The 72,089-nt window shown below is 37.0% G+C and overlaps 2 protein-coding genes and 1 long non-coding RNA gene across 4 annotated transcripts; 1 reads left to right on the top strand and 2 right to left on the bottom strand.

Annotated features, from left to right (window-relative positions):
- Positions 1-30,445: 30,445 nt before the first annotated feature.
- Positions 30,446-36,377, top strand: LOC107822330 (vacuolar protein sorting-associated protein 32 homolog 2-like). Its single transcript, XM_016648860.2, has 7 exons — positions 30,446-30,601; positions 31,359-31,466; positions 32,621-32,720; positions 33,445-33,530; positions 33,625-33,716; positions 35,088-35,202; positions 35,699-36,377. Exons 2-7 carry the CDS (start codon positions 31,398-31,400, stop codon positions 35,888-35,890), a joined length of 654 nt encoding a protein of 217 aa, XP_016504346.1. The 5' UTR covers positions 30,446-30,601; positions 31,359-31,397; the 3' UTR covers positions 35,891-36,377.
- A 2,386-nt stretch (positions 36,378-38,763) lies between these two features.
- Positions 38,764-40,079, bottom strand: LOC107822329 (uncharacterized). The gene is made up of 2 exons (XR_001656334.2): positions 39,906-40,079; positions 38,764-39,008 (listed from the first exon to the last, which is right to left on the bottom strand). It is a non-coding gene; the product is annotated as an uncharacterized LOC107822329 (long non-coding RNA).
- A 1,292-nt stretch (positions 40,080-41,371) lies between these two features.
- On the bottom strand, positions 41,372-47,157 carry LOC107822328 (meiotic nuclear division protein 1 homolog). 2 transcript variants are annotated; one of them, XM_016648857.2, is made up of 10 exons: positions 46,996-47,157; positions 44,571-44,651; positions 43,485-43,601; positions 43,272-43,310; positions 43,085-43,192; positions 42,912-42,974; positions 42,756-42,807; positions 42,567-42,611; positions 42,398-42,477; positions 41,372-41,725 (listed from the first exon to the last, which is right to left on the bottom strand). In XM_016648857.2, exons 1-10 carry the CDS (start codon positions 46,996-46,998, stop codon positions 41,648-41,650), a joined length of 666 nt encoding a protein of 221 aa, XP_016504343.1. In that variant the 5' UTR covers positions 46,999-47,157; the 3' UTR covers positions 41,372-41,647. The 2 variants fall into 2 exon arrangements, with proteins under 2 accessions (XP_016504343.1, XP_016504344.1); XM_016648858.2 differs by having other exon boundaries at positions 41,590-41,725; positions 42,303-42,477.
- Positions 47,158-72,089: the final 24,932 nt, after the last annotated feature.

Consider the following 72,089-nt stretch of genomic DNA (forward strand, 5'->3'; position numbering starts at 1 on the left):
GCGCTATAGTATCAATACCTGGACCCGCACAATCAACTCACATGCTATTTGGACAACTCATGCGCTATGGTATTAATATCCTCACAACCAGGCCCTTAGACTCACTCAATAATGTACCGCACAAACAACTCACGTGCCATCATATCAATACCTGGATCTGCACGGTCAACTCACGTGCTACACGTACAACTCACGCACTATGGTATAAATACCTGGACCCGCACGGTCAACTCACGTGCTATGCGGACAACTCACGTGCTATGGTATCAATATCCTCATAACCAGGACATCGGCCTCACTCACACATGTACCTTACTAGCCTCACCATCATCAACAAATAAGGGAACACAACCCACATCAAGTATTACAACATATTAGCAAATAATAGAGACTGAGGTAAACATGCACAATAATTTCTATGACTGAGTACAAATAATGTGAGCATGAATAAAGCCTAAGCATGATCTCTAAGATGAAGGCAAACAAGTTCAACAACAAGTAAACACATAACCATAGATAATAGCTATTAGGCCTCGCAGCCTCACGGGACGGATCAAGTCTCTATCCATCGAGGTATACACCCACATGACCATCACCTAGCATAGGTATCACCTCTAAACAATCACATGATATCAAATTCTCCGAGTTTATACCATCAAAGCCAGAGTTAAAACCGTTACTTACCTCAACCGCATAAAATCCTACTCCGGGATGACCTCGTCTCTAGACTCGGTCTCCAAAAGCTCTGAATCTAACCATAATCAGATTAATACTATCACCATGTGCTAAAGAATCAAATTCCACAATAAAAACTATAAAATATGCCAAAAATCCGAATTCGGCCAAAATCTGGCCACCGGGCCCATGTCTCGAAATTAGTCAAAAATGGCAGAATCACAAATTTTGTTCTCTTCCGAGTCTAACCATATAAAATTTATCAAGATCGGACTCCGTTTGATCCCTCAAATCCTCACTTAAAACTCTCCAAAACTCAAACCCTAACTCCCTCAATTTCACTTTGAAATCATCAATCAAATCCCAAAAACGATGATGGATTCATGAAATATAACGAAACCGAATAGAGAACACTTACCCCAATCCATATGGTAAAAATCGCCTCCAAAACCGCCCAAATCCGAGCTTCCCAACTCAATATATGACCGAATGAACAAACCCTAGTTTTTTTTAATATTTTTTACCAACTATTATGCTTTATTTCTCATGCCAAACGATCTCAAAACTCGCTTTTTATTCCTCCAATGGATTTCTTGTGAACTTCTAGTCAAGTTAGGCTTTTAAATCACTCAATTTGACCTTATAATGAATGAGATATGTAGGTTTTAATATTTGCAAATAGTACAGATTTTTAAATAGGCTGCTAGTGGTAATTTCGTAATTAATCTAAAAAAATCTAGCAGCCTAATTCTTAGTAAAATGACCATAAAATCCTCATACAATGTCCAAATTCGATCATTCTTTTTGTTACGGGTCCGTAATTACGATACGGATCTAATACTTCAATCAAAAAAAGAAATCGAAGATTATTTGTTCAATATGATATCTTTTACGCTTGAAGAAACGACGACGAAACATAAGAAAAACGAGCGCAACACAACCCAAACCTATCCAAAACTCACCCGAAGTCCTCGGGACCTCAACCAATAATTTTAACAAGTCATATATCACTACCCAAACTTAGTCGAACCTCTAAAACACCCCAAACAATACCAAAACACCAAATCAACCTCGAATTCAAGCATAAGAATTTCTAAACTTTCAACTTTCACCAATTTAATTCTAATTCTACCACGGACCTCCAAATTATATTTCGGACACACTCCTAAGTCTAAAATCACCCAACAAAGCTAATTGAATCATAAAAATCCAAATCCAAATTCGTTTAATCACAAGTCAACTTCCGATTGACTTTTCTAACTTAGCTTTCTAACTAAGAGACTAAGTGTTCATTTCACTCCAAAACTACTCCGAACCCAAACCTACCAACTCGATACAACTCAACACAACTGAACAATACATAAAGAAGCATAGATGGGGGAAATAGGGCTATAACTCTCAGAACGAACGACCGGGCCGTTACATCCTCCCCCTCTTAAACAAACGTTCGTCCTCGAACAAGTCTAAAAACATACCTGGAGTCTCAAATAGGTGAAACCTTCAGCAATACCTTCTCGTCATATTCAAATCATATGAACTCATCTCGCGGTCACATCATACTCATCACATATCCATCCAGCCACCATTTCCACTAGTAGGGACACTACCGGACATATAGGTCCACAAGCACGCGCTCACACAACTAACACCTTAGTGCTCAATCTACAGTCAAAACCCGGCCTCAAGTCCTCCAGAGTGGCCCAACATCATAACACAAAACTCACATCTCGCACCTCATCCAGGGAATCACAAGCCGTCGATGCACAACTGATACTGAGCGCTCATCTATGCATACGAATGCGTGGATGGAATTCAAAGAGTTACACTTCAAGCTGAATCAATACCGCATGATAAGAATTCAAGAAGGTGAAGTTTTCCTAAAGGTTCTGCAGCCTCTCGAAGATAAGTACAGACATCTCCGTACCGATCCGCAAGACTCTACTAAACCCGCTAATGACTCGTGAGACCTATATAACCTAGGCTCTGATACCGACTTGTCACGACCCAAAATCCAACCCAGGTCGTGATGGTGCCTATCGAGTTACAAGGCAAGCCTATTTCCCAAAATATTACTACTAAATCAATTATAAGAATTCAATAAAATATTTTCAACATTTAAATTTCTCATAAACTAAATCAACTCTAAATATAATTAATATAAAATACGGAAACGAGCCCCAAACATCAGCGTGTCACTAAGTCATGAGCATCTAAAACTATAAACTAAGATATATAAATTGTCTAACTGTCCAAAATAAGAAATGACAAAAGGAGTAACAAGGTCCTGCGGACACTAGCAACTACCTTGCAATCTCCACAGATAGCCGGTCGGAACTCAATGATCGCCGCGCTCTAAGTCATATGGATCTACACATCAAGTGCAGGGTGTAGTATGAGTACAACCACCTCAGTAGTAACAGAAATAACTAAGGAACTGAGCAGTAATGACGAGATAAGTAAAACAGTCCAATTATTTATTTTTTATAATTTAAATATAACAAGAATAAACAGGTAAATTCCATAACTCAGTAATTGTCACAAAGAAATTAACATGTAAAATGAAGCAACATCAAAAGTAAATGCAACCTCACAGCAGTGTCACTCCATCGCTCATCACTCACACTCAACATTCAACACTCAACACTTAATACACTCAACACTCTGCGCTCATTGGGGTGTGTACAGACTCCGGAGGGACTCCCAAAGCCCAAGCGCTAAGCACAGACAACTCACGTGCTACCATATCAATACCTGGATCCGCACAGTCAACTCACGTGCTAAGCGGACAACTCATGCGCTATGGTATCAATACCTGGACCCGCACGATCAACTCACGTGCTATGCGGACAACTCACGGGCTATGGTATTAATATCCTCACAACCAAGCCCTTAGCCTCACTCAATCATGTACCGCACGGACAACTCACGTGCCATCATATCAATACCTGGATCTGCACAGTCAACTCGCGTGCTACGCGGATAACTCACGCGCTATAGTATCAATACCTGAACACGCACGATCAACTCACGTGCTACGCGGACAACTCATGCGCTATGGTATCAATATCCTTACAACCTGGCCCTCGGCCTCACTCAGTCATGTACCTCACTAGCCTCACCATCATCAACAAATAAGGGAACACAGCCCACATCAAGTATCACAATATATTAGCAAATAATAGAGACTGAGGTAAACATGTACAATAATTTCTATGACTGAGTACAGATAATGTGAGCATGAATAAAGCCTAAGCATGATCTCTAACATGAAGGTAAACAAGTTCAACAACAAGTAAACACATAACCATAGATAATAGCTATTAGGCCTCACAGCCTCACGGGACGGATCAAGTCTCAATCCCTCGAGGTATACACCCACACGCCCATCAACCTTTGCCAATTCAAGCCTAATTCTACCACGGACCTCCAAATTATATTTCGAACACACTCTTAGGTCTAAAATCACCCAACGAAGCTAATCGAATCATAAAAATCCAAATCCGAATTCGTTTACTCACAAGTCAACTTCTGATTGACTTTTCTAACTTAGCTTTCTAACTAAGAGACTAAGTGTTCATTTCACTCCAAAACTACTCTGAACCCAAACCTACCAACTTGATACAACTCAACACAACTGAACAATACATAAAAAACATAGATGGGGGAAATGAGGCTATAACTTTCAGAACGAACGACTGGGTCGTTGCAAAATGAAGCTGGTCTTTAGGGTTTTGAGGGTTATTTCGGACAGTTATAAGGGGGTTAGGTGATGAGTTCCCACCTGTTGGATCTAAAAAAATGAAAGGCTAGGATTGGCTGGGGAAAACAGTGTCGTTTGGTTCATTAAAATGCTGGACCGAGTGAGGCTTGGCTTAGGCTGGGGGTTGATTTGGGTTCAAACGAAAATGGGCTCAAACATTTGGCCAATTTGAGCTAATAAAGCTCAAATAGCCATGTTTCTCTTTCTTCTTTGAATATTCATTTTTAGCCACCAAATAAATCAACATAATAGGTAAACTAAAATTACAAAATTAACCTTTTTACTAATTTATCTATCTATCAATTAATTAATTACCTTAACAATGTGAACTAATAAAATAAAATTTTTAATTTAAAACTAAAAGCTAAAATGTAAAACAGACTAGGGTATTTTTGTGATTTTTATTTATTAATTATGCAATTAACATGTGATAAAATTCTAAAATACAATTAAAATCCAAAATGCTATGCAATAAGGAATTGAAAATTTTTATGGTATTTTTTTATGTTTTTAAGATATTAAATATGGAAAAAAATGCAAATAAAATGCAAACAAACAATAAAAAAGGAATTCCTAAAATTCGATAAAAATCAAAAACAATTAAAAAAAATATTTTTTGCGGATTTTGTAGGAGTATTTTTGTAGGGTAAAAATTAAGTGCTCACAATTATGTTTATTAAAATTTTGGATATCCAGATCGGATTCGGATTGGTATAATTTTAACCCGATCCGAAATCCAAAATTATTAGGGCATGTATAATACTAAACTTTAATTTCGAATAGCCAATACTTTTTTTATATCTTCCTCCAAGTTATTACCTTTACAATTACTGTATTTAGCTATATTGGCACCATAGTACCCTCATAATTGCAGAAACATGAATTTTTCTTGTTGTATTGCCTCTTCTACAAAGAAAATATAAGTATAGTTTTGCAACTTAGAGGCATAACAACTCGAACCTCCAGAGAAATTTTTTCTTAGAGATAAAATGCTGATAAAAGGGATGAAAAGTAAAGAGATGTTTGTATTAGCACATAACACCGAACAAGAAGATAAGGCAGATGCATTAGCTGATTAGATCAACAATAACCTTAATAATACGTATAATCTGATCTGAAATCCAAAATATTTATCTGATCCAAACTTTAAAGTTCGATCTGATCAGATATCAATTCGGATCGGATTCAAATTGTATTTTGTAGAATCCAAAATCCGAAATTTCAATTCGAAATGTGCTAAATCCAATTCGATCTGATCCATGCACAACCCTACCTCTGACCATTGACCAAGCCTATGTGGCAACAATATGTGTTACTCCCTCCGTTCCAATTTATGTAAACTTATTTCCTTTTTGGTCTGTTCCAAAAAGAATGAACCCTTTCTAACTTTGAAAACAATTTAGCTTAAACTTCAAATTATACACTTAATGAGAAGCTTTAATAACCACACAAATACTCTAGGCCACTTTTTGACTTGTTTAGGACCACAAATTCCAAAAGTATTCATTTTTTCTTAAACTCCGTGCTCAGTCAATAGGTTCACATAAATTGGAACAGAGGGAGTACATGACAATAGTGTGTGCATATCATGCAATCAGGGGCGATTGATCGCGGCATACTCCGCACTACTAATTAAGTAGCGAGAGAGGGTCGGAGCAGCTTTTACCCAATTTAGGGTCGGGATCGATTTCCAAAGAGAGCTAGAATTTGGAATCGATTATCTATCTAATTTAGGATTGCGTATATGTTCCAAATTACACTTATACTCATTTTTGGGATTTTCTTTTTACTTCTACTATGATCAAAATACAAATGTTAAATGCAACTAGATTACGCTAAGAGTTAAACTAAAAAGGGTTGTTCAAATGGTTTAAAAGGTACTAGGATAATGACTTTCACCTAGAAGCCTCTGTGGCCGCAGTCCGTTCTGTGCGGTAAATGCACTTGGGTCAAGATGGTAAATGCAACTAGACCCGCACTCTTGACTTCAAGATCCAACTCTCTGAACTGAAAGTCAAGATGTTGATTCTTGGGTCTGCGGACCGCACTAAATTGAGTGCGGCCGCATTAACTTTTAGTGCGGCCGTATTGCCTTTGTGCCTGAATGTCAACCTCTCTGAATCCCCTAGTGTGGACCGCACAGAATGGTGTGCGGCTACACTGGGCCTGTTTTTCCTGAGCTTTGTCTTGTCTTGGGACTTGTGCAAGTTTCACTCCTTTTTGAGATGATCTTTGACATTTTGTCACTTTATTGATCAAACCTGCAATCAAGCACAACTTGTGAGCCTTTCGGACTATTTTGTATGAATTTCTAATCAAAACATAAGTAAAAAGGAGTATAAAATGTATCAAAATCCTTAGTTATCAACTCCCCCAAAACTTAAGCTTTTGCTTGTCCTCAAGCAAACAAAATAAGACTCATCCCTTAAGAGAATATCCAAGAAAATTTCAGTTGTCCTAAAGTAACCTCATATAGAATCAATTGGGACTAACAATTGCCCTCAATACAAATGAATCACTAACAACTTTTACTCCTCGAAACACCATGGATTAAGTACGATACAAGAGCATCAAGAATTGACTCAACACATCAAAGAACTCTTTTCTATTACTTCGGTCATTGTGGAACCCAAAATCACACATCCTCAACTCTCCCTAAGCAATCCTCACATTTAAGGTAGTGACACTCAGAACGAGGATAATGGAAATTCACTCAATCTCTCTCAAGAAAAAGCCACAAGTCTGACTCTAGGTACCATATGTTTGCCACTTATGTTAGTATCCACTAATGTTGTACCATAAGTTTGCCCCTTATGTGAGTATCCACTAATGTATGTTTCATTCAACTCAAGATCATATAGGGCTTTTGTGGAGACATTATGAAGGCTTTTGGTTCAGGGTAGGAAAGGTTTTGGTCTAAGTAGGTTCCATATTCCCTTAAGCACTTCTTTTGATTCATTTGGAACACATTCACTTGATTCTTTGAGTCATTTCACTTCTTTCTGAGGAGTTAAAGAGAAACACTGTCACTCTTTCTTATACATTTCAAACATTTTCTCCTTTTTCAACTTTCCACACCTTTCATTCTTTGCTTTTCTTGAATCCCTTTTTGTTCTTTTTCATATTAAACATTCTATTTGCCATTTTGCTTTTCTTTCTTTTTCATTGTCTTTCCTTTTCTTCATTTTTGTGCCTTTTTACCACTTTGTTGCAATACTCGTCTCTCCCCCTGAACTTATACTTTTTCCATGTGCTAAAGGAAAGATCGGGTGCCAAGAGGGGGTAACTTTTAGAACGGGTATAGGCTTGTATTATGATTCTTGAAGGAAAAAGGTCTAAGGCTCAAAAGGGTTGACTAGGGATCTTTTCATTGGTAGGTTATGGGTGTGTTTAACTATCATTTGGACCAAAGAGAGCCTATAATCATGTCTCAAGTCAGAATTCACTTAGGATTTTTTCTCAACAAACATTCAGGGCAAGTTCTAGACCAATGGCTCGGGACTTGGACTTACAATGAGATTACTCACCACACAAGCTATGGGACTGCTAAAGAAGCAGAGTCAGGGGCCCACAACGACTTAGATAAGATTTGAGCACACAATGGTCCCGAAAAGCCACTTGATGATTATCGGTCAACACAAGAGTCTCAAGGTCACTACTTTTACCATCCTAAATACAACAATTTATTTTTGACCATAAGATCAAAGGCAAATGTGCTAGGACCAAGTGAAGCTTTGCTTGAGGCACCCTTAACTACTAACTACTAAAAACGAAAAAAATGGACTCAAACCCTTAAGAAGGTTATCACGCCATCCATCATTGGGAAGAGCCACCCAGTTCACACAACACTCCACCTTTGCAAAGAACCGTGACATTAAGAAAACCAAAGGCTTATTGCGAACTTTAGAAACAAGAAGCTACGAATCACAAATAAGAAGCTAAGGACGAAAAATTTGCGGAAAGTAGAATGAATATATACAAAAGGGGATTTGAATATACAATAGATGGGATGAATATGTACAACGTAACATAACTTTATATATAGACCCAAAGTAAAATAAAAGTGCGATAAATGTATGAAATGTTAAAATTATATACAACCCAAAGATGAAAAATCAAGAAAGCATAAAAAAAATATCAAATATATATACAATCATTCGAATGAATAAAAAGTAGGGCCTACCCCCTCAAATGAAAGCTGGCATTGTCCCCAATGCCAACTAAACCAAATAAAGCATAAAAAGAGATAGGAAAAAGTATATAGGGACTCCCTATGGCCTATCTGTCTGCATAGGCTCCTGAGTGGTCCTAGGGTCCTCACTATGCTCGAGAACCTCAGACTAGTTCCCGCTGGCCTGCTGGTGTGCTGCTGGGACCTGGGTCTGGACCTGGATAGGCTCTTGTGGTGCATCCTGTGGCTGACTGGAGGAGGCCTCCGGTGGGTCTGCCAACTGGATGACTGCATCGTCCGCTCTGGAATCATCCTCTTTCTCTTTGGAGGCCTCTATGACTGCTCTAGCTGGGGATGAGTTGCTGGCATAGGATCGTCGAGCAATAAGTCAAAAGTCAACTGGTCTGCCTTCAACCGGTCAACATCAACCCTCAGAGCCTTCACGGACTCCTTGGAAGCCTGCGTCTTCCTGTATTTCTTGTGCTCCCTAGCAAGCTCCTTGAGAGACTGGCTGTGTGAAGCAACTGCATCTGTGAGCACCTTCTGAGTCTCGAGGATTTTCTTCTGGTTGTTTAAGATCTCTTTCAAAGCATCCTCTATCGACTGGGAAACCTATGGGGATGGAGGTACCGACGGAGCCTCTATCGTGGTAGTCAAGATGGACAACTTAGATGAGGCAGTCTGTATCCAATTTTTGATACTCAGAAGTGCCTGGCTTAGTCGGTGGGCAGTAATAGGATGAGCCCAGGAAGATAGAATCTCCAGGTCCGCTGAGGTGGATGGACCAATAGGGCAGCAGTAGAAGTAGAGGCAGGCTCATCTGGAGTCACTACCACAACTGGCTCTTCAGACTGGCCAGATGGAGCAGTAACTGTACTCTTGAAGTTCTTGCTCTTGGGGTTGCCATCCCTCTGCATGTTGTACCAGGAGAAAGGGGCCTTCGCTTTGACTTTGATGTCGAAGGGCCTCTTCTCCACTTTCAAGTCCCGAAAGTACATAGTGAGGAAACTGGGGAACGGGTAGTTTCTGTCATGCTCAACACCAACAATAGTAATAATCCACGACATCACATTCCCCACATTGATTAGGTACCCCGCCATGATCGAAGCCACTAACATAGCCCAGTGAAGAGGTAGGAAGTTGTCATGTGTCGTGGGGTCCAACCTGCTACATACAAATGTCTCCCACCCCCGTGCCTCAAAATTTAGACTACGTCTCAGAATCTTGATGCCCACAGTCAACCAGTCAGGGGTGGTACCCGGGATTGCCAGGTATTGTGCTATCCAGGGACGAACTTCCTCACCCATTTCCATCTTTGCCACGTATAGGGTCTCATCCTCCTCATTGAAGCAAAGGTCATCGTTTATTGACTTCCCATCAAACAACACTTTCAGGTTTCGAACCTTGGTCACCTTAGAGCCCTTTTTGATGTGGGAAACATTGCTGTAGAATTCCTTGACCAAGTGTTCATTAGCATCCACACACTCATCTAGAAAAGGTTCTCAGCCTACTCTTGTCCTAAACTGCCTCCTCACGTTGGGGTTGTGAGGTAGCAAGTCTCTATCAATAAAACTCCTTTCCAGGATCAACTTCCTCACTGGCCACCATTCCGGAATTGGTGGTATGCTACTTCACTCACGAACCAGTCCTGCCACATCTTTGGCTTCCTAGTTCTAGCAATACCCCCACTTGCGGTTCACCTCCTTCTCCTACTTCTTCGTCTCCCCCTACTTCCTCCTCATCACCTACTGCACCTTCTCCAGATAATGAAGTTGTGGGAGAGGTGGAGTATTCCCCACTACCATCAGGGATATATTCTGGCAGTCAGGGATGATGGGGTGTATCTCTTAGTCTATGCGTTTTCGGCCAGTCAGGGATATATTCTGGCACAGAGTCCGAAGAGATCTCCCGGGAGGGCTCGTACTCACTCCCCGATATGTCAATGGCTCTGTCAGCCACTTTTATCGCCTTTCGCATGTTTTTGATGTTTTACCTAGCTTGGGGAATGGGTTTTATCATTTTATGCTTCCCTCCCTGGGAGGATGCACCTCTACCAGGTTGTTTAGATCCTTTACCCCGTTGCTTCACCAATGTCTACAACCATAATTCAATCAGCTTGTTAGTATCAGTGTAATCAGTTAAGAACCAAAGTTGCAGAATAGAAAAGAAAAGTTTCAAACATGTTGCAGAAGACACACGGTGCGGATCGCACAAAATGGTGTACAGCCGCACAGGGGCCAATGCGGACCGCACAAGATGACCATGTGGTCCGCATAGGGGTGGGATTCAGACTACCCACCCTCTGTATCCAGGCAGTGTGGACCGCACAAAATATAGTTCGGCCGCACTGGAACCAGTGCGGTCCGCACAAAATATAGTGCCGCCGCACTGCCCAATGTTCAGCTTTCAGAAGTTTCATCAATGCAGTCCGCATAAAATGGTACTGCGGACCGCACAAAAATGACTGTGGTCCGCACTAAGTGCCCAATTGTGGCACTAAGTTAGGGTTTAACGGATTTTTGATTTTAAGCATAATTAATACCTAAACAATGCCCCTAGGTGATTTTCCATTGTTTTTAACTACAGGAGCCTACTCTAATCAAGACACTGGCCCAGGCCCTATCTAATCAAGTCGTACTCTAATAGAACAGTCCTTCTATTAGTTCTAAGAGTCAGGGTTTGAAAAGGGTAAAATGAGGGCCTCAGGCCCTATTTATGGAAAATGACATGGCCCAGCCTCACCAACCAGTGCGGACCGCACAAAATGGACTGCGGTCTGCACAACACATCTATTTTCAAACTTGAGGAGGCAACACACTGCGGTCCGCACAAAATGGACTACGGCCGCAGTGGTCCACTACGGACCGCACAAAATGTAGTGCGGCCGTAGTGGCAAACTTCAGAGAGGTCTATATTTTACCCTTACTAGTGTGGTCCACACTAAATGTAGTGCGGCCGCATTAACAACTTCAGAGACCTGGCACTTTTTTCCACTATGTTCTGCACTGCACCAACACAATCCTATAACATCTCACAACTAGTTAGCCCAAAAATCAATCCTATACTACAAAGAAAATCAAAGAAAACAAGAAGAAAAACACATGGGTTGCCTCCCAAGAAGCGCCTGATTTAATGTCGCGGCACGACACAAGTTACCATCACATTATTTGAAATGGAGAAGTGCCACCACGTGGCTGTCATCAATTTTTCCAAGATAATGCTTGACCCGGTGCCCATTAACTTTGAAAACTTCACCATTTTTGTTCTTTAAATCAAGATCACCAATCGGGGTCACACACATTACTTCAAAAGGTCCACTCCATTTTGATTTGAGCTTTTCCGAAAACAAACGTAACCGGGAGTTGAACAAGAGAACCAAATCACCTACTTTGAACTCCTTTCCACGAGCATATTTATCATGAAGGTACTTCATCTTGTCCTTATACAAGGACGAACTGGAGTAGGCATGGAATCTGAATTCATCAAGTTCATTAAGCTGCTCCACACGAAGATTGGCTGCAACATCCCACTCAAGATTAAGCTTCCTCAAAGCCCACATGGCCTTATGCTCTAACTCAACCGGTAGATGGCAAGATTTCCCAAACACCAAGCGATACGGAGACATACCAATCGGAGTCTTATAAGAATTCTGATAAGCCCATAGAGCGTCATCCAACTTCTTTGACCAATCGGTCCTATTTGTATTGACCGTCATGACAATATGCTTTTGATTTCCCTGTTGGAAACTTCCACTTGACCACTTGCTTGAGGATGATAAGGGGGTAGAAACTTTGTGATTGACACCATACTTTGAAAGCAAAGTGTCGAAAGCTCTATTGCAAAAATGAGACCCCCCATCACTTATGATTGCACGAGAAGTACCAAACCTTGTAAAAATGTTCTTCTTGAGAAATGCAACAACACTCCGGGCCTCATTGTTAGGCAAAGCAACGGCTTCAACCCACTTTGAAACATAATCCACTGCCACAAGAATGTAAGTGTTCCCACAAGAGCTAACAAATGGGCCCATGAAATCAATGTCCCATACATAAAAAATATCAACCTCAAGGATGGTATTGAGAGGCATCTCATCTTTCTTCGAAATTCCACCCGCTCTTTGGCATTCGTCGCATCTCTTCACAAAATCACCTGCATTTTTAAACAAAGTTGGCCAATAAAACCCACAACTAAGAACTTTAGAAGCTATCCTTGCCATACCATGATGGCCACCATAGGGAGAGGAATGACAAGCCTCCAAGATACTCAATTGCTCCTCCTCCGGGACACACCTTCGGATCACACCATCCGTGCAAATCTTGAACAAGTACGGCTCATCCCAATAGAAGTCCAAACTATCCCGCTTGAGCTTCTTCCTTTGGTTAGAAGAGAGATCATACGGGATTATACCTGTCACAAGGAAATTAGCAACATCGGCAAACCATGGCATATCATTCATGGACACTGAAAGGAGTTGTTCATCAGGAAATGAATCATTGATCTCTAGGCCATCACGAGGCCTCCCCTCCTCCTCCAAGCAGGACAAGTGGTCTACCACTTGGTTCTCACTACCCTTCCAGTCCACAATCTCCAAATCAAACTCTTGAAGTAATAAGACACATCGCATCAGTCTAGCTTTGGAATCCTTCTTCGTCATTAAGTACCGGAATGCGGCATGGTCGATATAAATAATAACCTTAGCACCCACAAGATACGGCCGGAATTTTTCTATAGCAAACACAATAGCCAAAAGTTCCTTCTCGGTCACCATGTAGTTCACTTGAGCATCATTCATAGTCTTGCTCGCATAATACACCGGATGAAATATTTTGTTCGCTCGTTGACCCAAAACTGCCCTAACCGTAACATCGCTAGCATCACACATGAGCTCAAAGGGAAAGATCCAATTAGGTGCGGTAATGATATGAATGGTGGTCAACTTATGCTTGAGAAGTTCAAAGGCTTGCATACACTTGTCATAAAACACGAACTTAGCATCTTTTTCCAACAACTTGCACAAGGGATTCTCTACCTTCAAAAAATCTTTGATAAATCTCCGGTAGAACCCCGCGTGCCCAAGAAAACTTCGGAATCCCTTGACGGATGTAGGGGAGGGAGCCTTGAAATCACATCGATCTTTTCTTTATCCACCTCAATGCCATGATTCGAAATTTTATGCCCAGGAATGATTCCTTCTTCCACCATAAAGTGGCATTTCTCCCAATTGAGAACAAGATTGGTTTCTTCACAACGGGCCAACACTCTATCAAGATTCTTCTATCATTTATCAAATGAGTCCCTCATAACATTAAAATCGTCCATGAACACCTCCAAAATGTCTTCTACCATATCGGTGAAAATGGCCATCATACACCGCTAAAATGTAGCCGGTGCATTACACAACCCAAAAGGCATCCTAGAGAAAGCAAATGTGCCATATGGACAAGTGAATGTGGTCTTCTCCTGATCTTCCGGAGCAATCAAAATTTGGTTGTACCCAGAATACCCATCCAAGAAGCAATAGAAGGCACGCCCGGTAAGTCGATCTAACATCCGATCAAGGAAAGTGATCCTTGCAGGTCACTTTATTCAACTTGCGGTAGACCATGCATACCCTCCAACTAGTGACGGTTCTTGTAGGAATCAACTCATTTTTGGAATTTGTCACCACGGTCATGCCACCCTTCTTCGGTACACATTGCACCGGCGAAGTCCAAGAGCTATCAAAGATGGGGTACACAACCCCGGCATCCAACCACTTGATCACCTCCTTTTTCACAACTTTTTGTATTGCCTCGTTCAACCTCCTTTAGTGCTCCAAGGAGGGCTTTGCATCATCTTCCAGAATAATCTTGTGCATATAGAATGTAGGGCTTATTCCCTGAATATCAGCTAGAGTCCATCCAATTTCCTTTTTCTGTTTTTGAAGCACCGCCAATGTGGCATCAACCTGCATGTTAGTAAGGCAAGAAGAAAGAATAACTTACAAAGTAGAATTTGAGCCTAAGAACTCATACCTGAGGTATGGAGGAAGTGTTTTCAACTCCAAGACCGGAGTCTCCTCAATTGACGGTTTGGTTGGTGGAGGCTTTCTATTCTCGAGATCCAAAGACAATTTCCTAGGCTCATAAGAATAAAAGCACATTCCATGTAAAGCATTTACACACTCCACTCGGCTTGCATCCTCATTGATATCAAGATTCAACAATACGGCCTCCAATGGGTCCTCCACATTGATCATTTCACTGGCATCATCAATTATCACTGATGTGACGAGGTCAACAAAAGAGCACACCTCGGTACTGTTGGGTTGTTTCATAGACTTGCACACATGAAAAACCACCTTTTCATCACCCACCCGGAAGGTGAGTTTCCCTGCTTCCACATCTACCAATGCCTTTCCCTTAGCTAGGAAAGGTCTTCCCAATAGGATTGGAACTTCGTAGTCCACTTCGCAGTCCACTTCGCAGTCCAAGATCACAAAGTCAGCTGGCAAGATAAATTAGTCCACATGGACAAGAACATCATCAATAATACCCAAAGGTCTCTTTATCAATCTATCCGCCATTTGTAACCTCATGGAAGTCGGCCTAGGTTGCCCAATACCTAAAGTTTTGAAAACTGAGTAGGGCATCAAATTGATACTAGCTCCCAAATCACATAGATCCTTGGCAAAATCCGCACTCCCAATGGTGCAAGGAATGGTGAAAGCACCGGGATCTTCAAGCTTCGGGGCCATTGAATGCACTATAGCACTAACTTGGTTAGTCATCTTTATAGTTTCACAATCCATGGAACGCTTCGTTGTGACCAAGTCTTTCATGAATTTTGCATAGCCCGACATTTGTTCAAGAGCCTCCACCAAAGGCACATTAATGGACAAGCTCTTCATCATATCAATGAACTTTTTAAATTGATTATCATTTTTCTGCTTTGCAAGCCTTTAAGGATAAGGTGGAGGTGGCCTTGGCAAAGGAGCCTTGGCTGTTGGCACAACCGGCTCCGGCATGTCAATTATGTATTTCTTAGACGGGTTCACATCATTTTGAGTTTCTACCTCGACATCTTGCATATCAATCCTCACTTCGTTGTTCACATTTTCATCAACCACATCTTCAACTACCAAAGGGACTTCATCCTCTTGCAACTCAACATCATCATCCAAGATTTGCTTTTGCTTGGAGGCATTCACATCACTGCCTCTCCCACTTCTTATTGTAACTGCCATAATATGATTGTTACCACCCTTCGGGTTCACTACCGTATCACTTGGTAGAGCACCCTTAGGGCGAGTGTTTAAATACCGTGAGATTTGGCCTAACTGCACCTCCAAATTTCTGATAGAGGTATTGTGGGAAGCCAACTGTGCATCTGAATCCGCATTCTTCTTCATCATCTGTTTGAACATCATTTCAATTCTACCCATATCATTGCCAGAATAACTAGGACCTTGAGATGGAAATGGGGGCGGATTGTTCGGTTGTTGGTACATTGGGGGCCTTTGAAAGCCTTGCCCCCGATTTCCTTGGTTTCCATTGTTCCATCTACCTTGATTATTATTACCACCCCAATTGTTGTTATTCTCATTCCAATTTCCTTGGTTGTTTTGATTGTTGTTCTGATTGCCCCAGTTGTTGTTTTGGTTGTTGTTCCCCCAATTACCAATGTTTTGTTGTTGGTTGCCCCAATTGCCTTGAGGTCTCCACTGTTATTGGTTGGAAGAGTTGCCTCGTTGGCCTTGATAGTTGTTTACATATTGAACCTCTTCACTTTGGTCATCATAATCATCATTTTGAAATCCATCACAGTCATCATCAAATTGCTAGGAATTCCCTTGGTTTTGTTGCCTTCTTTTGTTGACACGCATATTGACACTCTCCATGGCATTCACTTGGCGAGGATTTTGAACTTGTTGCAACTGTGCCTTTTCCAATTGGTTCATAGTAGTTGTCAACTCTGCTATAGCCTGTCCATGATCATGTAATTCCTTATGCAAATGAATAACCGTGGGGTCACCCTGAGGCACATTGGCTCTACTTTGCCATGCAGAAGAAGTGTCAGCCATCTCGTCAAGTATATCACATGCCTCATCATACGACAACTTCATAAAGTTGCCTCTATCAAGTTGGTTCACTATGCATTGATTTGTTGTATTGATGCCCCGGTAGAAGGTTTGTTGTATCATAGCCTTGGTCATATCATTGTTGGGGCATTCTTTCACCATTATTCTATAACGCTCCCAAATCTCATGCAAAGGTTCTGTGGGCTCTTGCTTGAAAACCAATATCTCATCACGCAATGCCGCCATATGCCCCGACGAGAAAAATTTAGCAATGAATTTTTCCGCTAACTCATCCCAAGTTGTGATAGAATGGTTGGGAAGTTGCTCGAGCCAATCCAATGCCTTCCCTCTAAGTGAGAATGGGAAGAGTCTCAACCTAAGAGCATCCTCGGACACATTCATATGCTTTCTCCCCCAGCATATATCCACGAACCCCTTGATATATTTGTAGGCATTTTGATTTGCAACGCCCGTGAAATACCCACGCTACTTAAGTAAGGTCAACATCACATTGGTTATCTGAAAATTGTCTGCCCGGATTCGAGGTGGGACAATAGCACTCGTGTAGCCTTGGTTCGGAAGTACTCTGGGAGCCACTCTTGGAGGTGGCAGATGAGGGTCTGGAATATCACCATTCGGATTAGCATTGGCATTGCGGCCTCTACGTTGTCCTTGAGGTACAAGAGGCACCTCATCTTCCCCGACATCATCTACCTCCTCCCCCGTAATCACGTTTCCAAGAGGGTTATTAGTATTGTTCGCTACCATTTGGTACCTGAGTTGTGACACAAATAAGTAAGTAACAAAGAAGGAAATAAGAACAATACACAAAACTAACTAAATAGATATCCAAAACCATTAGCTCCCCGGCAACGGTGCCAAAAGTGATCGCGGCTACTCCGCTCTACTAATTAAGTAGCGAGAGAGGGTTTGAGCAGCTTTTACCCGATTTAGGGTCGGGATCGATTTCCACAGAGAGCTAGAGTTTGGAATCGAGTATCTATCTAGTTTAGGATTGCGTATGTGTTCCAAATTACACTTTTACTCATTTTTGGGATTTTCTTTTTACTTCTACTATGATCAAAATACAAATGGTAAATGCAACTAGATTACGCAAAGAGTTAAACTAAAAAGGGTTGTTCAAATGGTTTAAAAGGCACTAGGGTAATGACTTTCACCTAGGTGGTTAATTGACGGGTAATTGAATCTAAGACACGATTGACATAATTGGGGAGTGTTGCACGATATTACCCACTCTGCACCTCTCGGTGGTTCGAGTGATTTTGCCCAAATTGACTTTCTCAAGACCAATTGGGTATGTAAATTTGCACAAGCAACTCAGGTTCAAGTCGGGTATTACTCTCTCGAGATTTAACCCTTTAATTGGGGTTATCAATCTCTTGAGTGCACCCCAATTCCTTGTTGGACCAATCTCGGAGACTTAGGCTCTCTTTATCAAGAAGAGACCTAGTCAACTAAACACAAACTAGTGTTTGCAACCATTAATTCAGCAATTAACCATGAAATTGGCCCAAATATCAAACATCCATAGTCAATCTAGCCCTAAAATACAAGACCCATCAATTACCCACACTAGGGTTGAGCCACAACCCTAGCTTATGGGTCTAGCTACTCATAACTAAAGAAGAAAAGCAAGAAATAGATGAAGAACAACTCATATTAATTAATCACTAAGGTAAATAACAAAATTCAATGATCAAAAATAGATAAAATTGCCCAAAAATAGCTAAGAAAGTCAAACCCACGAGTGCAGCTACGTTACAAAACTATCTGGTACCCTAAAAATGGGAAAAGAAGCTATTTATACTAAGCTAAAAAATCTGAACAAAAATGCCCCTGCGGGGTTAGTGCAAACCGCATAAAATGGAGTGCGGCCGCACTAGGGCTCTTGACTTCAAAATCCAACTCTTTGAACTCAGGCAATGCGGACCGCAAAGAACGGACTGCGGCCGTAAAGGCTTCTAGTGCGGTCTGCACAGAATGGACTGCGGACCGCATTGGCTTGAAACTTCAAAACTGGCATCTCTCTGATTCATGGGTCTGCGGACCGCACTAAATCAAGTGCGACCGCATTAACTTTCAGTGCGAACCGCACAAAACCTAGTGCGGCCATATTGCCTTTGTGCCTGAATGTCAACCCCTCTGAATCCCCAAGTGCGGACCACACAAAATGGTGTGCAGCCGCACTAGGCCTGTTTTGCCTGAGCTTTGTCTTGTCTTGGGACTTGTGCAAGTTTCACTCCTTTTTGAGCTGATCTTTGATAGTTTGTCACTTTTTTTATCAAACATGCTATTAACAACTTGTGAGCCTTTCGAAACTATTTTGTGTGAATTTCTAATCAAATCATAAGCAAGAATGAGTATAAAATGTATCAAAATCCCTAGTTATCAGCGATGTCATGACCCAAAAGGTCATCACTTATTTTAGAAACAAATTCAGTATTCTGAGGCCTAAAAACCTCCTTTTTACCTCACCTTGATTTGCGTGCATGGACCGGACCTATATCCGGAAAGCCTTATATGTGAAAAAAGAGAAATAGAAATTTCTAGAGTTAAAATTTTGATTTTGGTTGACTTTGGTCAATATTTTGAGCAAACGGACCTGGATCCGTGTTCTGACGATCCCGGAGGTTCGTAGTAAAATATGGGACTTGGGCATATGCCCGAAAAAGAATTCCAAGGTCCCAAGCCTTAGGAAAATCAATTTTTGAATGAAATTGTTTTGCTGAATTATCTAAGAAATGAAGAAAAGAATTAATGTTTGAAACCATGGGTATCGGCCCCGTATTTTGGTTCTGGAGCCCAGTACAAACTTGTTATAGTATTTAAAAGATAACTGTGAAATTTGGCAAAAAATGAAGTTTTTGACGTGAGTTGGACTTCCGGTTGAAGAGTTATGAATTTTAAGTGTTCTTGATGAAAATGATGAGTTTTAAGGTTTAATTCATGGTTTTACATGTTATTTTGATGATGTGATCGCATGAGTAGGTCCATATGATATTTTTGAGTAAGTATGCACATTTGGTTTGAAGTCCCGAGGCCTCGGGTGAGTTTCAAGTAGGTTTCGAGATGTTTTAGGCTTAAAATATAGTTGTTGCAGGTTCAGAGATGTTGCAAATCTCTGAACCCGCCAGTGCGGTCCGCAATGATTTTGTGCTGACCGCGGAGGGGCCTTTGCGGCCGCACTAGATTTTGTGCGGTCCGCAATGAAGAAGAATTCGCAGATTCACTGGTCTGACATCGGAAGCCTATATCTTTTGATCTACAAGGAATTTTGAGATGTTTCTAAAATGAAAGTTGTAGCTCTTCGTGTCTAGTTTGCAGAAAAGTAAAGAAATCATAATTTGGACATCTTAAGAGAAATTTATGGCTAAAATAATAAAGTATGTCACCGCAATCAACATTGTGAGCTCCGCGGCCGCACTCCTTTTTGTGCGATCCGCACAGAGGGTCTGAGAGGGGTATATTTAAACGGGATTTTTAGTCACTTCTCATTTTTCAAAACCCCAAAAACATAAGAGGCGATATTTCAAACAACCTTTCTTCTGCAAAACATTAGTAAGTGATTTCTAACTCTTTTTCTTTACTCCCTAACTTCTTTTTGCAAGATTTCATCCTAGAATCTAGGGTTTTCATGGTGGAATTGGGAATTTTGGGAAAAACGTAAGAATATTAAAATTTGGGGATTTAGACCTCAAATTGAGGTCGGATTCCAAAACCAATCATATATCCGGGCTCGGGGGTGAATGGGTAATCGGGTTTTGGTTCAAATTTCGGGTTTGGACCAAGCGGGCCCGGGGTCGAGTTTTGACTTTTTGGGAAATACTTTAGAAAACTTATTTCCATGCATTAGAATTGATTCATTTAGCATTTATTAATATAATTAAGTAACTTGTGGCTAGATACGAGTGAGTTGGTGGTGGAATCAAGAGGTAAAGCAATAGCTGAGGCTTGAGTTGTGTTTGTGGCATCGAGGTAAGTGTTTGGTCTAACCTTAACTTGAGGGATTAGGAGTTGTGTCATATTTGCTACGTATTACTTGTTGAGTATGATGTATAGGCATGGTGATGAGTATCTATACGTTGGTGTCAAGCATGACCGTGAGTCTTAAATTGAAATTGCTGTGTTTTTAATAAATACTATGAATGCCTAAGTTGTTGATTCTCTGTGTTGAGCAAGGATTATGATTATTCTCGTGGAAATTACTTATGATTGAGTATTGGTGCTAGTTGAGGAAGTTAGATGTTGGAACAAGTCTGGTTATAGTTGATTTTCCCTTGCCGGGACGTATTTACTTATACTGTCGATTCCCTTGCTGGAATAGTGTTGTTTCTTTATTGATCCCTTGCCGGGACTCTCTTTGTGAGTGGTGTTGAACTGTATATGTGGATTGGGTTGCACGCCGCAATAATATTACATTTGGATCGGGTTGCACACCGCATCAATATTATGTTTGGATCAGGTTGCACGACGCAACAATAATATAATTGGATCGGGTTGTACGTTGCAACAACAATATAATTGGATCGGGTTGCACACCACAACAGTGATAAATGATATGGATTGGGTTGCACATCGCAACAATATTTTTATAATTTGGATCGGGTTGTGTGCCGCAAAGGTAGATAATAAAAGTGTTTAATGATTGGTTATGATTTCCTTATTCTTTTGTTGTGAATTCTAAATGGTCTTTATGATTTTATATTGAATTACTTTTGATAAATGATATTTCCCTCAGTATGTCCCCATCCCATCTTTAATTGTTTATTTTTGTTTTATTTCCGTTGTATATAATATAACTGCACAGGTTTAATTGGTAGTCTGGTCCTAGCCTGGTCACTACTTCGCCGAGGTTAGACCAAGCACTTACCAGCACATGGGGTTTGTTGTGCTGATACTATACTCTACACTATTTTGTGCAGATCACAGTGATGTAGACTTCGGACCGCAGTGAGATTGTTGTTTCTTGTTCAGCAGGCGACCCGAGGTAGTCCCGCAGGCGTCCGCAGGCCTTGGCTCCTCCTTCTACCTACTATTCTTGTTTCTTTTATGTATTTCCAGAGACAGTGTTGTATTTATTTCTTTCATACCTTTATTTGTAGTACTCCTAGATAGTCTGTGAAGTTGTGACACTAGTCTTGGGTAGATTTGTTATGGATTGGTATTTGTAGTATTATTAAAACTTTACAATGCAGCCTTCCGCTTATTCAATTTTGTTGTTATCTAATTGTTGGCTCTTAACTGCTATCGGATTAAAAATGGAAACATAGTAAATAGGTCAGTTGGTTAGCTTGCCTAGCTTTCACTAGTAGGCGCCATCACGACTCCCGAGGGTGGGAAATCCGGGTCGTGACAGGCGAAGGTATATAAGCCTAAGGGTGGTCAACTGACCATTATTAGTCGAAAAATTATACTGTATATATAGATAAAATATTAAATTTTAATGGTATATAACATATATTGAACACCTTTTATCGGATTTTTTTTTTTACTTATTTCAAGTTTGAACATCCTAAATGAAATTTTTGGCTTTGCCACTGCACGCAAGTCAGATGCGTGAAAGCAATTTGCTTGAGTAGTTAAAAATGAAAAGATAAGATAAAAAGTAAAAAAGAATAAAAACCCCATCTTTCCATCGCCTTTCTCTTTCTTTTCTTTTCTTTACCCCAACATTACGTGTCCTTCTGTTTCTCTTTTTTTTCTTTTACATATCCATTAGAGGCCTTGAAGCTCTTTACTGAACAACAATGGCGCACCTATTCTCCATAAAAATATTTCAAATAAATCAATGGTCTGGCTTCCCAAGCATCACAATATCTGCTAGACTTAATAACCTATGTCTCCTTCCCCATTAAAACTGCTGAAAAATACCCAAAAATACATCATACATGGAAATCAAAATAGATAACTATTTTTCCTCATTAAAAGCTTCACTGCAAAAAATTAAAATGAATATCATCTTTAATTTTTTCTTGTCTGAGGGATTGTCCACGACAAAAAAAAACCCGGCCTTTCAATAGTGACTCGTTGAGGCAATGACTAATTTTACTGATTAGGAGGTCTTTTAAGAGGGAAATTTTTAAGATGAAGCAAATGGAAAAAAAGTTGATGATGGATGAGTATTGAATATGGTGGAATGGTGGTGGATCGTTAGGAGCTTTGACTACGAAGAAGAAGACAAAATTGATTTTTTTAAAGAGGAGGAGAATAAAAATCTGTTAAAATAACTTTTTTTTAAAGTAGGACCCACAGATTACACATGTCAAAGAATAAAAAGGCTTAGTATATGACATGTCAATCATGTCAAAGTGAGTGAATAACGCGTTCAGTCAGATGTGTTTATTTGTATTCAGTTCATCAAGTAGTGTCAAAATAAAAAAAATAGAAGTTTATATATCGGGATGGCAAATCGATGCAAATTTAAGTGGCTACGAGGTCATTTTGCTAAGTGTAAATTTACATCATAGTAATAGGTACAATTTATTTTTAATTTATGAGATATAGTTTGACTCGGTATTAAAAAAGAACCGTTAAAACTTATGATCTTAAAAGCTTAAAAGGTAAAAGCTATGTGGGTCATATTGTTTGTATGACAATAAAATTTCTTATTAAGGATAAAATTAAAAATTTCAAGTTAAATTATTTTTAAATATAAAAATATGTCATTTTATTTGGAACAAGCTAATAAGAAAATTGTGTCACAAAAATTAAAACGGATAAAATATATTATTCTGAAACATGGAGATCGCACATTTTAATGATAAGGAAATGATTTTCTAGAGATAAGAATATGAATTAATCAAAAATAAAGAAAATTGAGCAACTATAAATTATACATAAGTGAATTTAGCCCTATTTCCTTTATATTATTTAAAAATATTATTCCTAATAGGATAAAGAGGAATCTTTACAATAGTCGGTTGAATTTAATATTTACTTCTTCTAATTGATATATATATATACTAATTATACATATATTGTATATAAATTATATAATATATTATCTTTAAGCGGTTAATAGCATGATAAAGCATCTTAGTATGAATTTATTCATTACTTTTTTAAATGAGATTTAAATTTGTTATTTTGTGGCTTGAATTATTTCCTTGTATTTTTAGGAAAGCCATAGTCCCTATAGGTTTAGAAAAACTCATTGTCCTAATAGATTTAGGAAAGGAAAAGCTATTGTCTTTATCAAATTGAGAAACCTTTCTCGTATATGTTTGGGACCTTTTGGGATCTATATATAGGGGTTGTAGTTGGGGATCCTAGAGATGGTACTGTGCTTTTTTTCTCATTCATAGTGTAAAACTTTCTCTGCTTTTGTCCCGAGGATTAGGCTTAGCGAAACCTCGTTAAATCCTTGTGTTGATTTTTCTTCTCTATTTACTTTGTGTGTGATTGTGTGCTAGTTAACCCACGATATTCCGCAACAACTGGTATCAGAGCAAAGTTCGGGTTTCTACATATAATATAGGGCTAAGATGTCTTCATCATCTTCAACAAAGTATGAAGTAAAGAAATTTGACGGAGGTTCTAGTTTCAGTCTATGGAAAATTATGATGAAATCGTCCCTGGTGTTACAAGGGCTATGGAAAGCAATTGACAAAGATTTTTCTGAAGAGATGAAAGAGACAGAGAAGGCAGACCTAAAGGATAGGGCTTTGAGTATGATCTTCATGAGCGTTACAGATAGCGTTCTTCAGGAAATTGCAGAAGAAACTTCTGCAGCAACGGCATGGAAGAAGCTGGAAGATCTGTATTCTAAGAAATCGCTAACAAACCGCCTCTACCTGAAAAAAAGGTTATACAATCTTCGTATGAATGAAGGTACACCTGTTAAAACTCACATTGATGAGTTTAATTCAATTATAATGGACTTGAAGAATGTGGATATCAAAATTGAGAGTGAGGTCCCGGCCTTGATTGTGTTATGTTCTTTACCACCGTCTTATGATACTTTTGCCGATACACTGCTATATGGGAAAGACAGCAATTTACTGGAAGATATTAGTAATGCACTAAAATCTAAAAAGTTAAAAAAGAGCTTTCCAAACAGCAAAATTGAGGGCGAGGGTCTTGTGATTAGAGGAAAAACACAACAAAAGGACTTTAACAAGAAAAAGTCAACCGCCAGATCAAAGTCTAGAGCAAGGAAGAAACACTATTATGAGTACGGGGAGCAAGGTCACTATAAAGAGATTGTCCTAAGCTGAAGGAGAAAAGTGGGAAGCAGAAAATAGATAATACGGTAAATATTGTTGGCACTGGCAATAATTCTGATGATAGTGACTGTGTAGGGGAAGTATGTGCTGTGATTTCTAGTCATGGGAAGATTTCTTGGGTTCTTGATTCTGGTGCTACTTTCCACTTGTGTCCACACAAGAATTGGTTTGCAACTTATAAGAAAATAAGTGAGACTGTCTACATGGGAGATGATAATCCATTACCACTAGAGTGTGTTGGTAACATTAAATTGAGAATGTGCGACAGAATTATCAGAATTATTGAGTGTTGGCATGTTCCTCGGATAAAGACAAATTTAATTTCTCTTTCATCTCTGGATGATTAAGGGAATAAATTCCACTCCGATAATGGAACACTTAAAGTGTATAAAGGCTCCACGGTACTCATGAAGGGTAAACTACATTCTAAATTGTATCATCTTCAGGCCAGTATAGTTGAAGGGGAAGCTACTATAGCTTCTGGGAAAAGTGATTTGAATTAGTCTCAGTTGTGGCACTTGCGACTTGGCCATATGAGTGATAATGGATTGTCATTGTTGAGTAAGTACAATTTGCTGAATGGGTACAAAAATCAAGTTTTGAATTTTGTGAGCATTGTGCGTTTGGTAAATAGACAAGGGTACAGTTCAGTAAGAAGGCCGAGCACAAGACCAGAGACAAGTTAGATTATATACCTCTGACTTGTGGGATCCAAACAGAGTTCCCTTCAAGAGTGGTGCCAGGTATTTTATGACTTTGATTGATGATTACTCAAGGATGATGTGGGTGTATTTTCTGAAAATAAGAGATGAGGCATTTCCGACATTTGTTAAATGAAAGACGATGGTTGAGAGGCAGACGGAAAGAAAAGTTAAGAGTCTTCGAACTAACAATGGGTTGGAATTTTGCAATTCTGAGTTCAATAATTTCTGCAGCAGAGAGGACATAGTGAGACACCGCACTTGTGTCGGAACACCACAACAAAATGGTATTGCAGAAAGTATGAATAGAACACTTTATGATAGGGCACGAAACATGCTTTCACACTCATGTGTTAGCAAAGATTTATGGGCTGAAGCAATCAATACAACTTGCTATTTGGTCAACGGATCTCCATCTACAGCTATTGAGTTCAAAACTCCTTTTAAGGTATGGTCTGGTTCGCCTGCTGATTATTCAAATTTAAGGATATTTGGTTGTCCTGCATATGCTCATGTGAGGGATGGAAAACTTGAGCTGAGGGCAAAGAAGTGCATATTTCTAGGGTATGCAACTGGTGTGAAAGGTTATAGGTTGTGGTAAACAGATCAAAAGACTCCAGGGCTAACTATCAGTAGGGATTTAACATTCAATGAATCTACCTCACTAGACAGTCAGATGGAGAAGGCAATAGCATAAACAGATTGTGGTGTCAGTGATCGCAAAGAGCTAGAAATTGAATCTCCACTAGCTCGGCCCAGTAGTTCTAAAGTAGAGGAAGTGGAGGAGGTGCAAAATATCGATCAAAATGATAATGTTGATGCATCTTCGCAACAACAACCATATATCTTTGCAACAGGCAGAGAGAAGAGAGTGATCAACCGACCGCAAAAGTTTGCAAACGTAGTTGATGGGAATCTTCTTGGATATACGATTCAAGTGGGATTCGCTTTGGCAGTTGCAGAGACCGTTGGTGCATTTGAGTGTTATAGCTACTCAGAAGTTATTCAGAGTACAGAACCAAATCGATGGATTAGTGCTATGGCTAAAGAGATTAAGTCTCTTAACAAGTTTAGGCATTTCCGAGACTTGGTTGATGTGGTCTGCAATGGATAGAGCCCTCGTGAGGGCTGAGGGCAAGGTAGAGAGACATTGCTCCTGTGTATGAAGAGAATTCAAGCCAAGGGGAAGATTTGTTATTTTGTGGCTTGAATTATTTCCTTGTATTTTTAGGAAACCCATAATTCATATAGGTTTAAGAAAACTCGTTGTCCTAATAGATTCTGGAAAAGAAAAGCTATGGTCTTTGTCAAATTGGGAAACATTTCTCTTATATGTTTGGGACCTTTTGGGATCTATATATAGGAGTTGTAGTTGGGGATTGTAGATATGGTACTATGCTTTTCTTTTCATTCATAGTGGAAAACTCTCTCTGCTTTTGCCCCGAGGATTAGGCTTAGCCGAACCTCGTTAAATCCTTGTGTGGATTTTTCTTCTCTATTTGATTTGTGTGTGATTGTGTGCTAGTTCGATATTCTGCAACAATTGGTATCAGAGCAAGGTTTGGGTTTACAAATAATCTAGGGCTAAGATGTCTTCATCATCTTCAACAAAGTACGAAGTAGAGAAATTTGATGGAGGTTCTAGTTTCAGTCTATGGAAGATTAGGATGAAATCGTCACTTATGTTACAAGGGTTATGGAAGACAATTGATGATGATTTTCCTGAAGAGATGAAAGAGACAGAGAAGGCAGACCTGAAGGAGAGGGCTTTGAGTGCGATCTTCATGAGCGTTACAGATAGCATTCTTCAGGAAATTGCAGAAGAAACTTCTGCAGCAACGGCATGGAAGAAGCTGGAAGATTTGTATTCTAAGAAATCGCTAACAAACCGCCTCTACCTGAAAAAGAGGTTATACAATCTCCGTATGATTGAAGGTACACCTGTTAAAACTCACATTGATGAGTTTAATTCAATTATAATAGACCTGAAGAATGTGGATATCAAAATTGAGAGTGAGGTCCCGACCTTGATTGTGTTATGTTCTTTACCACCGTCTTATGATACTTTTGCCGATACACTACTATATGGGAAAGACAACAGTTCACTAGAAGATATTAGTAATGCACTAAAATCTGAAGAGTTGAAAAAGAGCTTTCCAAACAGCAAAATTGAGGGCGAAGGTCTTGTGATTAGAGGAAGAACACAACAAAAGGACTTTAACAAGAACAAGTCAACCGCCAGATCAAAGTCTAGAGCAAGGAAGCAACACTATTATGAGTGCGGGGAGCAAGGTCAGTACAAAGAGATTGTCCTAAGCTAAAGGAGAAAAGTGGGAAGCAGAAAATAGATAATTCGGTAAATATTGTTGACACTGGCAATAATTCTGATGATAGTGACTGTGTAAGGGAAGTCTGTGCTGTGATTTCTAGGCATGGGAAGATTTCTTGGGTTCTTGATTCTGGTGCTACTTTCCACTTGTGTCCACACAAGAATTGGTTTGCAACTTACAAGAAAATAAGTGGGACTGTCTACATGGGAGATGATAATCCATTACCACTAGAGGGGGTTGGTAACATCAAATTGAGAATGTTCGATGGAATTATCAGAAATATTGAGTGTTGGCATGTTCCTCGAATAAAGACAAATTTAATTTGTCTTTCAACTTTGGATGATCAAGGGTATAAATTTCACTCTGATAATGGAACACTTAAAGTGTATAAAGGCACCACAGTACTCATGAAGGGTAAACTACATTCTAAATTTTATCATCTTCAGGCCAGTATAGTTGAAGGGGAAGCTACTATAGCTTCTGGGAAAAGTGATCTGAATTAGTCTCAGTTGTGGTACTTGCAACTTAGCCATATGAGTGATAATGGATTGTCTTTATTGAGTAAGTACAATTTGCTGAATGGGTACAAAAATCAAGTTTTGAATTTTGTGAGCATTGTGCGTTTGGTAAACAGACAAGGGTACAGTTCAGTAAGAAGGCCGAGCACAAGACCAGAGACAAGTTAGATTATATACCTCTGACTTGTGGGATCCAAACAGAGTTCCCTTCAAGAGTGGTGCCAGGTATTTTATGACTTTGATTGATGATTACTCAAGGATGATGTGGGTGTATTTTCTGAAAATAAGAGATGAGGCATTTCCGACATTTGTTAAATGAAAGACGATGGTTGAGAGGCAGACGGAAAGAAAAGTTAAGAGTCTTCGAACTAACAATGGGTTGGAATTTTGCAATTCTGAGTTCCATAATTTCTGCAGCAGAGAGGACATAGTGAGACACCGCACTTGTGTCGGAACACCACAACAAAATGGTATTGCAGAAAGTATGAATAGAACACTTTATGATAGGGCACGAAGCATTCTTTCACACCCATGTGTTAGCAAAGATTTTTGGGCTGAAGCAATCAATACAGCTTGTTATTTGGTCAACGGATCTCCATCCACAGCTATTGAGTTCAAAACTCCTTTTAAGGTATGGTCCGGTTCGCCTGCTGATTATTCAAATTTAAGGATATTTGGTTGTCCTGCATATGCTCATGTGAGGGATGGAAAACTTGAGCCGAGGGAAAAGAAGTGCATATTTCTAGGGTATGCAACTGGAGTGAAATGTTATAGGTTGTGGTGCACAGATCAAAAGACTCCAGGGCTAACTATCAGTAGGGATTTAACATTCAATGAATCTACCTCACTAGACAGTCAGAGGAAGAAGGCAATAACATAAACAGATCGTGGTGTCAGTGACCGCAAAAAGCTAGAAATTGAATCTCCACTAGCTCGGCCCAGTAGTTCTAAAGTAGAGGAAGTGGAGGAGGTGCAAAATATCGATCAAAATGATAATGTTGATGCATCTGCGCAACAACAACCATATAGCTTTGCAACAGGCAGAGAGAAGAGAGTGATCAACCGACCGCAAAAGTTTGCAAACGTAGTTGATGGAAATCTTCTTGGATATACGATTCAAGTGCGATTCGCTTTGGCAGTTGCAGAGACCGTTGATGCATTTGAGTGTTATAGCTACTCAGAAGTTATTCAGAGTATAGAATCAAATCGACGGATTAGTGCTATGGCTAAAGAGATTGAGTCACTTAACAAGTTTAGGCATTTTCGAGACTTGGTTGATGTGTGCGGCAATAGATAGAGCTTTCACGAGGGCTGAGGGCAAGGTAGAGAGACATTGCTCTTGTGTATGAAGAGAATTCAAACCAAGGGGAAGATTTGTTATTTTGTGGCTTGAAATATTTCCTTATATTTTTAGGAAACCCATAATTCATATAGGTTTAGGAAAACTCATTGTCCTAATAGATTCGGGAAAAGAAAAGCTATGGTCTTTGTCAAATTGGAAAACATTTCTCTTATATGTTTGAGACCTTTTGGGATCTATATATAGCAGTTGTAGTTGGGGATCGTAGAGATGGTACTGTGCTTTTCTTCTCATTCATAGTGAAAAACTCTCTCTGCTTTTGCCCCGAGGATTAGGCTTAGCCGAACCTCGTTAAATCCTTGTGTTGATTTTTCTTCTCTATTTGCTTTGTGTGAGATTGTGTACTAGTTAACCCACGATATTCTGCAACAAAATCTTTTGCATATTCAAAAATTGAAGTCACAAATTTCTTAAATATAAATTTCTAATAAAAATATACTCAAATAAAATTTGTTGACACTCTGAATCCGAAGGGATAATATGAAAGGGTTAGTTTAATGTTGATGCCCAACTTAGTTAACTTAAATATTCATAGAAAACAAGTTAAAGCCTACTTAGGAATCTATTCTTAATCGATAAGAATATAGAAAAAGGAGATAAAGTTATAATAACATAACGTAAGAAAGTTTTAGGGTTGCCGTCCTCTAGCTTTCTCGTTTAATTCCCAATTAGTTCTACGTTATTCTTTCTTTAGTCTTTTATTTTCCCATTGTAAATGAAAAAGCATAATTCAAACTTAGAGCGATCGATAGGCATAAAGGAATCGGCATATATATAGCAGGTTGGTTAACTCCGTACTTCTAGGTACATGTGCATGTTGATTTTTTTTTTAAATAATTGTGGTGTTGAAGTGAGTTTGCACGCACCAATAATTCTGTCCATCAAAGTGTACATGCAGTGGTGGTCACGTATTCGAGCCGTGATGAAACGATAAAGTTGTCGGATTTGAGTCGTGGAAGCGGTCAAGCATTAGGATAGGCTTATCACACCCTTTGCGGTGCGACCCTTCTTCGGACCCTGCATGAATGCAGGCTTTGTGAACTGGGGTGCCTTTTTTTATCAGCTTGCCCGCACCTAGACTAATTCCACGCATCACTGTATCTCCCACCGATAAAGTATAGAATAATTTTGTTCATCAAGGTGAACATGTTGAACCTTGTGCATGTTGAAAAGAAAATCTTGCATTGAAAAAGAAAAAAAAATAGAAAAGAAAATCTAGTGGTAGATAAGGTAGGAATAAGGTCTGCATACACTTTATCCTTTCGAGAACAAATGGGACCGCACTGGATTTGTTGTTGTTGTTGGAAAGAAATTCTTGCATGTGCAGTATATACGTAGGAGTAGATCCTAATATCTGATTGAATACCGAAAAAACATTAAGTTTATCTAAATGGAGTCTGAGAAAAATAGTGTATACGCATATCTTATACCCCTTGGTTTATGCTATCTCTGAAATTTTGTTTTCGATTAGAAAATCTTTTTTCTTGGATGTTTTATTCATAAAAGTTTGTTTACCTTTTTTGTTGGTTTCATCACAGGAATAAAGAAGGCGTTAGTATTGCATTGTATTTGGGAAGATGTTTAGGTTACTTGGGAAACCCAAGGAGGAACCAAATATTCTTGCAACTCTTGAAAAGTTAAATGAGGTACACATCATCATGTAATTGATAGTGCTGTGTTTGAAATTCATGTATGCGATTAGTCATTTATTCTAAATTATAACAGTTGCTAATTTGACTTACTTTGTTTGGTTTCTTTTAAAGTATAATGATGTTGATTTAGTGAAAGGAAGATTTTAATTTTGAGATCACTGGTGGTCACAGTGGCGTAGCCACGTAGAGTGAAAGGTGTTCAGTGGATCACTCTTCATCGGAAAATTACATTGAGTATATAGAAAATTATACTATATATAGATCATAAGTTGCTCGGACACGGGTGCGGTGTCCGACACGGGTGCAGATCTAGAGGTCAGATCCTTCGAGATGTAAATTCTAAGATTTCGGGGATATGGATCTTAGTACGGATACAGGTGTAGGGATCCGGCTAAAAATAATTTAAAAATATAAAAAAAAAATCTCTAATTATGATAAATTTTGTGGAATACTTACGTATAGCTTATAAAGTGTGGATTTCTTTTCTTTATTCTCAAGTTGTAGATAAGTAAAGGATTGATTTCCTAGAAGGTATGTTATTTTCTTCAAATTTATCCTATTTCGGTTCGGGAATCAAATTGTATCTCATCTCGAATTTTTCCGTCCATCATGGTTAAAGTAACCAAAATTGTTTGACCAGATCCGGTACGGATCCCATACTCACACCCATACTAGTGTTGTGTCGACACGGATGCGGCACCTAAACTGCTATGTCGGAGCAACTTAGCTTAAGTGTCAAAAATTATTTTATATATATATATATATATATATATATATATATATATATATATATATATATATATATATATATATATATATATATATTAAACCTTGAATGCTATTTGCAAAATTACTGGATTCGTCACTACTGGTGAATTTTGGACGAAAGTGTAGTACTTGTTCTTGTGATGGTCAGAATTTCTGTTCGAGGAAACAACCACTAACGGTTGCGCTGGGGAGACCTTCTAACATTACACTTTTCGGGGTACAGTTCCTCCTCGGATCCCGCATGAATATAGGATACTTTGTGCGTCATGCTGTCATTTTGATAATATTAAAGTAATGATTGAAAAATTAGTCTGTTAAAGAAATCATCATTTCTAAGACAATGCATGTATTTGAAGTTTTCGTTTCTCTTGATTGTCTAGCATTTAGAGGATCTCGAGAAGAAAGAGAAAGTATTCTTGAAGAAGGTTTCTGCGGAGGTTGAAAAGGCCAAAGAGTTTACAAAAGCTAAGAATAAGAGAGGTATGGTTGAGAATTGTTTGCTTATATATAGTCATATTTTCATTATATTAAGCTTTTACATATGGCTTGTAGTCATATTTTCATATTGCTGTACATTATAAGGAAGCATAAGAATTTTCCTGACTTTGACTTTTCCGGATATTTCTAGTCTTTTTGTGAACTAAAAGAACGTTCTATTACTCCCTCCGAACCAATTTATGTGTCAGTGTTCGGATTTTGAGAGTCAAACGAGTTTTTTCGTTGACTCCGACTTTTTCATATGCCTTTAAATATTTTGAATTGTTAATTATTATGACTTATTATAGTATCTTTAACGTAGTTTTTAAGTATGTATATTTTTTTCAAAAACTTAAAGACTCTATTTTTGTATTCACAATCAATATTAAAAAATTTGACTCTCGAAATTCGAAGTATGTCAAATAATGTTTTAGTCCTGCAATAAGCATTCTTGCTTTGTCATATCTGGAAATTCCAGCCTTCTTCTAAACTAAAGAGGAAAAAAAGAGTAGTTCGGTGCACAAAGCATCTTGCATTCATGATGCAAGGTTCGGAGAAGGGCCACACCCCAAAAAGTGTGATGTACCCTAACGCAAGCCTTAGTGACTGCTTGCACGGCTCAAACTCGTAACATATAGATCATACGGAAACAACTTTACTATTGCTCCAAAGCTCTCCATCTTCTTATGAATTAAAGAGAAGTTTAATTACCGTTCTTTTATTGTAGCGGCTATTCAATGTTTGAAGAGGAAGAAGCTTTATGAGCAGGAAATTGAAAGACTTGGCAGTTCCCAACTTCGCATTCATGATCAGGTTGCTTGTTTATTATTATCAACCTTTTTGTATGGTGATACTTAAAAATTATATTTGTCATAAATAAATTACATGTCAAATTTTCAATGTGTAGATGATAATATTAGAAAGTGCTAAAGCTACAACTGAAACTCTTGATGCTTTGAGAATCTCAGCCGCTACAATGAAAGCAATGCAAAAAGCAATGTAAGTGACAAAACTTACTTTGTTTCTTTTTTATTGTTTGTTGTTTTCCTATACTTGATACATGTAACATGTATCAAGTTATCACTAATGATTGTCTTGGAGCAACAGTAAAGTTATTCCCGTGTAACCTATAGATCACGGGTCCGAGCCGTAGAAGTAACCACTAATGCTTGCATCAGGGTAGGTTGTCTAAGAGTGTGGTCTTTCTCAGGATTCTATGTGAGCGCGAGATGCTTTGTGCACCAGCGTGTCCTTTTTTATACATATAACATGCGTCAAGTTGCCGCTAATGCTTGCCTTGGAGCAACAATAAAGTTATATACGTATAACCTATGGGTCACGAGTTCGAGCCGTGAAAGCAACCACTAATGGTTACATTAGGGTAGGCTGTTTACATTCAAAATCCTTAAGGGGTGCGGTCCTTCGAATTCTGTAATGCCTTATGTCACCAGCTGCCCTTTTTTATTAATATAACATGCATCAAGTTGCCACTAATGCTTGCCTTGGAGTAACAGTAAATTAAAGTTATCTTCGTGTAACCTATAGATCACGGGTTCAAGCCATGAAAGCAGTCACTAATGCTTGCGTTAGGGTAGGTTGTCTACATCGCGCCCTTAATAGGCGTGGACGTGTGGTCCTTCTCAACACCCTGCGTGAACGCAATATATCTTGTGTACCACACTACCCTCTTTTATTCATATAACATGCATCAAGTTGCCACTAATACTTGCCTTGGAGCAACAATAAAGTTATCTTCGTGTAACCTATAGGTCTTGGGTTCGAGCTGTGAAAACAGACACTAATGCTTGCATTAGGGTAGGTTGTCTACATCGCGCCCTTGAGAGGTGTGGACGTGTGGTCCTTCTCCACACCCTGCGTGAACGCGAGATATCTTGTTTACCGGGCAGCCCTTTTTTATACATATAACATGTATCAAGTTGCCACTAATGCTTGCATTGGAGCAACAGTGAAGTTATCTTCGTGTAACTTATAGGTCTTGGGTTCGAGCCGTAAAAGTAGTATGCGGTCCTTCTCCGAACTATGTGTGAAAGTGAAATGCCTTATGCACCGAACTGCCTTTTTTATACATATAACATGCATCAAGTTGCCCCTAATGCTTGCTTTTGAGCATCAATAAAGTTGTCTTCATGTAACTTATAGGTCACGGGTTCGAGCCGTGGAAGCAGCCACTAAAGGGTGTGGTCCTAATCCTGTGTGAACGCGGAATACCTTGTGCACTGAATTGTCTTTTTTTATACATATAACATGTTGATTGCGATTGGTTAAGCTTTTTTGAAGGTTATCTGCTCTTTTTAACTGTGGTAAGTATGTTAATAAACTTGTAGCGCCTAAAATACATCTGTTTTACAGGAAAATTGATGATGTGGACAAGACAATGGACGAAATAAATGAACAAACTGAGAAAATAAAGCAAATACAGGAGGCTTTGACCACTCCTATTGGTTCAGCAGCTGACTTTGATGAGGTTCCATGCATATCTCTGATTATTATTATCCCCTCCAGTCTTTATTTGTATTCTTTATAATAAAATAACTAGTCCTCCAATCAACGGACTATATCCCTCCATTTAAGCCGATATTAGAAAATAAATATAAAAGTAAATATAAAAAGAATGTATCAATTATACAAGCCTAAATAAAAGAGGATTTAATTTCATCTTTGTCGCTCCATTTAAGCTTATCTTTGACGGTGGTTTTGCTCAAATTTGTCTGTCCCAAGCCCGAATAAAGGAGGATTGTAGTAGGGTGACAGCTAACATAAAACTAGCTAACTTACGATGATGGACTCTATATATTCTGCACTTTATTTAAACTCATCTTTGCCGCTCCATTTAAGCTCATATTTTTTATTTTGCTCAAATTTGCCGGTACCAAGCCTGAATAAAGGAGGAGAGTTGTGGCAGGTTGTCAGCTAGTATAAAACTAGTTTATTTATGATGAATTCTCTTGTTGCCCTTATAGGATGAATTGGAAGCAGAACTTGAAGAATTGGAAAGTGATGAATTGGAAGAGCAGTTGCTTCAACCAGCAACTGCAGCCTCTGCTGCGACAGGGGCTGTCGCAGCAGGGAAGCAACCTGCTCGGCCTATTCCTCAAAATCGCGCTGCTGAAGACGATGAACTTGCTGCTTTACAAGCAGAGATGGCTCTTTGAGATTAGACCATGTATTATTGTTTTAGCTGTGGTAAACTATAGCTTATCAGTTGGTGAGAATTTGGAGTTGCTTTCTATGATTTAGTTACTTATTAGCGAAAAGTGAGTAAAATTGTTTGAAAAACCAAGAGCCCGTTTGGACATAAGAATTTTTTCACTTTTTTCGAAATCAGTGTTTGGCCATAAAATTTCCGAATTTTGAAATTTTTTGAAAATTTTGAAAAACTCCAAAAAGCTTTTTTTCAAAATTTTCATTCAGGTCGCTCACAAAACTTCAAAAACAACCCAAAATTATATTCATGTCCAAACACAATTTTAATTTTCAAATATCATTTTCGCTTTAAAAAAATTCACTTATTTTTTGAATTTTACAATTCTTATGTCCAAACACCCACTAAGAGAGATCAGTGCTGTTGCTTTCACATATATTTGATATCTGCTTTGGATCATATTGGACATAGAGTTTTTGCAGAAAATGGAGATTTGCAATTGCAGTTTATGGTCCATGCTAATAAAAATATTTATGCTTACTCTGTCATTATCTTTATTTTTTAATTTTTCCGAGTGTTGATGTCATAGGCGGATTCAAGATTTGAAGTTTATGGATTCTTACAAAGACCTCAAATTGATATACAACATAGTCAAATATTAATAAATATTTAGGAAATTTTTTAATACTTTATATAGGATACTGACAAATTATTGAAGTTACTCTATTCACGTAACTTATTAACTAGGTCTGCCAGTGGCAGAGGTAGAGTGTCGGGACCGGATTTGGTCGAACCCAAGAACTTTAATTCGAACCATGTGTTTGTCTTACAAAATCCATTAAATATGTATAAATGATTAATTTAGAATCCAATAACTTTTAACGATTAGAATTCTGAACCCATAAACTTAAAATCCTGGCTCCACCTCTAAGGTCCGACCCTGGATGCTGTGTCATTGTATTTTGTGGTCCATGCTCATTAAAATCTTATGTTCATACAATTTTCTCTTTTATCTTGAATTTTCCTCAGTGATATTATATCTGCTAAAGAGGATATTTATGAAATGCTGTGTTTGTTACCACAAAATGTGTTGTTTAATATATATATATTTTTTAAAACTCAAAACAAAAGTTTTATTGAATTGAATCAGCAATCAACAATGATTGTAATAAAACTAGGAGCATACTATCAAATCCCAATAAGAAGGACTAGCATAATTTTTATACTCTCCCGCATTGGCAGTTTTCATCTTTTACCCCCTCACATTTTTTCTTTAAAATCGAGCAAAATTTTTAATTAAAATTCTAGACTCCCCACATTTCTATTTGTACAAGTATATCACATTTACGATGAAAATTGTAAAAAATCATCCACGCGATCCACCACTTATTCTCGATTTCATGACAAAAGAATCCTGTCTAATTCACTTATTCGTTATAGATTTTGAATTTCTACATTTAAAAAGGGTGAAAATCATTTTCAGTCTCCAACCTTACTTTAAAAATAAAATTTCCCCTCCAATTTGAATATATCGTGTCGGTTTTTTAAAAGCACAGTTAGAGAGGGAGAAAAACTTTTACCTATTTGAAAAAGATTTTGCTAGAAATCTATGAAATGGGAGGTGATGATCATAATTTCCAGGGGTGTACATAGACCGGGTTGGTTCGGGTTTTCCAATTACCAAACCAAATTAATTATCTCGGATTTTTAAATCTATTAACCAAACCAACAAGTCGGGTTTTTCAATCTCGATTTTTCTCGGATTTTTCGGTTTTCTCGGGTTTTTCGGGTTTTTTTCGACAAAATCTTCATAGCATAAATTTTATAATTTGTGCTCTAATATTCTTAGGTCCTAGTAGGATAAAATCATATACGATGTTACCCAATAAAATAATACAAAATATTGTGAGATGAGTCATGATTATACTAAAATAGTCAACAAATTGCATAAATAAATATTGCTAATTAATAAGTCATAATCATGTTAAATAAGTACGACTAATAAGTACGAAGTATTAATTACATGACTAAATAATATTAAAAGTAAGTTATGTATTTTCACTATCTAAAGTAATGAAAAACTAAGAAAATAAATATCCAATACTATTGTCATTCCTAGTATTGAATTGAATTTTTTTTGTTAGCATTTTTATTGATTTGATTTTGCTTTGGAATTTATTTGAATCACTAACTTTTATGGGCTATAAAATATATTTGATCATTCAAAAGTTCTAAGTCAAAGCTTGAAATAATACATTAAAATAGAGAACTATGAAAAAGGTTAAAAATATTTATAAATTACATTACAATTATTATTTTTATGTATAAAATATTTTAAAATTTGTATACATGTAATGTCGGGTTGGTTTGGTTTCGGTTTGACTTTTTTTAGTTACCAAACCAAATCAATTATGGTGGAGTTTTTTTTTTCTAACACCAAACCAAACCATAGTTGGATTTTTTTTTTCTCGGTTTGACTCGGGTTATCGGTTTAGTACGGTTTTTCGGTTTCCTTTGTACACCCCTAATTCCCTAATTTTTTGAATACTTGTTTCCTTTGGTAGCATTTTTTGTAGGTAAAATGCCCAGAGAGGCAAGAAATATCTTAAATATCTTTGGTATTCTTCTGTCACCGGTAATTTTTTTGCTAGGCACTTGGCTGCCCGAGTTTGAGCCGAAGGTTTATAGGAAACATCTTTTTTTATTTTCGTAATATTAGGATAAGATCTGCATACACATTATTCTTTCCCGAGTTGGTGCGTCTCCAACTATCGAACACAATAAAAATAGATGTCATATAGCCAACTCCAACTTATTCGAGACTTGTAACTGTTGTTAATATGGAAAAGACAATACCATACATAATGGAAAGTAGAAAGAAGATTTAAAGAATTTCTACAATTTAATCATTGAATGAAAGAAATAGCAAATTCCAACCTCCAAAAGAATACAAGAGTATGAAATACATGATCAAATCATGCCTACCATTCTCCATCAAAACCAAAAGAAAATTAAAAAAAAAAAAAAAACCGCAATGGAGGCTATACAAATTGCTCAATGAATAATGTAGGTAATGGCCAAAGCAACCAGCATTAGCACATAGGCTATACCTTGGTCAATTGCAACTCCTGCAAAAAGCAAACCAATAATACCACATTAAATAATATTACCAACCTGACTTAAAAAGAACAATTATATTATGATCGCCAAAATGGTACATGTATCTCCTACTTGATGATTTATATATTTATTAGAGCCGAATCCAAGATTTGAAATTTATGGGTTCGGAATTCTAATCCGTTTAAGTCCCTGGGTTCTAAAGTTAATCATTATCCATATAAGATGAATTTCTTAAGATAAATATAAATTTTGGAACAAAGTTATTAGGTTCAGCCGAACCCATATTCTGCATTCTAGCTCCGCCCCATATACACATAAAAAAATTGATTTTGCCCTATTGCATAGTGTAATTTTGAGATAAAGGGGATTATATTCCTCCCTTACATGAGGCTCTGCCACTGGCCACAATAACCATCAAGAGATGCAGCAAGCAAGGGAGGAGCTAGGTGGGCGAAAGGGGGTTCAACGGGATGATTGAAATTACTCCATCTTTAACTAGAAGTCTAAGTTTAGACCTAAAAATGGAGAACTTCTAGTACGGAGCGTTTAGCCCCTTAATGTGCCCACTCGACGTGAATCTGAATTAGCCAGCCGGTGAACTAACTTCAAATACCAGATGATTGAACCGAAAAAACATAAATAGGCGTGTGTATGTTAAGAAGTTGTACTAGTGCTGATATATCCTAGATCTATTTCTAGAGCCAAGAATTGTTCATACATTATCAAAACTCAAATACTTATGCTACTCAGACTCTCCAAAAGTGATGCAGCATTCGTATCGGATCCTCTAAAAATACATTAAATTTGGAGGATCCAACACGCACCCAACAACATTTTTGAAGAGTCCGAGTAACATAGTCAAATTACACATATGTGGGGTGGGGTTGAAAAAATTGAGGGCTTACCATCACTTGCAGGGGCAGGAGCAGGCTCAGGGACTTGAGCATTGATTGAAGGAATAGCCAATGCCAAAACCAAACCAAAAATAGCCATTAAACAGAGTCTCAAGACCTCCATTTTTCTTCTTTCTTGAGACCCTTTTTTTTTTCTATCTCTAAAAATGCTAAGCTATGGTTTACACCAAAAAAAACTGGTATTTAAAAGGGAGGCAGAGATGAGGGAGTCCTCAATCCCTATTTGCCTTTTTTGAAATTTGATTGTAAAGGATCCCCACTCAGTATCCACCCTGTCAAACTAGATTTCTTCCCTGTTTGGTGAGGACTCAATAATAAATTACCTGTTTTTAGCCGTTGATTAAGGGACACGTGTAAGGTTGATATTCACTGCACGTTATGAAAACAGATAGTACTGAGTTGTATAGTATAGAATAATTATGGACCTCTTCTAATAAATGAAAATTCCTTCCCCCACTTGCCAGTTGCCAAGATGAAAAACATGATTGCTTGTCTTATTATTCTTTCCATTTTCTTCATTGTTTCCTTAGTTTTTCAAATTTTAAAATGGAACTGGTCGTTGCTTTTTTGACGTTCATGTATCTAACCGTTGTTGGCTTCTTTGGTTACAGCAAACTGGGCACATCTCAAAAATCTGGAGTTGAATTCAAGCAGTAGCACTCGTTTCGGCCTCCAAAATTGAAGAATACTTTGGTGTGATAATGAAATAACGTCTGTATATTAAATGTGATTCGAATTAGATGAGTCAATAAATACACTAGAATACTAGATGGTTAAACCGGAAAGAAAATTACAACTGAAAAATTAAAGACAATGATACATAGTATATAACTAAGAATCAATAAAATGAGTTGAGAAACATGAAGTCTCAAATAGACAAAGTTACCCGATATCTGTGCTGGTAAAAAATAGCAGGTATCCCGTAAAATTTGTCCGGTGTATACAAGGTGGCCCAAGCTCCACAGCTTGTGATCCAAGTCTCAATACAAGCCAAAAAACCGTTTACTCCTCAATTAGAGGCGACAAAACGTGCAGCTGGATTCTAAATGAACATGGGTTTAGAATCTACTTTACATTTCAGATCCTCGTTTTACAGCTCTACATCTAATTTTATTTTCTCGAGCCACTTCTTTAATTGAATGAGAAGAAAAATAACCTCAGTTTTTAACGCAAAGAAAGAAAAGAACACAAGCCATATCTTTTTCCCGGCCTTATTTTTCCTTTCCCTTGCCGTCTTCCAGAAAAAAGACTTGCCTTATGACAGTATTACTATCTTTTCTGTCTCAGAAGTTTCTGTACATGCACTTCAGAAGCTAAACTTTCAACCAGAAAACATTGTTTCAATCAGAATAAAAGTCACAGATGTGAGCCTGTTTTCACATCTATGGCTTGATAAAACAATCAGTTCTTTCGCAGCATTAGTAGGAAATTAAAAGCATTATGGGGATCATCTATCATACTATATTGAACAGCAAAAAAATATTCCCTTGTCCTCGGGTAGTACACAAAGCACGTAAGGCAAATACATATTATGGCTATTCAGCTGCCCAGATTAAATGCACACATATGGGCACTAACTAAATGCTATCAGTCTGCATATTCGATTTTGGTACTGTTTCTCATCATTCAAATTTTTAAAGCAAGAACCAACTTATATACCTCTGGAGAAAACAAACATAGCAAAAGGTCAAACAACATAATGAAAGCATATGTCTAACTGGCTCTCTGCCAAATTAAAGTTCACCATTAGTAACAGGAAGGGGAACCACTGCCGGCAACTCAAAGTAGTCGAAGTCATCTGTTATTCCCACCTGTCATAAGACAAGGAAAAGACCAATTACACAAGGTACGGGAAGTTTGTTATTAAACAATGCATCTGCACTTAGATTTCTTTCAATCTTGCATCTCTTTCTCTTTTTTTGCGCTTTACTGGCCTAATTCTAATTTGTAAACATAACCCCTTCAACTTTGAAAATATGCACTTAACCTTTCAACTAGCGGAGGGAGTGAACTCTTTTCAACCAAAACTAACTATTCCTATGGACAAAGGCAATATTGCCTATCTTCAGTCAAGTTCAAAAACTGCAAACAAGAAATAGTGAAAGAACCAAAGAAAAAATCAGAGGGATTATAGGGGACTAGGATCAGGTGTAGGATCACAAGGGCTTGCAGGAGGGATGAGATAGAAAGCTTTGAAGGCTATATCAATGTATAACTAAGTACCTACTAGAACCCCTTTTTACAAAGTACAAAGAGTTGATCTAATTCAGTTTCCATTGTTTGAGATGCTTCATGGCGTTACACGGCATACTCTGTATTTTAAAGTGGAGAGGAATCATAGTCGCAAAGTTGAATTGAAATATGGTTAAGTATCTTTAACTCTCTAACCTCATCTGATATATTCAATTGGTGCATGATCTAGCAGCAGTTCACAATCCTGTATAAACAAACTCATGGTTCTTCCTATGGATTTTGCTTTGTACCTCATTGTATAGGTGATCAAGTTGCTCTTTTGCTTGGGGAAAATTATTGGAACACCATTGTCTCAAAGTGAAGATGTTATCTGTATAGCAAATGCACATGATCATTAAGAAAGAGAGCCAATAATGGAAGTTACAAGGTAATAACTGGATGATGCATGAATAGCCAAACCTGTCCATCTATTAGCTGCTGAATGGGCAACTTCAATTGCCTTCTCTGTCAAAAAGAAATTCACAAGTCAGGAAACACCACATAATAAAGAACAGCACATTGGTGCGTGCACAATGAATGCTGAATAATTAAAACCATTGTCCAGTAAATACTATATTAAGCCTTAAAAGGATGCTCAAAGTTCCTTACTCATTGCTTCAAGGGTAGCGGGATCATTGTCTGCATACTGCGCCAACTCTTCCTGAACAACAAAATCATCCAACTTCAGTTTTTTAGCATAAAAATGCTAACCCAGTATGACGATTAATTTCGGAAGTCCAAAAATATCAAAAAGTGTGCCTCAACCTTAAGTTCATTGTGTTTCTGTTCAATAGCTTTCAGCTCATGCAAGGCCTCTTCTCGTGCATCCTAGTAATGCCACAGAAGTGAAAAGCAGAAACAGTCCACCAGCTCAAGTCATCCATACAAAATTATGTTAAGATTAACTTAGAGGACCATCTAGAAGTTGGTGTACTTACAGATTCTTCCCGTCCCTTTTTCAAAGCCTTGCATTGTTCAACAAGTTCAGCATGCCGCTTTTTATTGGTCTGGAGATCAGTCTCAAGCTTTATAGTTACATTTCTCAGCTGTTGAATGAGAACCAAGTATGAAGCAGCTGAAAATGAAGATGACAAGCATGTGCAAAAGATTAATCCAACCACTTACCTGGTTCCCAGCACAACTTGGCAGGCTCCAAAAGTATACCTGGAATTTCGCAAGTCAGTTAACATAATTGAGGCTGTTTGAAGGAAAAAAAACTTCTGGAGGGTAAAAGGATGGTGCTGTTATAGCACATAAAACATAGATAAACAACTTTATGCTTAGTAGCAGAGTATTACAAGAATGATGCTGTTATAACACAATCCAGATATTACTCACAGAGGTCCCTATCTTGTCTTTAAACACAAGGTCATCGTCCACCAAAGATTGGATGACATCTTTCACTGACTGGCTGATAACACCTTTTTTAGGACCCAACTTTTCAAGTTCCTTGAGCTGAAATAACAAAGGAGTTGAAAAATGTACTAAGTAATAATTAGATCATAACGCAGTAATAATTATACTATAAATAAATAAAGTGTGATTTGTCCTTCAGGCTCCAGCAGTAACTGGAAGATATAAGCGCGCTGTTCCCGAATCAGATGTCAGAAATAACAGGTTGAAATTAGATAATTAAACAGAGTTTGGTGGGTGAGGCAGGTTGAGACTCATTCTTGAATGCATTAAGCACAGATACCACAAGACGACCTGGTCTGTTCATTGAGGTAACTCCAGTATTATACAGGAGAAGACAACTAAGAGAAGATGTGACCGTCGCTATATAACTATCTAACAAATTACTATCTTGTTCTGAAATATCACAGGCCTCGTCAGGCAGGAACCTTCAGCTATTCCAAAACTTTTGAGCTCTCTGGTAAAACATCTAAAAGATCCCTCTGCTAAGTTTGGATAGCATAAATGCTGCTAAAGTTTTAACAAAGCCCTTAAAGTAGATACATTATCCATTATGTTACTTTCCGTTAAGTAATGTCACTGCTCTAGATATTCATGCATAACATACTAAATTACAGATACTACCAATGGATTTTCAAATGCTTTTTCTCACCATGGCATGCTTATCACCCACAGAAGAAGGGTGGTGCTTTTAAAGATACAGAAAGAAAAGTCACACAATAGTTACAGAAAGAATAGTCAGAATGATGTTATATTTCTCCAGATATAGCGAATTTCATGATATAACCGGTTTCTGAAAAGATCAGTAGCACAAATTGGGCAAAAAAACAAATACAACTTAGGAATTAGTCATTTCCCACAAGTATGTGTGTCCGAGGGACATGCACCAATACTAAAACCACTAGTTGAATTAACTGGCATTGATCTCCATTGTAATTATGCATGATCTTATAGCAAAAGTAAAAAAGCCCCACTTCTTTTGGAACCCAAAATTACGACTAGTATACTTACGAGGAAGAAATCTTGTGAATCATAAAAGATCTGCAGCATTTTCTCTCGTTTCTCATCCAATGAAAGACCTCTTTTCTTCGACTGTTCACAAGAAATAATCAGTAGTTGGATACTGAAAATCACAGAACTCATATGCATCTGTGCTACATATTTCAATCAAAGTTGCTGTTATATAATTTAGAGTTCATAGCAGACTTCCAGACTTACAGGATTGCACTTTTGTATGTTCCAACGCCAAAATATGACATCCATGGAAATTAGTGAAAGGGCATTAATATAATTTTTAAGCTATATACAGAGCAACATCGGCATAATAAAGTTCCTCAATGTGGAACATTTTTTCTCCTTTTTAAATAATTACTTGCAGAAACCAAAACTATACTTTTGCTTTTTTTTTATGACCGAGAATTTGTCTGGGCCAACCTTAGGGCCAACCGCGCCATTTGAAACTTGCAGATAATGGACTTGCCCCTCTACCCTTCTCCACTTAAATACCATGCTTAGTTCGCATGGCACAAGGCTCGAACGTGTAACCAAAGTCACAAGTCCCTCAACCTTTACCACTTGAACTGAGCCCCAGGGGCCACAGCTATACACATTTCAGTTAAGAAAAGAGGAAAAAAACAGATTACATAAAAAATAAAGAAGAAATTAAAGATGAAACAAATCCACACATCCATCTAATAATTACGATTCAAAACATCAGGGGCCCGAGAAAGGTATTGAATTATAAGATAACTAAGCCTCATGTTATATGAATCAGATAATGACGAGAACAGACTAATTGAGGCTACAAAAGCACCTCCTACACTGGATCTAAGGTGAAAGAATTGTAATACACACACACACATAGATACAAACACATATTTGTATTCAGAAATGGTGTTAAACTGCAATGCGCAAAAAAGTTTAACAAAATAAAATACATCTATTCCTGAAAAAGATCCATCACAAAATCTGAAAATTTTGCAAATCTCATTTCAGGGTACGGATATAGTGAAAAATTAGATTCAGTGATGTATTTACACTCGTGCGAACTGCAAACGCACAGCCATACATATTTCAGTTAAGACGAAGAGTAAAAAAAAGGATTACATAAAAGTTGAAGACTGGATAAAAAAGAAACAAGTCACGCAGCCACCTCACCAATTACAATTCAAAACATCAGCAGCACAAGACAGATTGAATTATAAGACAACTAGCCTCATCTTATATGGTTCAGATAATGAAGAAAGCTGACTCATTGAGACAACTGAAGCACACTTCCCACGCTGAATCTAATGCATCAAAACAAAGGTACAAACACATATGTGTGTGTATTAAAAAATGGTGTTAAACTGAACAGTTTACCTTAGTCGGAGCGCAAAAAAAATAAAATAAATTGAGGATACAGAAGCACCTCCTACACTTAAACTAACACAAGAAAGTATGTGTGTGTGTGTGTGTACACACCCCTAAATACAAACACGTGTTTGTGTATTCACAATATGATGATGAACTGCGATATTTACCTTAATCAGAGCGAAGAAAAAAAAGTGTACAAAAAAATTACATCAATTACCGTTCAGCAAATTATCTGAAAAATGTGATGGAACGGGTAAATTTCATTTAAGGATTTCGATACCGTGAGAATTAGATTCAGCAACGTATTAACACTTTTGGAAAGCCGCAAACACACACAGCTAAACATATTTCAGTTAAGACGAAGAGCAAAAAGGGTTACATAACTTAATCGGAGCACAAAAAAGTTCTAACAAAATAAAATACATTTATTACCACAAAAGTTCTGCCAGAACCAGTGAATTTTATTTAGGATTTCGATAACATGAAAATCAGATTCTGCAACGTATTTACACTTGCACAAAGCCGCAAAGACAGACTAATTGAGGCTACAAAATCACTTCCTACACTGAATTTAAGTGTGTGTGTAGACACACACACACATACACACATATATACAAACACCTATGCGTGTGTATTTAAAAATGATGTTAAGCTGCGGTAATTACCTCAATCGGAGCACAAAATATTAGAAAATTACATCTATTATTCTTTCTCAAAAATAAAAAATACATCTATTACCAAAATTTTAATTTTATGATTTTGATACCGTGAAAATTAGATTCAGCAATGTATTTACACTCGCAGCCGCAGTCACAGTCTAATTGAGGCTACAGAAGCACTTCCTAAACTGATTTTAATGCGTGAATTGTCACATGTACGTGTTTAAAAATGATATTAAGCTGTGGTAATTACCTTAATCCGAGCACAAAATGATCAGAAAAAGTACATCTATTACAGAAATTTTCATTTTAGGATTTCGATACCGGGTACAACTAGACTCAGCTACAGTATTTACGCTAGAGCAAAGCCGCAAACACAACAGATTGATAAGCTAGGTTTTAGAGAGTGTAGAAATGCTTACCATCTCGAATTAGCGATATCGGTAATTGAATTTTTTTGCAGGAAGTTGAACGGAGCTGATAGTGATACGAAACTGGGAAAGAAGCGTTTTGAAGAAGATTCCGGAAGATTTTGAAAATAAATGCTTGATTATGGCGGGAATGTTGTCTGACCTCACTCCTCTACCGCTATATTTGGTACTGGAGATGTATTTATTTATAAAGACCCGGTTCTTTTGGAACTGTAATAGTTTAGACAGTTGATATGCAGCTACTTAAGTTGAATAATTTATAATTTAATAAAATAACCTTTTTAAATCTTTTACGTGTAAAAGATAAATTTTATATGTGTAAAAAAGAGGTAAAATCATAAAGCTAATAACAAATTTATAAAGAGCCACGAAATCAATTGACCATTCCTAACATGTCGTATCATTTTTCAGTCAAGTTTACTGGTCAAGTTTGTCTCTAATGGGGAGCGCTTCCCTCTGTGTCACGTGGAGTAAATTTGAGTTAGCCGATCAGTAAATTTTGAGTATTAAATAATTACACCAAAAAAAAAAAAGATAAGGTTTGCTATTAACTAAAGTGGGTCAAAACTTTTGGCTCAGAAATGCTATTTATAGATAAGAGGGGTTGCTCGGATGGTAAGCAACTTCCACTTCCAACCAAGAGGTTGTGAGTTCGAGTCTCCCCAAGAGCAAGGTGGGAAGTTTTTGGAGGGAATAGGAATAAGGTATGCGTACACACTACCCCTCCCCAAACTCCACTAAATGGAATTATAGTGGATTGTTGTTGTATGCTATTTATATGTCTGTTATTTATTTATTTATTTATTTTGAAGGCATGTGTGTTATTGTTATAATTTGGTTATTCTTCAATTATATGAATCAAAATCTAATGTCTTTTTTTGGTAAAAAAGATAGATATATATAGATAGATAATCAAGCTCTTAGAGAGCTATTCAGGAGATGCATTATAGGCATCGGATTTACAATACTAGAACTAGAGGCCCCTATAGAGGAACCATTAACTAGAGCAAAAGTAGAAGTATCCAAACTAACATCATATAGTACGAAGCCACGAGAAGACTTAAAGAAAGCCTTCGAGAATTTCCTGCAACCACGTGGAATAACGTTTATAACAGGTATAGTACGAAGTTGCGAATTGAGGAAGATACCGTACCTCAGTTTTGTCATGAAGAAAGGAGTAATTCTAGGAGATCAGAAACCGAAAAAAGATCAGGTAAAAACAGGTACGATCCATATATGGGACCTGCAGGGAAAGACTCACGGTCAAAGCAGGATAGTCAATGATATGATCAAAAATCGAGGAACAGGGAATCTGGTTCTTCATTAAGGTTCAGAAATGACCGAAACAGACAAGAGTCACGAGATAATGACAGAAGTTTAAAAGCAAGGTTCGGCAGATATAACTTTAATGTCACCACCTCCGAGCTCGTAACTGTTTTGAGGAGCATGGGAGATAAGGTATGATGGCCAAAAGAGATACGGTCAAATCCAAATAGACGCAATCCAGACCATTGGTGCGAATTCCACAATGATCACGGGCACAAAACTTTAGAATGTAGATTCTTACAAAGTGAAATAGATCATCTATTGAAACAAGGGTATCTCACTGAGTTATTTAGTGAGAAAGGTAAGCAAGCCTATACGAAAAATAGGCAGGAGCCACCAAATCCCCCTTCACTTAAGAGAACCGTGAATGTTATAAGCGGGGGAGAAGATATTCACGGTGTAACATATACGACTTCCAACAAGGTTTCTAAAGTAATGATAACACACGGTAAACGGGTACGACAAGTTTTAGAAAATGAAAGTATTTCTTTCGATGATGCAGTTACCGAAGGAGTAATGACCCTACAAAACAACGCACTGGTAATATCTTTACTTGTATATGATACTAATGTAAAACGAGTTTTGATTGATCTAGGAAGTTCCGTGAATATTATACTATTAAGGGTATTACGTGAAATGCAAGCTGAAGACAAAATGATACCTAAGGCACATACCCTATCCGGGTTCGACAATTCAAGTGTGGTAACAAAAGGAGAGGTAATTCTAACAACTTTTGCTGCAGGTGTTGTTAAAGAAACTAAATTTCAGGTAGTAGATATAGAAATGGCTTACAATATGATCATGGAGAGATCTTGGATCCATGACATGGATGTTGTTCCATCAACTCTACATCAAGTTATTAAATTACTGTGGGGAATTTGCCAAATTCGTGGGGATCAGCAGACAGCCAGGAGTATCAACGCTGTAACAGATACGAGCACCGTAAATAAAGAAAAATAGCAATTACAGGAAACAGTTGAAGGTATCAAGGATCAAACCTCAACCGAACAAGAAAAGACAGATTTAGACTCGAGACCTGGTACAATTCAGGAACCTGAAGAGAATGAAAATATCAAAAAAACAATTGAAGTGCTCGAGGCTGTGATATTATTTGGGCAATGGCCTGAACAGAAGGTTTATGTTGGAGCCAATTTAAGCTCAGACATGCGAGGTATGTTGATTGAATTTTTAAAAGCTAACGTGGACTGTTTCGCTTGGTCCCATGCTGATATGACAGGGATACCGCCGGATGTGATGACTCACAAACTAAATGAAGACTCATCCTTCACACCAGTAAAGCAAAAAAAAACAAGGAGCTTTCAAAAATCAAGTGATTCAAGATGAGGTCCAAAAGCTATTAAAAATTGGGTCAATACGCGAGGTAAAGTATCCTAATTGGTTAGCAAACACAGTTGTTGTACCTAAGAAAAACGGTAAGTGGCGGGTTTGCGTGGATTATACAGATCTGAACAAAGCCTGCCCAAAAGATTCTTTCCCTTTACCGCATATAGATCAGTTAATTGATGCAACTGCAGGACATGAACTTTTGAGTTTTTTAGATGCATATTCGGGGTACAACCAAATTAAAATGGACCCCAGTGACGAAGAAAAAACTTCTTTCATCACAGACATGGGGACTTACTATTATAAAGTAATGCCATTTGGTCTCAAAAATGCTGGAGCAACCTATCAAAGGTTGGTCACCAAAATGTTCCAAGAACATTTAGGAAAAACCATGGAGGTATATATAGACGATATGCTCAAAACACAACATTCTCATGATCATATTTCTCATTTATTTGTTACATTTGAAATTTTATGAAAATTTAATATGAAACTCAATCTAGAAAAATGTGCATTTGGGGTTGCCTCAGGCAAATTTTTGGGCTTTCTCGTTTCTAACCGTGGTATTGAGGTAAATCCTTTTCAGATCAAAGCAATAGAGGAGATCCCTGATATCCTTACGAGTAAAAAAGAAGTCCAAAGGCTAACGGGAAGAATTGCAGCCTTGGGGAGATTTATTCCTAAATCTTCAGAAAAATGCTTTAAATTTTTCTCCGCACTCAAAAAGCAAGATCATTTTGAGTGGAACGAAGATTGCCAACAAGCCCTTAGAAATTTAAAAGCCTACTTGTCAAATCCACCATTATTGGCAAAACCAAAAGAAGGAGAAAATCTACTCATCTATTTGGCCGTGTCAGAAGTTGCGGTAAGTGTTGTTTTAGTCCGTGAGGACCAAGGTAAACAATCTCCTATCTATTATGTAAGCAAGTCTTTATTAGATGCTGAAACGCGATATCCACAACTAGAAAAATTAGCATTAGCTTTGATCATGGCATCTAGAAAATTAAGCCCTTATTTTCAATGTCATCCCATTGTTGTAGTTACTACTTTTTCATTACGAAACATTTTGCATAAACATGAATTGTCAGGGAGGTTAGCAAAATGGGCTATAGAATTAAGTGAATACGAAATCATTTATCAACCTAGGATTTCTATAAAATCTCAAGTATTAACCGATTTTGTAGCTGATTTTAGCCAGGGGATGCATTTAGAAGCAGAAAAAGAATTACAAGTTTTTAATGGTGCAAACCCGGGGACTTGGATTTTATTCACTGATGGTTCGTCTAATGTAAAAGGAGTAGGCCTAGGGATAGTTCTCATACCACCTATGGGTGAGACTATTAGACAGGCTATAAAATGTCATTCTATAACTAACAATGAAGCAGAGTATGAGGCTATAATTGCAGGTCTAGAATTGGCACGAGAACTCGGCATAACACAGATTATAATCAAGAGTGTTTCTCAACTCGTGGTCAATCAAATGTTGGGGACTTATACATCCAGGGAGACACGAATGCAAGAATATCTCGAAAAGGTACGGGAACTAATAAAGCAATTCCAAACTTGGAAAGTAATGCAGATCCCAAGAGATGAGAATGTGGAAGCAGATGCTTTAGCTAATCTCGCATCTGCAGTAGACATAGCAAACGACGCAAATGCTTCAGTCGTACATTTATTTCATTCCGTTCTCGAACTTGATAAGAACGAGGTAAATTTTAATCATTTAACATGGGATTGGAGAAACGAAATTATTGCTTTTTTACAGCGCGGAACCGTGCCTGCTGACAAAAGAAAAGCTTATGCACTTCGCAAAAAAGCTGCTCGTTACTATTTACATCAAGGAAATCTTTATCAAAAGATGTTCGGTGGGCCATTAGCAAGGTGTCTCGGACCTTCCCAAACCGAATATGTGATGAGAGAAGTGCATGAAGGACATTGTGGAAATCACATAGGAGGAAGGTTACTGGTAAAAACGTTGATTCAAGCAGGGTATTATTGGCCTAAAATGGAAGAAGAAGCAAACGGTTTAATGTCCAAGTGTGATAAATGTCAAAGATACGGCAATAATATGCATAGACCAGCTGAGCCATTGCACCCTGTTATAGCCTCGTGGCCCTTTATGAAATGGGGAATGGATATTGTAGGTCCACTACCACAAGCAAAAGGTCAGGTGAAATTTCTACTTGTACTTACAGATTATTTTACTAAATGGGTAGAAGTAGGAGCATTTAAACAGGTACGAGAGAAGGAAGTTAAAAACTTCATTTGGAGAAATATAATATGCCGTTTTGGAACACCAAAGGAAATCGTGTGTGACAACGGTCCGCAATTCATAGGAGCTCAAATCACTGAATTTTTTCAAAGTTGGCAAATTAAAAGGATAACATCTACACCATACCATCCAGTGGGTAATGGACAAGTGGAATCCACAAACAAGGTCATTATCAACAATTTGAAGAAAAGGTTACAGGATTCAAAAGGTAATTGGCCTGAGGTATTACCTGGAGTATTATGGGCTTATCGTACAACGACAAAAACAAGCACGGGAGAAACACCCTTTTCAATGGTTTATGGTGCGGAGGCTTTAATTCCAGTTGAAATAGGAGAACCGATCATACGGTACATTCAAGCAACGGAGGAATCAAATGATGAAGAGATGCGGGTGAATCTTGATTTGCTCGAAGGAAGAAGAGAAGCTGCACTAATAAGGATGGCAGCACAAAAGCAAGTAATTGAACGGTATTATAATAGGAAAGCACGCCTCAGATTCTTTAAAATTGGGGACTTCGTGCTTAAAAAGGTGTTCCAATCTACAAAAGCTGCTAATTCAGGAAAGCTAAGTCCAACATGGTAAGGACCCTACAGAGTTCGTGACATTGCGGGAAAAAGAGCGTACGAGTTGGAGACAATGGATGGCAAGGTTCTACCCTCGCATTGGAATGTTGTCCACCTAAAGCGATATTATTTCTGAGAATGTACCTACGATCAGGTATCGTTGTATTAGAATTTTTCTTTGAATTGTTAAAATTTTACTAACGATTTTAGATGCTAGGCAAAAACCCTAACTCGTGCCAAATGATGAGTCACGACCTGCACGGCAAAATAGAATATTCTAAAATTCCCAGCCCAGGGTTACAAATTAATCTGATGGAAATACACACGGGTTAGGCAGACTTCATCTTTAATCGCACCTCCGAGTCCCGTATGTTTTTCTGTTTTCAGGAAAAAGGACCAAATTGTGAGAAACAAACAAGTGCTCGAGGCTTCATACTTCAACGCTCAAACACTTGGGGGACTGTATATTGTACACAAATACGTGCGGTAAGACGGAGACGTAAATTGAAACAAGTATCGAGCAGAAGTTACGGAACCTCAGCATTCATCATTATGTTCTTTCCTATCAAAACAAAGGAAGATGCAAAACATTCATCGTAGTGTTCTTTCCCATGAGAACAACGGAATCACCTCTCAAACCCTTCCTAATACATTAAGATAGGGTCATGACTATGTATTGAAACAAGTTATAAGGAAAACCTTGTTGAAAAGTATTTACTTTATAAATATCTGTTGCAAGAAAAACAGTCACGAGAAAGTTATAGATGTATCTCAATACATGTAATATTCAAAAGCTTGTCCAAGTTCATGAATAAAAACTTGTAAAAGTTGTTTCAAACAAAACATGTGTGTTCCTATTTCTTTCATCGTATTATAACGCCATTATGAAGTTGAGACGTCTTCTTCATTAAGTGTCGATATATAAAAGGGCCCTCTTTTATAAACCCCATGTTAATAAGTCATGAGGAGAATCATAAAGCATTTTCAAAGGTAAAAATGCTAAACTACTCTATAAGTCCTAAGTAGATAAGGAAAAGGCAAGAATAGAGCACATTGAAGTACTAACAAACTTCTTGATATAATTAAAAAGACTAAGTAAGAACTTAGTCAACAAAAAAATTATACAAATGCCCCATTATGATAACTGGGGACTTTCACCAAAGAATCCCTTAAAAAAATAACTAAGGGATAAAACCATCATCCAACAAAGAAAGTAAAAACAAAATCTGGAAATTTAATTAGTCACTGAAAGGGTTGGCACATCAGAAGTTGCAATATTAATTTCACTTTCAGAAACAGCCACAGGCACGGTGACAACTTCTGAAGAAGCAGCAACATGAGCGGTTTCAGCTGGGCTTGAAGTGTTAGGTTCAACGAGGGGAGCAAGAGTCACGGAAGTTTCAGCTTCCATAGACTGAGTCGTAGAAATTTCACCCTCGGAAGCTGGAATTGCAACATCTTCAACTTCAACTGCCACAGCGACGGCTTCGTCATTTACAGGTTCCTTAGCCACGGGAGCTTCAATTGCCGGAGAAGGAAAGTCAAATGATTGTTGGGTTCTTTCAATGGTTTCTAAAACTTTGGCCAACTCTAAGTCTAAGTCAAAGTTTTCTTGACTGGCCTCCATTAAAGCATCATGACGAGAGTTTAAGAAAGCCCAGCTCACCTCTAAATCAAACTTCTCCTCAAGAAGTCCATACTCCCTTTCCCACATAGCAAGATCATTCTTTAACACTTGATGTTCAGCTAAATGAGAATCAAGGGAAGCTTCAAGGGAGGCATGGGAACTTTCTAAGGCATGTACTTTGTCAGAGGAGATCTTTAAATCAGCTTGAACTTGAGTTAAGTTCTGCACTAATTCTCATGCATATTCTTCTTTCTTGTCCAAGAGTGCCTTAAGTTCTCTGATTTCTTCACTTGACTTTGATAATTGTTCTGAAAAGCAACATTCAAGGAGCTCCTTGTCTTTTTCAAATTGACTTGAAGAAGCTTTGGCAACTCCTAGCTCAGAAGTCAGACTTCACTTTTGTTGCTCCAGGTGATTTCTCCTATCTAGTAATTCTTCTATGGTTTCCTGAGCATTCTCAAACTGCTCTTTCCAATTATCTGCTTCTAGCTGGGCTCTCTTGGCTATTTCCTCAGCCTTGTGGATAGACTTTTCAGACTCACGAGTTTTCTTTTCCAGAAGGAAAATTCTTCCCATTAATTCTGTACCAATGAGGTTAGCCTACAGTGACAACTCATAGAAATAAAAATTTAGAGATAAAAAAAGCTTGTTAGTAAGTAGAAAAAAAATACCTTTAAAGTAGAATGAACTATGTCATTCATCAGAGTTAAGCAATTGTGACTGCTCATCTTCTTCTTCTCAATATCTCCAATCAAAGGCCTAAGCCAGGCATCTGCTCCACCAGACTTCCTTAAAAGACTGTTATTAGCAGGAACTTCAAGTGTAACGCTCGTCATAGCCAAGTTTCTGCTACTGGAACCCTCCTTTGCATGTTGAACAAAGGGAGGGGGAGCTATAGAAGGAGGAGCGGTAGAAGAAGTGAAAATAACATGAGTCAAAGGACTCGAAGCAAGTAAAGAAACAGAGACAGGCAAGGGAGCAGAAATAGATAAGGGAGCAGGAACAAATAGAATGGGCAAGGAAGCACTTGAAACTAACGGAGGAATAGAAGGAATGAGAACAGAAGAAGAAAAAGGAATTTCATCTAAAACTGGACCTAGTTCTCCACTTTCAAAACCACCAACAAAGAGGCGTTGAATAGACTCATTGGTGTCCCTCGAAGTGGTTTCATCATTAGAAGGAATGCGAACATGTTCGATAAGAGAGGCACGGACAGGGGTAACTTCAGCTTCATCCTCGGAAATGATGCGTCTCCTAATTCTTGGTCTAACTATTAAATAGGTGTCTTCATCTTCATCATTCTCAGAATCCTCTTCTACAACTTTCCTCTTTGATAGCGTAGCTTGAGTTCTCTCCAAAGAGAGTGAAGTACCAGAAGAGGCTCAAAGGGCAATAGCTACTTCAGCTGTCATTCCTCGAATAGCAAATCTTGACAAAAAGAAGGATGAGAAAAGTTAGAAACAAGAAGGGACTTAACATACAAAAAAGCATAAAGAGATGCATACGTGAGTTTTCACTTTCCAACCATGTAAATTGGAAATGGATTTCCAAGTTCTTGCCTCCATAGGCACAACTTTCAAGATTGAATCTACCCAACTACGGAAATTAGGAACGGGTTCCACATCTCCCATAGTTGCTATAGAAAAGCAAAAAAAGACAAAATTAGAAGAGAAATTGAAATTCTTAAAGATAGGTACGGTAAGTAAAATAAAACTTACGTGCAAAGTTCCACTTCTTAGGGAAGGGGATATTTGTTTCACCCACCAAATCAACTGTGCGAACAGCAACATAACGAGTGTACCACCCACGATCCTTGTCATCTTCAGGGCTTACCAAGATCCTTTTTACTTCTTGCAGTTAAAGTAAAAAACCCATGGCGGAATAATTTGGGGTGGTAAAGATGAATAAGGTGGGGAAAGGTAAAGCTAACATTAGCTTTTACAAACAAATATCTCAAACAAGCCACTGCTCTCCATACAAGGGGGCCAATTTGTCCCAAGCAAATTTTGAAAAAGCGACAGAAATCAAGTATAACTGGGTCAATAGCAGGAATAAATCCTAAAGTGAAGGGATAAGTATAAACAAAAGAAAATCCAATCCTAAAAGAAGATATTCTTTGGTTTGGATTAGGAATCACTATACGAAGATCACTTCTCCAGTTGCAATCTTTTCGAACAATAGAAATCAAAGGTTCAGTGATTAGAGAAGGAAAAGTGTCAGCTTTCTCTAAATTAACAACTTGATCACGAAGAGATTTTCTATCATTCTCAAAGGACAAGTCATTGGGTACTATTTCCTCAACTAAAGACTCTTGAAGAGGCTCAGAAAGTTCTTTACCTTTAGAAGAAGATTTCTTAGTGATAGAACCTCTAGAAATAGTGCTAAAACTAGAAGAATGAGTGATGGAACCAGAGGAACCACCACGAACGGATCCTAGGCTACGAAGCCTGCCCCCTCTACCCCTTCTATGTCGTACAAGGGCGTTGGGGAAACTATCAAGAATTGGGATTCTCTTAGGGTTAGGATTCGGAGATGCCATTGCAGAAGAAGGATGAAATAAAGGAGAAATGAACAAAAGTAAAGAGTAAAGTATCTGTTAAGGGTTTATGAAGAAGAAGACAAAGGAAAAAGGTTAAATATATGTATAATAGCAACCGTCAAACAAAGAAGCGTAATGATGGAAAGCCTATAATAAAGGCAACTATCACTTCGTAAATAGAGGGGATGAAGAAGCCTTGGAAAAAGGCTGTAGAATTACATACATATCAGAAGGTGACACGTGTGCAGAGCATTAAATAAAAAAGACAACTGAAGCATCAGTACTGACATAGCATTGATTACGGCGAAAATTCCTTTTTCGTGAAGATCCACTTCCCAAATATTTAATTGATAAATAAATGAAAAGTGGGGAGACTATCTGTATTGGAAAAAAACTGAATCTAAATATTGAAGATGACGTGTCATGACACATGGACTGGTCAAAAGGTCAAAACGCAATAAATAGCCAAGAGGCGCAGGAGACAACAGATATGAGGAGAAGAAAACAACATAGGTGTGGACCGTTACTCAAATAGGTACGAGTCTCGTACCTATTCGAGTCATTTAAAGACCGAAGATCGGAAGAAGTTGAAGATACGAATCTGATGACGTAAAAGAGTCTAAATACAACATTAAATATCAAATACGTTAGAGAATCTGAATTAAATAGAAATGATTGTGTAACGTTTCTTTTAATGTCATTTATTGCTCATAATTGCCTCATTAAGACAAAGACATTACATCTTCTCCTAGAATCAACTATAAAAGGAGAATGACTCAACATCTGTAAGGACAAGAAATATTATTGAGATTACACTGAAATACAAAATTACTTATTACTTTATTATTCTCAAAAGTCTTTTATTATTTTCGTCTCCAGATTATCAGTAACCCGAATTTCTCTATATTTCTAAGCTTTGACCAAAGACTCAGATTTTTGGTTAAATAGTATGCTATTTATATGTCCATTATTTATTTATTTATTTTGAAGGCATGTGTGTTATTGTTATAATTTGGTTATTCTTCAATTATATGAATCAAAATCTAATGTTTTTTTTTTGGTAAAAAAGATAAATATATATAGATAGATAATCAAGCTCTTAGAGAGCTATTCAGGAGATGCATTATAGGCATCGGATTTACAATACTAGAACTAGAGGCCCCTGTAGAGGAACCATTAACTAGAGCAAAAGTAGAAGTATCCAAACTAACATCATAGTTACTAGGTACGGTATTAGCTAGACTATTACTATTACATATGCTAGAAGTATTCTTGATCATCCTTCTTCTTAGCGGTCCTTGTTGATCTTGTTTATACATTGAGGTCACAAAAAATGGTGGACTTTCAAATACTAGACAAGGATCCCTTGCATGCATGGCTATTGTGGATAGTCGTCACAAGACTTATCATTCTCCTTTTATTAATGTTTTTACTTTCAAAATGATGATACGCACAGAAAAATTCATTGTGAATTGTCTTTTTGAAATTTCCAGGCTCTTCCCTTCTACTAAAGTCCTTTTGACTTAAAATCTGAATATTATGGAGAGATGCTAAAGTCCATAGTAGTTTGTAGTTTGCACTTGTAAGTTGTAAATAATGATTTCAATTCCAAAACGCACTTTATATGTCCATGGTTCTACTAATTAATTAATGTCGTGTTATTTGCACAAAGTGCAAATTCTTTTGTTTTTTTTAATTATTCATTCGGTATTCGATACTTTTGATGGCAAATCTGAATTGAGGGAGGGGGGTTATTGGAAATTTGCATTGTGCAAATATGACAGAATGACTTTTTTGGTTACACGTAAGCCGTTGAATCCCCTCGACATGAAGAAAAATTATGTGACATCTTATAATTTTTTTGATTCTCTTTGTACAAATTTCTAGTTTTGCCATTGGATACTCTATGGCCACTATTCCAAATTTTGTGTTGTCAGTTGCCACATAGGGTTCAGGGAAACATTCCGTATCAGAAAAATTTAATTTTCAAAACTCAAACCCATGACTTTTGATTATGAGTGAATGGATCTCATCCATCTCTCTCTCTCTCTCTCTCTCTCTCTCTCTCTCTCTATATATATATATATATATATATATATATATATATATATATATATATATATATATATATATATATATATATATATATATATATATATATATATATATATTACAAGCAAGAAAGTTACCATATATAATTGACATTATGGTTAAGCCAAGTGGCAAGCTAATAAATATCAATAGTATATGGTAACTTTATTCTATATTTGACTATTTTAGTTAAATACAAATATAATATATATATACGGAATTTGAATTAAAATATAATTTTGAATTTATAGATAATTTTGAATTTATAGATAAAGTTCTAAAATTCGAATTTAAATTAAAAATAAAATTTATCTTTTTTATCATGTTATCATACTTAATTCGGTTAATGATCATATGCAATCATGTTAGGAACTTTTTCTATTTTTTCTAATGATTTAAATACTACTTCGCCTCTATAAAAAAAACTACTCCATATAATTATAAAACTCTTTCATATTTAAAATCCTATAAGTATAGTTCTTTGAAACACTATAGCTAGATTTGGGTAAAATGAAATTCTTTTAAAATAAATGTAATATATAGGGTACACGTCTATGTTTATCCAAATAACAAAAAAGAGTTTACAAAACCAAATAAAAGTTTATTTACGTATATAATAAAGTAAACATATATGCTGGAGAAAGAAACATCACAAAATCAGCCAATATTAAAAAAAATTGTTTCTTTTTTCTTCTTGAAGAATATTTGTTTGAAGAGTCAATTTGCATAAATGGACATCAAACAAATAACAAAACTTTGGCTATACAATTGTTATCATTAATTTCAATTTAGCACATTCAAGGAATTGAAGGGTATAAGCTGAAACCCCTTCATTTAGCTATAGTCAAGCCAATATTGCAAGGGTATAATATTTTTTTCGTTGAAGAATATTAGTTTTGAATCATTAGATTATGTGAAAGGTTTTTTTTGTTTATCAAGACAGAAATTGGTTTCTAATTGATAGTTTCTATAGCGACATTTTAAGTGTAACAAAGAGTATATAATTTTTTTTGGTATGACAAGAAATATATTTCTTTAAAATGTAAATAAATTATTTCGAAAAACTCTTTACTTTTTTTTACTTCAAAGATAATAAAAAGATATGATATTTTTGAATATTAGTAGAGAGTTTTAAAATTATTACTATAATAGAAGTTATATCATGGATAAACTCAAAAACTCGAAATCTTATGGAATATTTACATAATACCGGCCATATTTATTGTTTACTTTTTATAGCTAATATAAATAGATGATATACCGATAACACATGATTATACACATATTATATATGAATTATATATAAATTACACATCATTCAATTTTTTAATTTAAGTGGTCGGGTGAGCACTTATTTAGGCTGATTAGATAAAACCAAAAGAAAATATGAAATAATTTCAACCAAAGACCAAAAATATAATTAAAGTTCATATGTAGACAATTTTTATTAAAACTCATTCTTTTATAGTGAAATAATTAATTTTTTGTAATAAGAGAAATAATGACATAAAAAATAAGATAAAAGAAAATAAATATTTAAAAAAAATGTTAGAAAGATCTAAAAACGAGAAATAAAATATGACAACCAATTTCTTCTTATGTTTCATCTTTGTTGGGTATAAAAAATTTGAAAGATAATCTCATCGATTTCAAATATTTTTTTTCAACTCAAATACATAGATTATAAGATAAGGATATCTTAGAATATTCTTTTTATTTACATTATGTATCGTTTTTAAAAAATCACTATCAAACTGATATGATTTTCAAATTCGAATTGGAATACAATTTGAGTAGTTTGCATTAGTTAAGCCAAGTATGGTGTCGAAAAATAAACTACTTGACAATTTTAAGACAATATATACAATATTTTATAATAATAATCAACTAATTTAATATTTAATGATTCAAAGAACAAATTTTTTTGTATATATAGGGTATTAAAAATTTAAATTCTGGGGCTAGAGATATCGATAAACTTAAAGTGGAGTCATACTGAAATAAATATAGTCAAAGAATCATTTAAAATTTTAGATAGCCGATTAAAGTGAATTTTAAATTAAGGATAATATCTTCACTTGCATCATTATAAAGATAATCATTTTTATAATATATATAAAGTTTTAGAAATTGAAATTTCAAAATAGAAATATTTTTTGAAAGATAAAATCATACCAAATAAGAGTTCAAGTCGTAGTATAAGAGTCACGTTGTAATCAAAGAATCGTTTATATCGTGCAACCTTTGTGCTTTGCCATAAATATGAGTTATTATTTATTTGCTTGAATAAATAAGTATATCTACATAATTATCTAGCTAATGTGCTCAACGGAGTAGTGGTCTCATGGGAAGGTGCATGATGTGTTAAACAAGTGATTTCAGACTACTTCAGTGTGGTTCTCAGCACGTTCGATGACGAACGTATGTTTAAGTGGGGGAGATTGTAACGACCCGACCGGTCGTTTTGAGCTTCGGCGCGTCATTCAGCAGTTTGAGGCCATGAGCGGCTTTATCTCAGGTATATTGACTTGTGTGTATGGTCAGAATTAAAATTCAGGAAGTTTGGAGTCAAATCTAAATGGAAATTCTCATTTTGAAAGCTTAAAATTGAAGAAATGAACTAGGATTGGAATTTTGAGTAAACGACCTCGGAATTGGGATCCGAAGGTTCCAACAGGTTCGTATGATGATTTCGGACTTGGGCGTATGCCCAGATCGTGTTTTGGATAACCCGGAAGCGTTTTGGCGCCTATTGTGGAAGATAGCATTTTAGAAGAAATTGCATCAGTTTGGTTTAAAATGCATTTCAGTGTTATTGATGTCCGTTTAGGATTCTGAGACTGGGAGTAGCTCCGTATGGTGATTCTGGATTTGGGAGCGCGATCGGAAGTGAATTCGGAGGTCCGTAGGTCATTTTGGAGCCGTTTGGCTAAAGATGGAAAATTGAAGGTTTTTGAGAAAATTTGGCCGGAAGTGGAAATTTTGATATCGGATTCAAAATGCGAATTTTATGGTTTGGATAGCTTCGTTAGGTTATTTGGGACTTAGGAGTGTGTCCGGAATATCTTTGTGTTGAAATATATGAATTATGGGAAAAAATTGGAAAATTTTGATATTTAATATTGTTAAAGTTGACTTTGGTCAATATTTTTGGTAAACGGACCCGGACCCGTGATATTTAGGTCTCGAAAGGTCCATAGAAAAATATGGGAGTTGAACGTGTTTCCGGAATCGAATTCCGAGGTCCCAGGCCCGAGAAATGAATTTTTTTCGTGAAATTATTTTCTGAAAATGTTTAAGGAAAATGAAAATGAAATTTGATCAGAAAGTAATGGTATCGGGCTCGTATTTTAGTTCCGACGCCCGGTACAGGTCATATATATTGGTTAAGCGCTTCCTGTAAAGTTTGGTTACAAACGGACGTTGTTTGACGGGTTTCGGCCATAAATTGGAAAATTTGAAAGTTTATGAAATTTGAAAGAATTTTTGGATTTAAGGCTCAAATCATTGATTTTGATGTTATTTTGGCGATTTGATCGCTCGAGCAACTTCTTGTGATGTTTTAGAGTCAGTGTTCATATTTGGTTTGGAGCCCCGAGAGCTCGGGAGTGTTTCGGAGGTGTCTCGGAGTGATTTCGGACTTAAGAAAAATTGCAGAAAATTCTGGTGTGCCCAGAAAATTTTAGGTGCGAGTAGTCCAGTTTGGAAGCTCATATCTTGTAATCTATAAGAAATCAGAAAAGGTGCAAAACATGAAAGTTGTAGCCCATACATTCTAGTTTTCGGAAAGTTAAACCATTCACGATTTGGATATCATCTCAGAAAGTTATGATAGATCGAAAAGGGCTGCTGGAGCAATTTCGGCAGAATTTACGATGCACTTTAGAAGCTCATATCTCGGGATATATAAAGAGTTATATGGTGTACAACCTATCAAGTTAAATATCTTTGAGTCTAGTTTCTAAATCTTCAAACCTTTTGTCATTTGGATATTTATACAAGACGTTATGGGTGTTTAAACAGAAGGTATCCGACAAGGAACAATTTTAATAGGATGTACAACTTGTATAGAACAAGTGCAAGGTACAACTTGACGAAGCACAGGCAGATTCTTTTATACACGGATTTAGCTCACTTTTCTTCATTTCTTTAAAGTATGGACGATTTTTGGGGAGCTAAAGAGGGGATTTTCATCATCAATGTGAAGGTAAGTTATCTCCACCTATTTTGAGTTAAGTAAATCAATTATGTATGGATTTGAGCATGAAAATTGTAGAAAAATTGAGGATTTAGGCCTAGGGATTTGAAAATAAGTTTTGGTGACTTGAGGGGTCAAATGAACTCCGATTTTGGTAAATGTTTTATGTACGGACTCGTGGTGAGACGAGGAATCCGGTGATGTGACTTTCGTAATTTTTCGAGAAGTGGTCTCGGGGTTCGGGTTTTGCAAATTTCGTGATTTTCGATATTTTTCGAGTCTTTTCGATTGGGTTATATTCCTTTAGCCTATTGTAATATATTCCTTATAGTTTTGGCAAGATTCGACGCGCGAGGAGGTCGATTCGAAAGGAAAGGGCATCACGGAGTAGACTTTTGGCCGTCTTGAGGTGAGTAATAGATATAAATGCTGTTCTGAGGGTTTTAAACCCCGGACTTTCACATCGTAATGCTATATTGAGGCGTGACACTCACTCCATGGCGAGTGCGGGGTCGGATACTATTGGGGATTGTGACTTGGTCCATCCCGTGTGATGTTTATACTATACTGGTGATTGATACACATACTTCATTGATATTACTGGGCTTGATGCCATGTTTGGGGCCTTGTGCCGATTTGTAAAATCCTTCGAGGATTGATATTACTGCTTAGCATGATTTGCATATCATTTAATTTCAGTCCAAGGTTTTAAATGCTGTTTTGCAAACTCAGCCATAATTCTAAGTGTTGAAAACTTAAATGATATTTTTAAATGTATTCTGGGCTGGGAACTTCTGTTTTGTAAATGCCCAAGGGGCTTATTATATTATTTTCTGGACTGATTATAAAATGACTTGAAACAGTGGTAACAATGACACTGTGTGATATACTTGAAACAGTGGTAACAATGACACTGTGTGATATACTTGAAATAGTGGTAACAATGACACTGTGTGATATACTTGAAACAGTGGTAACAATGACACTGTGTGATATACTTGAAATAGTGGTAACAATGACACTGGATGATATACTTGAACAGTGGTAACAATGGCACTGTATGATATAAATTGGTCAGGTAACAATGGCTGACCGGTCAGGTAACAATGACTGACCAAGATATTGCGCTTGGGCTGTAGGAGCCCCTCCGGAGTCTGTACACACCCCCAGTGAGCGTCGTCGACGATAAATAAATATGGATGGCTCGGGCTGCACGTCGCAGTGGGTACTGGAATGTACCATCATATGCATTGCATTGCATTCATGTATTTGTATTTATACTGGTGTTTAGCTGCTCAGTTCCATATGTTGTTGTATATTCAGATTGTAGCTTACTTTGTGTATTTACTGAATTTTCTTATTTTCGGACTGTAGTTACTTTTATTACTCACTGGGTCGGAGTACTCACTTTACTCCCTGCACCTTGTGTGCAGATCCAGGGCAGTCTCAGGCTCAGTAGATCCAGTTGATCAGCAGATCCAGCCTCTGGAAGTATCGAGGTAGCTGCACGGCGTTCACAACCATTGATCTTCTCCCTCCTGTCCTATCTCTTTATTTTCGCATTATCGGACTTTGGATATACCGTGTATTAGGATGATATTCTGTATTCTAGAGGCTCAGATTCGTGACACCGGGTCCTAGTGAGATTATATTGTGTATTTTGTTAAAATCTTCAGTACTTTAATCTTGCTTAATTGATATTTCTTTCCGCTATTTTTGATAAATTGGGTTAAGTGTTGAATAATGGTCGGGCTTGCCTAGTAGTATGTTGGGCGCCATCACGACCGGGATTTGGGTCGCGACAACTATCTACGATCAAATTGCAGGGTCATGTGTTGTACCGATTTTGGCCTGAGAAAAAATTCACTAGCTAAAGAATTTTTTATATTTTTAGATAACCAACTAAAATGAGTTTTGAATTGAGAATAATATTTTCAATTACATTATTATAAAATAATTATTATTGAAAAATAATGTTTTAGAAACTGAAAATTTTAAAGAAATATTTTTTAAGAGATATCAACACACCAAATAAGAGTTCAAGTAGTAGTAAAACAGTTCTTATCCAAAGAGTCATTCATTGTCTCAACATTGATTGTTTTGCCATAAATATGAGTTAGATCCAATAACACCGGCAAGAATGGTATCAAAAAAGAAAATAGAAGAAATGGTTACTTTTTTTTCATGTAATTAATATCCAATGAATATCTATATTTACTGAGAAAGTGTAAATTTTAAGATTATTTACATACAATCCAAATAACTTAAATATTTGACATAATTAGTATCCGCGCATCCGCGCGGGTACTTATACTAGTTTAAGATTAAAAGGAGAGGAAAAAATCCTCTCCTAAAGCCAAGTGGCGGCCTAGAAAAAAGCCACATGGCATAAGTAATTAATAATTAGTTATTTAGCTAACAATTAGGTATTTATTATTATTTTTGAATTTAAATATTTATAAAATAATAAAATAAAATAATTTATAATAAGAAAACGAAAATCTATATCTTATATTCAAATGGGAGAGTAGTTTCAAGTTGGAGTTTTTAAAGTATTTAGAAATTTAAAAACTAAAATTATAAAATATAAAAAAACTGCCAATTCAAAATTTCTTTGTTTTTCTTTTTAAAAATAAAAAGTTTATTCAGTCAGAAAATATTGTTGACAATAATAAAATAAAATAAAAAATATATCACAATTTATATCTTCTATTATATTATTTAAAAAAAGTAGTAGACAAAAATATTAAATAAAATAATATGCTAATAAAAGTTTCTATTAACAATGCAATAATACTAAATATTGGATAATAGAATATAGAAAAATATAGAATAAAAAATTTATTCAATGCTTATATAAGTCCCTTTAATTTAATAGAAATTTTATTATTGGGTATATCATATTGACAAATAAGATGACAATTAAAATTTATTAACACGGTCTAATATGTTCAAACAACTCCGATCACAATTTAATTTAATTAATATTTTTTAATATTAACCGTCCATCGCGTGGGAACGACTACTAGTTTTAAACTAGTAACCGAAGACTTGGAAAACCTGATGTGATACGAATTGGACTAATTAGTTCCATCAAATTTATGCTGTTGCATTATTTGGGGGCAAGAAAATCAAAAAATAAAAGTAAAAGGTGTCAATATTCTTTGCTAATAATATTTTAAAAAGTGTAAAATTCGTCAAACAAAACCAAACAGTTACATAATAACATTTTAAAATTTTGACAAACTGCTGTAATGAATAATTCCAAATTGCTGATCTGGTTAGATCCTTAATTAGATAAGATCTGAAAGTAAATTGAATAATACAAATTTTAAGTATTTTAGGCAGTTGTTTTCTTTGTACTGTGTAGACCTCTAAATATAAATATTTGTTGAAGATTTACACCCTTGTTTGTCGGCTTGGTTGTAGTCTAACATCAACAAGAGAGGTGAATAACACATTGAACGATGAATAATTGTAAATTCTTCAATCAAGTTGTAAAAAAAATATTATTTAAAAAATTCTAATTTATGATTTTGATGGATAAGTATTGATTATTGGACATTCAAACTTTGTTTAGAAAAATAACATGTGGCCTCTCGAGTCTCCATTGACCTTAATTAGCACATATTTTATTTTACAAAACAACAAATCATCAATGTACGAAGTACTTAAAAAAGGGGATTATCCTTTAGATTATTAAGTGTAACAAAAATTTTAATAAGTTGACCTCTGTTCATATAATTGATGTTTAGTTTTTTTTTAAAAAAAAGAAAGAATAAGAGTGTGTTTGGTATGACCAATTTTTTCATGTTTGGTTGGCTTAAATATTTTCTTATGAACTCATTTCCTTTAAATTGGAAAGAAATAACTTCCCTGCCAAAAGGAGGGGAAAAAAATTTTCAAAATTTTGTCTCAACCTTCCTCACTATATTTCCACCCCCACCCTTCACCCTCAGCTAGTGGTGAAACTAAGAATTTACTCAAAGATGTTCAAACATGAAAGAAGTGAAAAAATTTCTCCGAAAAAGAGTGTTTAATATATGTTATATACCTCTAAAATCTAATATTTTACCTATGTACACAGTGTAATCTTCTGACGAAGGATGGTCAGTTGACCACCCTTTATAACATGTAGCTTCGCCGATGCCCTCAGCCTTTACCCCCCCCCCCCCCCCGTAAGCCCCACCAATACCCACCCCTACCCTCCCCACCTCTAGCATTGCCACCGCCACTCACGCCCTTAACCCCGATCTACCACCCTCCCCCGTCCTTACCTATTTCATCTCAAATAGTGTTTGTCTGAATTATATATTTTCAAAAAAAAAAAAATCGTCTAACCGAACCTCAGAAAATAAGTAAGAAAATCACCTATTTTCCCAGAAAATTATTTTACTTCAGATCAAACACACCTTAAGAGATCAATTTCGCCCTATAAACTTGATTTATAGCTCATTGATAAATCACTTTGTTTAACCATAGGAAATCAACCTTATAACTCGATCAAACAAATGATAAGTCTGACATTTAGACGAACATTTAAATAGAGATATTGAGCATGATCATTTCAAGGAAATCTTTAACAATAGTATCCACAAAGACAAACAGGAGTAGGAGGATCATCTGGATTCTGTATACAACTCGCACCAAAAAATTTATCTTTATATTCCTCCGTACAACTCGGAGTACAATCATCGTTCACTTTTCATGTTACGTTGTAAATTGGAGCGGCGCATTGCAATTCAGTAACTTGATGATCTTGGACAATCGTCAGCTTGAGAACGTATAAATACGTGACGATAAAGAGGTGACAGTAGTAAACTGAAATTTTTGCCATTTATACGTTGATTTTGCTTGTGTTTTTGAGGGAACGTACGCTATGAATTGCCTTGCTATGGTTACAATATATACGTAGGAGTGAAAGATTGTTATTATCCAGTGAAAATTAGTCAAAGATTATGTAATCCAGTGGATATTGCATTATTTTAGGAGATAAGGTTTTCAACAAACTTCTATTTATGTGATAGCACTACAAATAATTAAAGGTGATAATCCTGGAAATAGGACTAGTGGCGGAGTCAAGATTTTCGTTATGGAAGTCGCAATATAAAGAAGTAAGATTATGAAAAATCAAGGAATTCAATATAACATATGCATGTAAAAAAAAAAATCACCTAAATATACAATTTTGTGGCGAATAAGTGTCAATTGACGCCCTTTGGACTAAGGTGTCTCTGCCATCGAATAGAATATGAGTAAAAGGTTTAGACTAATTAACTGTCGTATTTTTCATGCAAATTAGTTTTATTTATTATCGTCAGTTTTAAGTGATGCAATAAATCTTCTTCTTTTTTGCGTTATTAGTGAATGGAGTTAAAATCATTGTTTAATGAAACCCAAGGAAGAATTACTAGATGGACCTTGCTCTATCCTATCCTATGCTCAACTTAAATCTAATCCTAACCCTAATCACGGGCCTAATTACCCTACGGCAAATCTAAAGCATAGGTTTTATGAATCACCGTAAAGAAATATTAATTAGTTTGAAGAGGGATCAATTATTTTGTGGAAGTTTACTTGAAATATTTAAATCACACTGGGATTAAAAAGAATTAATAAACTTCCTCCTTTCCCTCGTGGGAGTTGATTTATTATATTCAAGTCTGACGGCTCTTATTGGCCAATATTTTCCGTTAATCGTGAATAATTGTCTGGTCGACCATTTGGGAGCTAAGTAGCTAAAGCTTATAGACCATAGATTCTTTTTGTTTTTTCTTATTCAGGATTTGGTATCCGCTATTAGGTTCTGACCAATTTGCGTCGTGTGATGTTAATTAAAGGAAAAATCCTTGGTCAATGTATATTTATACTTGCAAGTAAAGGGAAGTATATAAATGCATAGTAAAAGAGTTTACTTATCTTTTCTTTTTCTATGTTGAACTTAGATGGGGTATTATCGCTTTTAGCCCGCGCTAGAAACTATTTATATTTGGTAGCCGCAAAATTATTTAAAATTTGTATAATTTTTGTATAATATATAAAAATATATATATGTTTTCGCTATTATTTTGAAAACGGTTATATAGTATCATTTTTCCAACTTAGATCAGAGCCTCCATTCATGTAGCTCCCTATCTTTTTTCAACCAAAGATGATCCACCGACCATACATAACCACTTGAGTTTTACACGTTCAAAGCAAAGTTTAGATATAATTGAAGAAAGCTCAATCATTGTTCCAACTAGAGGCAGACTCAGGAATTTAATGTGATGGGGTAAAATATTTTGTTCAATCAATACCTTCTAAAGGCTTTTAGCGTTAAGGGTGTCAAGTGATTTAAATTAATCATTTTCAAGGTATACACATATACATATACAAGATTTTTGCCGAAGTTTACGGGGTCTGGTGTTATGAATGGGCTAAACCAAAATGAAGTACTTGGGCCTGGGAGTGGGTTGTACACTAGTCAGGATGTGAAACAGCCCAACAAGAGGTTATTGGGCTGCAACTGGGACCTAGGTTAGAGGTGCATGTGTCAAGGAATTACTGGACAAGAAGGAATATAGTTACTATAATTACCAATTCATGCAAGTATACGGTTAGACGAATTGTTATCTGGAAAACTCCTCTCTCATGGTCTCTCTCTTCCTCGTTTATTTCTCTCTGTGGCTCTGTCTCCATCTCCTTTCTTTTTACTGCTATTTCCTTAGTTCATGACTGTATCCTTATTTCTATTGTAATCAGTTTATTTGGAAGTTTAATCAAGATATCGTTTTGTTGAGTTCATAACTTTGGTGCTTTCATTGATTTGGACTCCAATCCTCCGTGGCTCTTTACTCTTCTACTATTATCAATTATCATCTCGACGCCATCCAGGGACTGATGATGGCGATGATGGATAATAACACTCGTATGCTCAACCTGCTCGACAACATAGAGAACATGATGCCTGCCTCCTCCAAGACAATCCCCGACGCTCCACAGCACTCGGACTTGGCTGTGTCTTTGCACGATAAGTACGAACCAGAGGAATTCTCAGAACCTCTTATTATTGCAAAACCAGAGATTGATTCTGATTTGGATAAAGGACTCTCCGACACTGTGCACAATTCCGAGGAGGACAATTCAAGAAGTTGTGCCTGCAAGGTACTCGTTGAAATACCGGATAGGGAAATTGACATGGAAGTTGCAAATTCCATGAGGAACAATTCAGTAAATCCTGAAACCCAGGTATCCGATGAAATGTTTCAACCAGTTTCTGCAGTTAAGTATGCTTACAATCACCTTATCATATTTGATGATCCACTAGCACTGCAATGTTTGCTTACCGCTTCCAGTCATGACCAGCCTATAAGCAAAGATATATTTGATTACTTAAGTGAACGTTATCGTGTTACATCCTTGCGTCGATTTCCAACTGATCAATTTGGATTGGAATTTCCCTTTGATCCCGGTTCAAGGTTTCTTACCACATACCTCGGAGGTACAAGGAACTATATATGCCGTGATATGTTGAACAGTTTGACGTCTGATATGCTTATGGCGTCAACATTATGGAATAGACTAATGAGAATAAGAGGAACATTTAACAGGATCACTTGTATTTTTTATTAAATATGTTGCAACAGTATCTGCCTGCATCTTTCAAGCTATATTCCATGGAAGTGTTGGGATGGGCATAGACAAGTTGGGTCAGTAGTTGAGTGCTATGGAGGTGCACCAATACCCAATCAACGGTCTTTGCGATGCACTATACTATGTCTCTACTATTTGGTGCAGTGTTAAGGAGGCTGACGCTAAGGGTACACTTTTCTCTGTAAGTTCTGACCATATGCAGCTATCAGAGGTGCTATTACTTTGTCGAATAGGCTTTTTTGTTGCAGAGAGTGTGATGCTTGGGATGGCCAGAAATCTTAGAAAGTTATTATGCATCTTTCCCGATGAAGTTATGTATGTTTATGTTATGTTGGAACTTCCTTGGACATCTCGTATTAGTCCCAAGCTAAATGAGCTCTTGTCCTATTTCAGCAAGACTGCCTTGAAAACCTTCCTGATGGTTTCCTCTATGAGTCACTCTTGGTTATATTGATTCTTTCCTTGTTAAAACCCTTGTCTATTCCTGCTTTCTTTTTTCATTTAAATTGCAAAATAGGAAGCTGGTGGCCCAATATCATATGTCAAATGCAAAATTGCCCATAACTGTTATATTGGATAGTTTCGAGCTTTTGATTGAACATGAAGTGTTTGAACCACTCTGGGAAGGGAATTACATTTTTATCAATGATGGAATCAGATTGATGTATCAGATTAAATTCTTACATAGTAGACCAACAGGGGAGTCAAGTAAGGCATCTTTTGTAGAGTTTATTATGACACTTCTTGATGCACTTTTGTACGGGGTCATCCAGGCATTCGATAAGGTTCTACGAGTAAATAGACAAGGAAATTTCATTTATCCTAGCGGTGTACTTTGTTCTGTGGAGAAAAGGATGAACGTTGTTGATATGAGCTTGCGCTTTCATCCTTCGATGATTACTCTGCTAGCTTTAAAATCATTGAAGCTTGATTTGCTTGCATATGGGAACATCAAATTCCAAAATGTGACCTTCACAAAGATAGTTGCCGTCTTAGGTGGAAATAGCCCGAGAGAAAGTATAGTTGCATTGCTGCTAGAAAGATTTTATTATCCAATTGGCTTTAAGGATCAAGAACCTGAATCATTTGCTATTACTATACTTGAGATCATATTATACAGAAAGCTTGTAGCACATATGTTTGAAGTTCTAATTGATGCCTTTGCTGTTATTGATGTCATACCCCTTTTCTACCCCTTCAAAAGATAATGTGTGTTATGGATTGTGGGTTAAAGAGTTTTTTCCAATTAAAGTGACAAATTTGAAATAGGGATTATTTTGTTATTCAGAGTCGCCACTTGGAATTGATTTTTGGGTGTTCCAAGTCACCTTTTATTTGATCCCTATTCAAAGAAAATTATGGCTCTTTTATTATTGATCTGCGAAAACAAAGTCCGGGTAAGGAATTCTGTTAACCGGGGAGAAGGTGTAAGGCATTCCCCGAGTCCCGTGGTTCTAGCACGGTCGCTTTATTGACTATATTTGGCTTAT

The sequence above is a fragment of the Nicotiana tabacum genome, chromosome 8 (genome assembly GCF_000715075.1).
Source record: "Nicotiana tabacum cultivar K326 chromosome 8, ASM71507v2, whole genome shotgun sequence".
Taxonomy (NCBI): Eukaryota; Viridiplantae; Streptophyta; class Magnoliopsida; order Solanales; family Solanaceae; genus Nicotiana; species Nicotiana tabacum.

Bases quoted from the DNA above. Each gene is read 5' to 3' on its own strand.
- LOC107822330 (XM_016648860.2), top strand. From the start codon at position 31,398: ATGTTTAGGTTACTTGGGAAACCCAAGGAGGAACCAAATATTCTTGCA. The intron at 32,721-33,444 runs GTATGGTTGAGA...CTTTTATTGTAG, and splicing joins AAAAGCTAAGAATAAGAGAG to CGGCTATTCAATGTTTGAAG. The intron at 35,203-35,698 runs GTTCCATGCATA...TTGCCCTTATAG, and splicing joins CAGCAGCTGACTTTGATGAG to GATGAATTGGAAGCAGAACT.
- LOC107822328 (XM_016648857.2), bottom strand. The intron at 43,602-44,570 runs GTAAGTATACTA...TTGTTATTTCAG, and splicing joins ATTCACAAGATTTCTTCCTC to CTCAAGGAACTTGAAAAGTT. The intron at 42,808-42,911 runs GTTGAGGCACAC...TTTGTTGTTCAG, and splicing joins AGAAACACAATGAACTTAAG to GAAGAGTTGGCGCAGTATGC.